This window comes from Mchenga conophoros, linkage group LG3, assembly GCF_057382185.1.
Source record: "Mchenga conophoros isolate Kocher_MC1m ecotype Shallow Benthic linkage group LG3, M_conophoros_male_GT1.1, whole genome shotgun sequence".
Lineage (NCBI taxonomy): Eukaryota > Metazoa > Chordata > Actinopteri > Cichliformes > Cichlidae > Mchenga > Mchenga conophoros.
Window position 1 is genome coordinate 49,381,479 of NC_140528.1, and position 61,327 is coordinate 49,442,805.

General features: G+C 38.3%; 3 protein-coding genes across 3 annotated transcripts; 2 read left to right on the top strand and 1 right to left on the bottom strand.

Moving 5' to 3' along the window:
• Window positions 1-29,663: 29,663 nt before the first annotated feature.
• On the top strand, window positions 29,664-34,870 carry LOC146579176 (uncharacterized). The gene is made up of 10 exons (XM_085269494.1): window positions 29,664-29,679; window positions 31,617-31,716; window positions 32,016-32,162; window positions 32,395-32,576; window positions 32,820-32,956; window positions 33,078-33,171; window positions 33,436-33,768; window positions 33,957-34,131; window positions 34,221-34,345; window positions 34,544-34,870. The coding sequence occupies exons 2-10, from the start codon at window positions 31,632-31,634 to the stop codon at window positions 34,868-34,870; spliced, it is 1,605 nt and encodes a 534-aa protein (XP_085125620.1). The 5' UTR covers window positions 29,664-29,679; window positions 31,617-31,631.
• A 2,330-nt stretch (window positions 34,871-37,200) lies between these two features.
• On the top strand, window positions 37,201-39,737 carry LOC146579177 (type-2 ice-structuring protein-like). The gene is made up of 6 exons (XM_085261470.1): window positions 37,201-37,388; window positions 37,470-37,520; window positions 38,474-38,583; window positions 38,721-38,855; window positions 38,993-39,098; window positions 39,407-39,737. Exons 1-6 carry the CDS (start codon window positions 37,328-37,330, stop codon window positions 39,475-39,477), a joined length of 534 nt encoding a protein of 177 aa, XP_085117596.1. The 5' UTR covers window positions 37,201-37,327; the 3' UTR covers window positions 39,478-39,737.
• Window positions 39,738-54,939: 15,202 nt separating this feature from the next.
• On the bottom strand, window positions 54,940-57,430 carry LOC146579178 (uncharacterized). Its single transcript, XM_085267934.1, has 4 exons — window positions 57,400-57,430; window positions 57,176-57,235; window positions 55,651-55,917; window positions 54,940-55,367 (listed from the first exon to the last, which is right to left on the bottom strand). Exons 1-4 carry the CDS (start codon window positions 57,428-57,430, stop codon window positions 54,940-54,942), a joined length of 786 nt encoding a protein of 261 aa, XP_085124060.1.
• Between the last annotated feature and the right edge of the window lie 3,897 nt (window positions 57,431-61,327).

Sequence of the window (61,327 nt, forward strand, 5' to 3'; positions counted from 1 at the left end):
AGAGGGAGTCAGAGAAGGCAGGTTAGCTCAGGAAGACTCCGGGATCATGACCTTATCATATTGTGAAATATCCTGCAAAACGAGCTATGGTCTACTAACTTTGTGTTATTTGAAGGTTGAATGAAATTACTAAGAAGTTTAGTTAGGTTTAACAGGTCAGCTTGCTTTAACAATAATGCACTATGTTGCACTGGTGCACACTTACTGTAGTGTTCCTGGTCACAAGTACAGCTTGCTGAATTCCGTTGTGCATATCCACCAAGAGAAGTAAACCTTAGGTCAACAGTTGTGTTTGAGCTCGTTCAAAAGGTTTTTTAAAAGTGTTCTTAACATGTTTGCAAACAAAACCTTCCCTTATAAACCTACTTTGTTTTTACAGCTTTCCAATACAACAGCCTCTTGTTTATGGAACGCCAGGACTGCCATAATGAATTAATTAAATACACCATTAAATAATTAATTAAATGTGGCAATAATTAATTAAAATTGGAATTAATTAATTAAATAAATAGTTATGACACATGTAATTAATTAATTATTGACACATTTAATTAATTATTTATGTATTTCACATTTTAATTAATTATTGACACATGTAATTAATTAATTATTGACACATTTAATTAATTATTTATGTATTTCACATTTTAATTAATTATTGACACATTTAATTAATTATTGACACATTTAATTAATTATTTATGTATTTCACATTTTAATTAATTATTGACACATTTAATTAATTATTGACACATTTAATTAATTATTTAATGATATATTTATTTATTTCATTTTGGCAGTCCTGGCACCTGGCTCTCGTCATGAAATAATTTTATCTGTCAGCCTCACCCATCAAACTCAGGGGGCGGGGTTAACGCTGATCGAGTCAAAACCATTGCTTTGGCCTGGTGGCCATTGTTTCTAGCACACAACAACCGGCATGTGGAAGCTAACAGAACTGAGCTTTGAAAAACCCTGTTTGTGTGTCACCAAATACCGTTTTAATATTTTTTTAGCGGAGAATGTAGTGGTTTAATCTTCATGTGTCTGGTCAGTTTGTCAAGATACAGCCTCTTTGCAAAAGTGTTTCGATGATTTCGGAGATGTCGTCCCAGTCTCACGGCAAAGCGTGGGATAGACCCGCTCGCCTTGCAAGCAATCCCACCGACAAAGCGCAGGCCCCGGTACACAGCTGTAGTAACCCCCGCTGACTTCTTTTACTGAGGTTATATTTATCGATGTTTTATTTCCTGATGTTCGTATGTGTCCTGCGTGTTTCAGTCGCCAATTCTGAATTATAACTAACATTAAAAACATGTTTAAGGAGGAGAGAGAGCAAATAAATCTGTTTAACATCTGATCTTTGGGTTTTTGTTCAGTAATCAGCGTGACCTGTGTATAAACACATAAAAGAGATAACGTTGGTGTTTCCGTCATGTAGTAACTGCTGGCTTTAACTGTACAAAGGTTGTTCGACACTATGAAACACATACAGACTTCATGATGTTCGGCTAATATTTTTATTGTGAATATTAATCATGCTGACCTCGCTCTGTACACCACGCAGCGAGGTCAGCATATCCACGATATCCTCAGCTCCATGAGTTAACACAAAGTTTCCCAGCTGACTATCTAACTGCCAACTATTCCAGAGACGTGAAAATATACAGCATAAAGAAAAGTGTAAGAGACTCAGCAGCAGATTAGAATAACAGTTATACATTTAATAAATCACCAAATGAATCCAAGAAACGAGCAAACCTGTTCCGACAATTTGAATTTGTATTCCCTCAGCTGCAGACTCGCTGCTGTTTAAATGTTTGAAAAGGAAGATTAGATATAAACAAACGTCAAACATAGACTCAGTCTGCCTTCACATTTGATATGAGGCCAGCACGTATAGTGGCCTCAGCAGGCTATTACTGAAATACACGTGCTATATCATAAACTATGATATAAATAGGGAGGTCCTATTAACATGTTTAGTTTTAAAGGACACCTTCCTGCCTTTAGTCTCATTCATGAGCAGTATTAGTTTTCTTCTAACATCCAGAAGTCTGCACAATGTGTTTCATAGTTTGTAACAAGCCTTTGACAGGTAAACATAACATGACCGAAAAAGCAAAAAAAAAGAGAGAGAGAGAGAGAGTGTGTTGAGATAAGAAGAGAAAATTCTCTCAATTATGGAGACAGACAAATGGTTCATTTATGTTTGATGTGTGTTTATTCCTCCCTAAATATCGTCGGTGAAGTTCGCCATGCACGTCCGATTTTCCTGCGCATTTTTATACCTCTGCCAACAGAGAGAGAAAAAAAATCACATTCTAACAGACAGCTGGTGCTTAGAATACAGTTGAATAACTATTAAAAAACAGATGATATTTAGATGATAGTTCAGTCTAACACATGTGCCAGTGAACCATTAAACGTCTGTGAAACTATGCAGTTATGAAACGTAACTTTAACCTCAGCCAAACCGATTTGCTCAGTTGTAAATAAAACAGCGAAGTAAACGTGACCCGACAGACAGAACCTGAGTGAATGAAGTCCAGCGTTTAACCACTGAGAGCTAAAACTCAGCTGAGGTTTGAAAGCTGTGTGCCGGTGATTGGACATCAGCCGCTGATAAAGCTGTTCGCCTATAAAGTGCTCTGTAAGGAAACAAGCTCCAGCAGCTCTGCGCTCGGGGAAAATACTATATTTACTTATCTTGTGCAGAAAAATGCGCTGACATTGCGTTATATCGAGCACCGGCTGCCCAGTTAAACTGTGACTATCACCAGGTAACTAGGCGTGTTTCTTGAATTAGCAGCAGGTGTTAAACAGCTGACAGATGAGGAGGAGGATGCATGCAGGTAAACTGAGGGTCTGTTGAGCTGATCGCTGGTTTCGTGAGAAAAATGTCAGCTCGTTCTTTATGTTACAGAAGCACAGAGACACAAGACCAGGCGGAAAGAGACGATCGTTCGGTGAAAATGAGAATCTGCGAATGCAACATGTGGAACACGGAGAGTGGAATATGTAAACAAACCGGTTAATGTACCCCCTCGGTGCGCTCTGCATGCTAACTGTTAGCAGAGCTAGTGAAATCTCTGAAAACATCTGAGCACTTTTGCAAACATGTTCTATGTTGACAACCTGACCAGACATACGTCGCGACATTCGCGGCTAAAACACTGTTAAAAGTGTAGTTGGTGACAGAAAAACGGGGTATTTTAAAACTACACCACCACCATTGCTGCCTGTGATTTAATCTGCATTCTGGGATACCTGCCTGCCCCAAGTCTACACAAGCAATCGATTTTCTAGGATGACCTGTTTTGACTTACTTTGCACGGCAACCAATCAAATGTTAGAGAAGCTGCATGGGCAGCGTTAACCCCGCCCCCTGAGTTTGATGGGTGAGGCTGACAGATAAAATTATTTCATGACGAGAGCCAGGCGCCATGACTGCCAAAATGAAATAAATAAATATATCATTAAATAATTAATTAAATGTGTCAATAATTAATGAAATGTGTCAATAATTAATTAAAATGTGAAATACATAAATAATTAATTAAATGTGTCAATTAATTAATTACATGTGTCATAACTATTTATTTAATTAATTAATTCCAATTTTAATTAATTATTGCCACATTTAATTAATTATTTAATGGTGTATTTAATTAATTCATTATGGCAGTCCTGGCGTTCCATACTTGTTTAGATAGTTGAAGGTTTCTGGACTGAACCTTAAGAGACTTTATTGCCTGTAGTTGAAAATGCAATGTCTGGTGAGTTTTATTAGAAAGCAAACCAACAGCGATTGTACATAAACTCAGTATTATCTCCTCAACTGGGCAACAGTCTTGGTTAATTGGTTCACTCATCATGACTAACTGCAGTTTTAGTACAAAAACAGAAACCTGTATCTCCCAGTGACTAGGGCTGGTGCTCCACCTCCCCCGGCTGATCTAATATCAGAATCATATTAAGTTCATTTAAGATATATTTTATTTTTTATAGAGCAGTCTCAGAAACAACAGTCACCTTAAGGTCTCAAGTCAACTTGTATTACAAGGCCCAACAAAATTAGAGCGCAATCCCAATCAGACAGAAATCATGAAATTTCATTTCACAAGAGCACTTTCAACAATCAGTGAAATTCTGTTTCTCCTAGATGAAAAGGACTGTAGATAAAGTGCAAGAATTATGGCTAGTAAACCCACTCTTTTCTAAACATCATAGGAGGAAGAGTTGGTTTAAAAGATACATTTTCCTCGTACCAACCCAGTACTGGTAATTTTTCTTATGCAGATGAGGCATTATTTCTGTACCATTATTTAATTCCAGAGGCTTTTATGTTATTTTTTTTTGTACTTGTTGACTTGTAAAAGCCTATGCGACATATTTTATTTCACAATTCATTAACCGCACAGAGAAGGCATCGTTTAAATATGTTAAATATGTTTCTTTAAGCAAGTTCTTCATGACTGAGCCAAGTGTCCCCTTTTTTGGAAATCAAAATATGGTCATATGCAATATGTCATTGCAACATAAATGTGAATGTAACATAATAATATTATTTTTTCAATATGCAGACAAAGTGTGCCCACAATGGATACACGCATGAACAAGTAAAAGAAAAAACGAGGCCACATGCTACAGGTCAAAAGGAGAATCTGATCTTTTTTTTTTCCACTGAAAGTGGAAATGAAGGCTCAGCCCTTCTTTGTGTCTTGCATTATATGCAATATTACACAGCAGTACAGAATAGTTACAACACATGCATTGGGACAGATGAGTGCTAGTGCTAGCACTGGACTTTTTAGCATGTATTTCAATACTGAAATTCTCTCTCCCTTATTAAAACGCATACTCATACCTGCAAATAAGTTAAAAATGGGGTATGTGAGATGTACAATTAAGGGTAAATGCAGGAGTCATATCTCTCCAATATATAAGATAAAGATAAAGTATCTGTAGACACATACATACACAGTTCATGGCTATGGGTGAATATATGAACCTTGACCATCCATCCAGCCATCGATTCTAATGTGGATAAGTCACAGAAGATGGATAGATGGACTTTAAAATTGTGTCATTTCCCATTACCACAGAAAAGTTTATTTTTCATTGTTGACTGGTTGTGCTCTGTCATTGAACATCAGTCAGTAGATGAAATTAATTATTTAAGTAATAATTAAGTAATTTTATGTTTTGATTCAGAAACAGAAAAGTGCAATAAAGATCTTAGTTACATCTTTTTTTTCATCAGTTTTTTCTTTCTAATGAAATATTAGTTCCTGATTTTGCAACTATGTAAATATAACCAACTATCCTCTGTGTTATCTTTGTGTTTGTCTTTCTGGGGACCAGTTTAATCCATGGTACAGTTAAACTAAACATAATCAAACAGCTGGTTATACCCTATCCATAGAAAATAAAACTAGTATATATATAATATATATCAAAATCAATCAAACAAATACATTTTGTACAAAATGAATAAAGTAACAATGAAAAAAACAAACAAAAAAGTCTTACAAGCTCCTTATGATGAGTTTCTAGTATGTAGTAGTATGTAGTACGTAGACTAGCATCTGCCTCAAAAGGTATACTATGAGAAAGAGTGAGAGAGAGTTTAAAAAATTTATAATGGTCAAATTTGTGCAAGGTGTAAAAATATGGAATGTAAATGTGCCTGTCTCTAAGCACTTACACTTCTGTTTTTAAAATGTTAAACAGCTGTCACAATCATCAGAAATAGATTTTTGATGGTACATGTTTTGAGTGGCATTCCTGTTATTACCATTGATATTTGGATTGATCGGTGGCCTCCACCACTTGCTAATGTTACTGAATCTGTGGAAGCTCTGCCATAGCCACCACCAAACAGTTGAGTTATTTTTACACATCTTCCAGCATCTGGTCAATCCACCACCTTTCATTGTTTATACCGTTACGGAAAAAAAAAGATATTTTTCTGTCCCTCCCCTACATCTAGGATGGTGGGGGATGCTATGAGCTATAGTCTTTAACCAAGTCACAATTCCATGCAAGGTTCTGATTTCCTTACTTCCTTACTCGCACATGCATGCACACACAGTGCCTTAGCTTTTACAACACATCATTTGGGTTTTATAATGGGGTGTTTGTGTAACTGTTGTCACTCAATAAAAGGCTGTGAGGGGATGCTGTTTTTTTTGAGTTGTCTGGGATCAGGTGAGCCCTCCAAGATCCTGAATAGACCAGCTTCCCTTGCACAAGCAAAAACCAATCGAGCTCCTCTGATTGTCTTGCTTTGTTCGTGGTGATAAGTCTCTGAGCTAGCAAGGCCTGCGAGTGCAGACCTAACACAAAAAATAACCATCAGCCCACCGTGCCCAGTGGCCAGTCCAGCTATAGTGTCAAGCAAGGGTTTAATTTACAGAAATAAAACTTGTGAATTCAAACAGTTAATATAAAAACACTGCAGCCTTTAGACCACTGTTGAAGTTCACTGGTACTGTATTTATTTACTGAGGGTGTAACTCACTTGCAAGTGACATTTTCTAAAGCAACATCCTGATTTAGTTTTAGGAATAAATGATACAATTTGTTTTACGTGGAAGTTAGTAGCACAACAAGGTAAGTCTATGTCTGATACAGTGGCTTTGAAAAAATTGTCAAATTACAATAAATGCATCAACTATGTTTCTCTCATGACAATACAATTTGAAAGGTCCAAATGACCATCCATACAGAGGATGAAGGCATTCAGGTCTGGCAACACACTAATTTAATTTTATTTTATTTATTAATTTATTTAAAATGGACAGTGCAGTTTGACATATACCAAGTGGAAAACATGAAGCTAATGTAATGCACATAGGTTTATAGCTATCACTAACTTTCAACCATTATTGGCTAGATTTTCCCATTTAGGGTGTAAACTAGAGTTGGATGCAGATTTAAATGTTGCTTTCAGTCAGTTTACTCTATTAAAATTTAACGAATTGATTATAATAAATGTGCAATTATTACAGCTCTTCACACCTTTTATTGGCTGGGCCTCTGATATCTTCAGCTTGGTGTAATAATTTGTCTAGAAAACTAAATTAATAATGATGAATTTATCATTTTACCATTATATAGAATCTTAGTACTATTATTTACCCTATGCTCAGCTGAGATTGGCTTAGCTATGTTGGTCTTCCTACACCTCTATTTCACACACCTCGCCTAAGTCGGGATTCACTGATCTTTCGGGGATGTTCTAGCTGGTGGTTTCCTGCTGGTTCTGGGGAAGCATCTGCTCTGCTGCAGTTCAGAGGTAGTTGTTGAGGTGTTTATTTTTGTCTTTAGGTTGTTAGTTGGTGGGTATGTGTAAATGAATGGCCTGGGTGTGTATATGTATGACTGGACCTGGAATCTGGGGCTTATCTGGGGCTTAGTGAGCTTTGATCCCTTTGATACATGGTCATGGAAGGTGACCATGGAGGAGTTGTGGTCCGGGTGGCTCGGCCTCTTCAACGTGGAGAGAGGATTCTGCCGGTTATCAGGCGGATCTTTGGGACTCTGTCTAAGCTCATGATAGCTCATACTTTCAAAATATATTAGTATTTGACTCGTGACCTGCAATTTCATCTTATCAAAATTTCAGAGAAAGACCTTGCACATGTGTTGTGTCAGTGCAGTCTCTTATTGTTACGTCTGCCAGAAACACTATGTGAAGTATTGAAACAAATACTAAAGCACTGCTGAAGCCTTGAATAAACATTATAAAGTTTACTTTGCTTTTTCTGATGACAGGTCAGGTGAGTTTCAAGGTATTCCCTGTAAAAGGATCAGGGTGTTGGGGCCAATAGAATCGCTGAGTCATGTTTGAATGAGTCATTTTTTTTCTTATTTAAAGCTGAATACAGTTTGTCCACACAAGCAGACTGAACTCCAGACTGACTTTGAGAAGGATGAACAGAAGGTAATTTTGCAATAGATCACTTTTTTATTATTAAATATTCAGTTCAATTCAATTTTATTTATATAGTGCCAAATCAAATTATATTTTACAGTAGAACCAAACAATCATATGACCCCCTATGAGCAAGCACTTTTGCGACAGTGGGAAGGAAAAACTCCCTTTTAACAGGAAGAAACCTCCAGCAGAACCAGGCTCAAGGAGGGGCGGCCATCTGCTGCGACATATTTCTACTTAGAGAGGCTTATCCCTCAAAACTTTAAATACAAAAAAGTTGCAAAAAATTGTTTCCAACCACAGGAAATTTATTTTGAGTGTTTTCGTAGTTTTATTTTTCAGATACTCCAATTTCTCAAATGCTGCAGAAAAAACAAAAAACAATCCTATAATGCAAATTTGCAAAGAAAACAGCATGTGCATCAAAATAAACTATTTAAAGCTGTGCAATTTGAGTTCTAAGCATCCTAGAAACTATTCGGAAAAGCATAAAAGTCAAACGTGACTTTTAAAAACACCAGTATAGGCTTATAAGGCCTACAAGTAAAAAACTACATTATCCACGAAAATTACGTCACTTCCGGTTTCGGGCAGGTAATGGCAGACATGCGATAGTTCGCGCTGACGTCTATTTCAATGTACCGAACAGCTGATCGGATCGGCAAAGCGTGTTTCTGGAATATTTTGTTTTTGTTCCTGCAAGCGCTTTTTATGCAATTTTTGCAAAGCTATATGTGGAAGGAAACCGTGACCTAGGACAAGACAATGAGATGTAAGTACAACTTCCCCCAGTTTCATATGCAAAAAAATTATTGCGCTAGCTTACATGGTTCGGGTTCTACGGGGATTTTAAAAGAGTTTCGCAAAACGGAGCGTGCCCGCTCCGACCAGCTTTAAAGGGTTAAAGGTAAAATGTGGAGGGAAAATAAAAAGTAGTCAAAAATGGCCAATTATACCCTGGACCCCGGAGGGTTAATTTTTTTTTTTAAGTAACGCAATAGTTACTTTTCAAGTAATTAATTACTTTTAAAATCTTGTAACTCAGTTACTTTTTTTGAAGAAGTAACTAGTAACTATAATTAATTACTTTTTCAAAGTAACTTGCCCAACACTGCTGATCAGTGGTTGTTTATCAGTGGTCATGACAACTTGCATATTAATGATCAAGACACTGACCTCACAGCCCATTGTTCATTCAGTGGTGCTAGTTTCAGATATTGTGCAAAGGTACTGTTTATAAGATTGAGGAAACCTGCTGTCAGCTGAGACTGAAGAAGTCACCAGGATGAGTGACAAAGCATTAGGGGCAGGGATAGCTCAGTAGGTAGAGTGGTCGCCCCATAATTGAAAGGCCAGGGGTTCAAATACACGGAACGCCTACCCTGAGGTACCCTTGAGCACTGTACTGTGCCTGCTTAGTGGCTGACCACTGCTTCACTGAGTGAATAGGTAAAATTCAGAGAGACAAATTTTCCCATGGGGATCAATAAAGTATACATTATTATTATTATTTCGCCCACTGAAAACTCTAAGAATCAATTTTTGGAGATACCTGAAGTTGTTCAGAGATACTATCATGTAGAATAAACCGTCCTGATCTGACCCTAACGCCAGCTCAACGCGTGTGCCTTTTCTAATCTTTACCAAATGGCAAAGGAAACCAGTTGCCCCTTGTAGGAATGTTTAGCTTATTTTAGAGTTTAGAGATGTGTTAACATAGAATCTAGAATTATTGTAGAGACACTGACACTGCCCTCAATGTAATAAAGGCCTGATTGTGTCATGAACTTAGAAGTAGATTTCTAGGAGACCCTGCCCCACTTGAACTGTGAGATTAAGACAAAAAGGAGTTAATGTTGAGTGGAAATTCCTCAGGGCACGCCTGGGTGGGAGTCTCAAAGTTTGTAACTAAATAACTTTGGTTTGGAAGGGAGATGGACGTTTATGACCCTCAGGAAGGGACGAACATAGAGATATACGCACATAGTGTTTTAACTGTCACGCACACACATCCACACGCACACTCACTCACGTGCACTCACACATACACACAGGTACGCGCATACACTCACTCACATGCACTCACATAGACATACAGGTACGCACACACACAGGCATTCACAGGCTCGTGCATACACACAGACACAGAGTTTGCAGCACACCATGGGGGGATTTATGATGGGGTCACTTCTACAAAACTGAGTGAAACGGACAAAGGGGTTGAGATCTGCAGAGGAGTTCCAGGGTCCTGTACATCTCCCTTCTAGAAGGTGTAATCAGGTGGGCATTGTAGCAGTCTTCAGGTCCAGTCCGCCGCAGGGGATACTGAGGGTCTGGAGGCCATGGATCCCCAACAGCTGCAACACGACCAGAACCAGGACCCTGCCCTTTCCCAGGTTCAGTGTTGGATTGGAGCCGGTCAGAGACCATCATGGCCAGAGGTATCTGCACTGGACCTCGAGACCAAGGCTCTCTACTCCCAATGGGCCAACCTCACAAACCGAAACGGCCTCCTCTATCGCCGCTGGCAGGCTCCCGGGGGTCACCGTGAGGTCTTCCAGCTCGTGGTACCTCAACAGTTGCGGTCCAGGGTGCTCCAGCTGGTTCATGGTGCAGCGGGGGCAGGACACTTTGGAGTTACCAAGACTCTGCGGCGACTCCGGTCTCGGTTCTACTGGCCCGGGTGTTGCCAGGACGTAGAGCTCTATGTCCATCGGTGTGATGCCTGCACGGCTCAGAAAGGGCCTTCCCAACGCTCTCATGCCCCCTTGCAGCAGTATCAGGTGGGGGCTCCCATGGAGCGGGTTGGTGTGGACATCCTGGGACCCTTCCCCACCACTGACCAGGGGAACCGCTACGTCCTGGTTGCCATGGACTACTTCACTAAGTGGCCTGAGGCCTATGCAGTCCCTGACCAGAGTGCTGTTACCACTGCTGAGCGTCTGGTCAACGAGATGTTCTGCCGGTTCGGGGTACCAGAGGAACTGCACAGCGACCAGGGCCGGAATTTTGAGGCTGCGGTGTTCAAGGAGGTCTGTCAGCGGCTGGGTATCAGGAAGACCCGGACGACGCCACTGCACCCCCAAAGCGATGGGTTGGTGGAACGCTTCAACCGCACCCTGGCCACCCAGCTTGCTATCCTGACCTCCCACCAGCAGCGTGACTGGGATCAACACCTTCCCCTGGTCCTAATGGCCTACCGTTCTGCAGTCCAGGAGTCTACTAAGTGCACTCCAGCGGCCTTGATGTTCAGTCATGAGCTTCGTACCCCAGTGGACTTGGTGTTTGGATCTCCCCCCGGGCAGGAAGTATGCGGGGACCCCGGGTTGGACTACCTCCACAACCTCCTCGCTCGGCTCCGAGAGGTGCATCAGTTGACCAGGCAGGCTCTCCGAGATGCAGGCTCCCGGCAAAAGCGGGCTTATAATACCCGCTGCAAGGGGGAAGGACTTTCGCCCGGTCAACATGTGTGGGTCTACAGCCCGGAGAGGAAGAAAGGGCTTTCTCCCAAACTGATGAGCCAGTGGGTTGGACCCTGCACTGTTCTTGAGAGGCCGTCTGACGTGGTCTACAGGGTGCGGCTGGTCAAACGGAACAGGGTGGTCGTACTCCATCGCGATCGCCTGGCACCCTATCAGCCCTTGAGTCCATCCAGGGAGACGTCAGGGTCCCAGCTTCAACTGCAGGCCCCCAACCTGGCCTCGGAGGCAGCTGGGGGACCCACGGAACGTCCTCAACGAAGCCGTCGCCTTCCCCAACACCTCAGAGACTTTGCTATGGACATGCCGGTTGCTGGGGACAGCTAACCACTCAGGTGGGGGCTGTGTGGCGTGTTGGGGGAGCGGCTAGTTCTCTCCCATCATGCCTTGGGACTGCTGTTTGGATGTTCTTGTTTTGTTGTTTATGGTTACACTACTTTTAACTGTTATCTTGAATGTTGTGTTTGTACTGCAGTTCAAAGGCACTTACAGTGTTGTTTTATAGAATGAATGCAACCATGGGTGAGTTCTGTTATGCTGTTGATGACCCTCGAAGCACAGTGTAGCATCAGTGTGTGTTGTAATAAAGAGCTCCCCCTACCAGCTTGGGGTTGAATAACAATCTCTCTCTGTGAGCTTCTTTGTAAAGATTCCTCTGCATGCCACAATATAAAACAATCCTCACACTCAGAGCTCTCGTGGAATTCACAAGTTCTTTTTTTTTCCTTTTCAATTTGAAAAATGTCTTTGACTTTGTGAGCAAATCTCGGAAAACTTCCTCAGACTGTCAGCATATTTCTGCATAGTCACCCGAACTAGTAGAAAAGCAATGGGCTCAAATTGTGGTCATAAATATTTTGTACTTGTAAATCACAATGTGTAGTTGTGAGCTGAGTTTTGAAACCTTATAACCAATTTTTTAACTTTGCTCTGAATCTGTTTTTCCTCTATGCACATTTAAATCTGCAATGTGTGAGTTTAGCACTTTAACATTTAAACCTCGAGAAAATTTGGTAATTCACTACAGAGAACCAACTGATTTAAAGCATGAGGGAGTGGTTCAGGCTAAAATAGTCATTCTGATGACCCCATGAGGACCAGACTGGATAACAGCAGATCTTTGGCAAGGTTTAACAGCTGGGGGGGGGGGGGGGAGAGCCTGGAGGAACCAATGCTGTAAGAGCTAAATAAAAACACACCCACAAACATAAACAAACATACACAGGCAGGGAGAAAAAGAGAGCGAGAGAGAGGGAGTCAGAGAAGGCAGGTTAGCTCAGGAAGACTCCGGGATCATGACCTTATCATATTGTGAAATATCCTGCAAAACGAGCTATGGTCTACTAACTTTGTGTTATTTGAAGGTTGAATGAAATTACTAAGAAGTTTAGTTAGGTTTAACAGGTCAGCTTGCTTTAACAATAATGCACTATGTTGCACTGGTGCACACTTACTGTAGTGTTCCTGGTCACAAGTACAGCTTGCTGAATTCCGTTGTGCATATCCACCAAGAGAAGTAAACCTTAGGTCAACAGTTGTGTTTGAGCTCGTTCAAAAGGTTTTTTAAAAGTGTTCTTAACATGTTTGCAAACAAAACCTTCCCTTATAAACCTACTTTGTTTTTACAGCTTTCCAATACAACAGCCTCTTGTTTATGGAACGCCAGGACTGCCATAATGAATTAATTAAATACACCATTAAATAATTAATTAAATGTGGCAATAATTAATTAAAATTGGAATTAATTAATTAAATAAATAGTTATGACACATGTAATTAATTAATTATTGACACATTTAATTAATTATTTATGTATTTCACATTTTAATTAATTATTGACACATGTAATTAATTAATTATTGACACATTTAATTAATTATTTATGTATTTCACATTTTAATTAATTATTGACACATTTAATTAATTATTGACACATTTAATTAATTATTTATGTATTTCACATTTTAATTAATTATTGACACATTTAATTAATTATTGACACATTTAATTAATTATTTAATGATATATTTATTTATTTCATTTTGGCAGTCCTGGCGCCTGGCTCTCGTCATGAAATAATTTTATCTGTCAGCCTCACCCATCAAACTCAGGGGGCGGGGTTAACGCTGATCGAGTCAAAACCATTGCTTTGGCCTGGTGGCCATTGTTTCTAGCACACAACAACCGGCATGTGGAAGCTAACAGAACTGAGCTTTGAAAAACCCTGTTTGTGTGTCACCAAATACCGTTTTAATATTTTTTTAGCGGAGAATGTAGTGGTTTAATCTTCATGTGTCTGGTCAGTTTGTCAAGATACAGCCTCTTTGCAAAAGTGTTTCGATGATTTCGGAGATGTCGTCCCAGTCTCACGGCAAAGCGTGGGATAGACCCGCTCGCCTTGCAAGCAATCCCACCGACAAAGCGCAGGCCCCGGTACACAGCTGTAGTAACCCCCGCTGACTTCTTTTACTGAGGTTATATTTATCGATGTTTTATTTCCTGATGTTCGTATGTGTCCTGCGTGTTTCAGTCGCCAATTCTGAATTATAACTAACATTAAAAACATGTTTAAGGAGGAGAGAGAGCAAATAAATCTGTTTAACATCTGATCTTTGGGTTTTTGTTCAGTAATCAGCGTGACCTGTGTATAAACACATAAAAGAGATAACGTTGGTGTTTCCGTCATGTAGTAACTGCTGGCTTTAACTGTACAAAGGTTGTTCGACACTATGAAACACATACAGACTTCATGATGTTCGGCTAATATTTTTATTGTGAATATTAATCATGCTGACCTCGCTCTGTACACCACGCAGCGAGGTCAGCATATCCACGATATCCTCAGCTCCATGAGTTAACACAAAGTTTCCCAGCTGACTATCTAACTGCCAACTATTCCAGAGACGTGAAAATATACAGCATAAAGAAAAGTGTAAGAGACTCAGCAGCAGATTAGAATAACAGTTATACATTTAATAAATCACCAAATGAATCCAAGAAACGAGCAAACCTGTTCCGACAATTTGAATTTGTATTCCCTCAGCTGCAGACTCGCTGCTGTTTAAATGTTTGAAAAGGAAGATTAGATATAAACAAACGTCAAACATAGACTCAGTCTGCCTTCACATTTGATATGAGGCCAGCACGTATAGTGGCCTCAGCAGGCTATTACTGAAATACACGTGCTATATCATAAACTATGATATAAATAGGGAGGTCCTATTAACATGTTTAGTTTTAAAGGACACCTTCCTGCCTTTAGTCTCATTCATGAGCAGTATTAGTTTTCTTCTAACATCCAGAAGTCTGCACAATGTGTTTCATAGTTTGTAACAAGCCTTTGACAGGTAAACATAACATGACCGAAAAAGCAAAAAAAAAGAGAGAGAGAGAGAGAGTGTGTTGAGATAAGAAGAGAAAATTCTCTCAATTATGGAGACAGACAAATGGTTCATTTATGTTTGATGTGTGTTTATTCCTCCCTAAATATCGTCGGTGAAGTTCGCCATGCACGTCCGATTTTCCTGCGCATTTTTATACCTCTGCCAACAGAGAGAGAAAAAAAATCACATTCTAACAGACAGCTGGTGCTTAGAATACAGTTGAATAACTATTAAAAAACAGATGATATTTAGATGATAGTTCAGTCTAACACATGTGCCAGTGAACCATTAAACGTCTGTGAAACTATGCAGTTATGAAACGTAACTTTAACCTCAGCCAAACCGATTTGCTCAGTTGTAAATAAAACAGCGAAGTAAACGTGACCCGACAGACAGAACCTGAGTGAATGAAGTCCAGCGTTTAACCACTGAGAGCTAAAACTCAGCTGAGGTTTGAAAGCTGTGTGCCGGTGATTGGACATCAGCCGCTGATAAAGCTGTTCGCCTATAAAGTGCTCTGTAAGGAAACAAGCTCCAGCAGCTCTGCGCTCGGGGAAAATACTATATTTACTTATCTTGTGCAGAAAAATGCGCTGACATTGCGTTATATCGAGCACCGGCTGCCCAGTTAAACTGTGACTATCACCAGGTAACTAGGCGTGTTTCTTGAATTAGCAGCAGGTGTTAAACAGCTGACAGATGAGGAGGAGGATGCATGCAGGTAAACTGAGGGTCTGTTGAGCTGATCGCTGGTTTCGTGAGAAAAATGTCAGCTCGTTCTTTATGTTACAGAAGCACAGAGACACAAGACCAGGCGGAAAGAGACGATCGTTCGGTGAAAATGAGAATCTGCGAATGCAACATGTGGAACACGGAGAGTGGAATATGTAAACAAACCGGTTAATGTACCCCCTCGGTGCGCTCTGCATGCTAACTGTTAGCAGAGCTAGCGAAATCTCTGAAAACATCTGAGCACTTTTGCAAACATGTTCTATGTTGACAACCTGACCAGACATACGTCGCGACATTCGCGGCTAAAACACTGTTAAAAGTGTAGTTGGTGACAGAAAAACGGGGTATTTTAAAACTACACCACCACCATTGCTGCCTGTGATTTAATCTGCATTCTGGGATACCTGCCTGCCCCAAGTCTACACAAGCAATCGATTTTCTAGGATGACCTGTTTTGACTTACTTTGCACGGCAACCAATCAAATGTTAGAGAAGCTGCATGGGCAGCGTTAACCCCGCCCCCTGAGTTTGATGGGTGAGGCTGACAGATAAAATTATTTCATGACGAGAGCCAGGCGCCATGACTGCCAAAATGAAATAAATAAATATATCATTAAATAATTAATTAAATGTGTCAATAATTAATGAAATGTGTCAATAATTAATTAAAATGTGAAATACATAAATAATTAATTAAATGTGTCAATTAATTAATTACATGTGTCATAACTATTTATTTAATTAATTAATTCCAATTTTAATTAATTATTGCCACATTTAATTAATTATTTAATGGTGTATTTAATTAATTCATTATGGCAGTCCTGGCGTTCCATACTTGTTTAGATAGTTGAAGGTTTCTGGACTGAACCTTAAGAGACTTTATTGCCTGTAGTTGAAAATGCAATGTCTGGTGAGTTTTATTAGAAAGCAAACCAACAGCGATTGTACATAAACTCAGTATTATCTCCTCAACTGGGCAACAGTCTTGGTTAATTGGTTCACTCATCATGACTAACTGCAGTTTTAGTACAAAAACAGAAACCTGTATCTCCCAGTGACTAGGGCTGGTGCTCCACCTCCCCCGGCTGATCTAATATCAGAATCATATTAAGTTCATTTAAGATATATTTTATTTTTTATAGAGCAGTCTCAGAAACAACAGTCACCTTAAGGTCTCAAGTCAACTTGTATTACAAGGCCCAACAAAATTAGAGCGCAATCCCAATCAGACAGAAATCATGAAATTTCATTTCACAAGAGCACTTTCAACAATCAGTGAAATTCTGTTTCTCCTAGATGAAAAGGACTGTAGATAAAGTGCAAGAATTATGGCTAGTAAACCCACTCTTTTCTAAACATCATAGGAGGAAGAGTTGGTTTAAAAGATACATTTTCCTCGTACCAACCCAGTACTGGTAATTTTTCTTATGCAGATGAGGCATTATTTCTGTATCATTATTTAATTCCAGAGGCTTTTATGTTATTTTTTTTTGTACTTGTTGACTTGTAAAAGCCTATGCGACATATTTTATTTCACAATTCATTAACCGCACAGAGAAGGCATCGTTTAAATATGTTAAATATGTTTCTTTAAGCAAGTTCTTCATGACTGAGCCAAGTGTCCCCTTTTTTGGAAATCAAAATATGGTCATATGCAATATGTCATTGCAACATAAATGTGAATGTAACATAATAATATTATTTTTTCAATATGCAGACAAAGTGTGCCCACAATGGATACACGCATGAACAAGTAAAAGAAAAAACGAGGCCACATGCTACAGGTCAAAAGGAGAATCTGATCTTTTTTTTTTCTACTGAAAGTGGAAATGAAGGCTCAGCCCTTCTTTGTGTCTTGCATTATATGCAATATTACACAGCAGTACAGAATAGTTACAACACATGCATTGGGACAGATGAGTGCTAGTGCTAGCACTGGACTTTTTAGCATGTATTTCAATACTGAAATTCTCTCTCCCTTATTAAAACGCATACTCATACCTGCAAATAAGTTAAAAATGGGGTATGTGAGATGTACAATTAAGGGTAAATGCAGGAGTCATATCTCTCCAATATATAAGATAAAGATAAAGTATCTGTAGACACATACATACACAGTTCATGGCTATGGGTGAATATATGAACCTTGACCATCCATCCAGCCATCGATTCTAATGTGGATAAGTCACAGAAGATGGATAGATGGACTTTAAAATTGTGTCATTTCCCATTACCACAGAAAAGTTTATTTTTCATTGTTGACTGGTTGTGCTCTGTCATTGAACATCAGTCAGTAGATGAAATTAATTATTTAAGTAATAATTAAGTAATTTTATGTTTTGATTCAGAAACAGAAAAGTGCAATAAAGATCTTAGTTACATCTTTTTTTTCATCAGTTTTTTCTTTCTAATGAAATATTAGTTCCTGATTTTGCAACTATGTAAATATAACCAACTATCCTCTGTGTTATCTTTGTGTTTGTCTTTCTGGGGACCAGTTTAATCCATGGTACAGTTAAACTAAACATAATCAAACAGCTGGTTATACCCTATCCATAGAAAATAAAACTAGTATATATATAATATATATCAAAATCAATCAAACAAATACATTTTGTACAAAATGAATAAAGTAACAATGAAAAAAACAAACAAAAAAGTCTTACAAGCTCCTTATGATGAGTTTCTAGTATGTAGTAGTATGTAGTACGTAGACTAGCATCTGCCTCAAAAGGTATACTATGAGAAAGAGTGAGAGAGAGTTTAAAAAATTTATAATGGTCAAATTTGTGCAAGGTGTAAAAATATGGAATGTAAATGTGCCTGTCTCTAAGCACTTACACTTCTGTTTTTAAAATGTTAAACAGCTGTCACAATCATCAGAAATAGATTTTTGATGGTACATGTTTTGAGTGGCATTCCTGTTATTACCATTGATATTTGGATTGATCGGTGGCCTCCACCACTTGCTAATGTTACTGAATCTGTGGAAGCTCTGCCATAGCCACCACCAAACAGTTGAGTTATTTTTACACATCTTCCAGCATCTGGTCAATCCACCACCTTTCATTGTTTATACCGTTACGAAAAAAAAAAATAGATATTTTTCTGTCCCTCCCCTACATCTAGGATGGTGGGGGATGCTATGAGCTATAGTCTTTAACCAAGTCACAATTCCATGCAAGGTTCTGATTTCCTTACTTCCTTACTCGCACATGCATGCACACACAGTGCCTTAGCTTTTACAACACATCATTTGGGTTTTATAATGGGGTGTTTGTGTAACTGTTGTCACTCAATAAAAGGCTGTGAGGGGATGCTGTTTTTTTTGAGTTGTCTGGGATCAGGTGAGCCCTCCAAGATCCTGAATAGACCAGCTTCCCTTGCACAAGCAAAAACCAATCGAGCTCCTCTGATTGTCTTGCTTTGTTCGTGGTGATAAGTCTCTGAGCTAGCAAGGCCTGCGAGTGCAGACCTAACACAAAAAATAACCATCAGCCCACCGTGCCCAGTGGCCAGTCCAGCTATAGTGTCAAGCAAGGGTTTAATTTACAGAAATAAAACTTGTGAATTCAAACAGTTAATATAAAAACACTGCAGCCTTTAGACCACTGTTGAAGTTCACTGGTACTGTATTTATTTACTGAGGGTGTAACTCACTTGCAAGTGACATTTTCTAAAGCAACATCCTGATTTAGTTTTAGGAATAAATGATACAATTTGTTTTACGTGGAAGTTAGTAGCACAACAAGGTAAGTCTATGTCTGATACAGTGGCTTTGAAAAAATTGTCAAATTACAATAAATGCATCAACTATGTTTCTCTCATGACAATACAATTTGAAAGGTCCAAACGACCATCCATACAGAGGATGAAGGCATTCAGGTCTGGCAACACACTAATTTAATTTTATTTTATTTATTAATTTATTTAAAATGGACAGTGCAGTTTGACATATACCAAGTGGAAAACATGAAGCTAATGTAATGCACATAGGTTTATAGCTATCACTAACTTTCAACCATTATTGGCTAGATTTTCCCATTTAGGGTGTAAACTAGAGTTGGATGCAGATTTAAATGTTGCTTTCAGTCAGTTTACTCTATTAAAATTTAACGAATTGATTATAATAAATGTGCAATTATTACAGCTCTTCACACCTTTTATTGGCTGGGCCTCTGATATCTTCAGCTTGGTGTAGTAATTTGTCTAGAAAACTAAATTAATAATGATGAATTTATCATTTTACCATTATATAGAATCTTAGTACTATTATTTACCCTATGCTCAGCTGAGATTGGCTTAGCTATGTTGGTCTTCCTACACCTCTATTTCACACACCTCGCCTAAGTCGGGATTCACTGATCTTTCGGGGATGTTCTAGCTGGTGGTTTCCTGCTGGTTCTGGGGAAGCATCTGCTCTGCTGCAGTTCAGAGGTAGTTGTTGAGGTGTGTATTTTTGTCTTTAGGTTGTTAGTTGGTGGGTATGTGTAAATGAATGGCCTGGGTGTGTATATGTATGACTGGACCTGGAATCTAGGGCTTATCTGGGGCTTAGTGAGCTTTGATCCCTTTGATACATGGTCATGGAAGGTGACCATGGAGGAGTTGTGGTCCAGGTGGCTCGGCCTCTTCAACGTGGAGAGAGGATTCTGCCGGTTATCAGGCGGATCTTTGGGACTCTGTCTAAGCTCATGATAGCTCATACTTTCAAAATATATTAGTATTTGACTCGTGACCTGCAATTTCATCTTATCAAAATTTCAGAGAAAGACCTTGCACATGTGTTGTGTCAGTGCAGTCTCTTATTGTTACGTCTGCCAGAAACACTATGTGAAGTATTGAAACAAATACTAAAGCACTGCTGAAGCCTTGAATAAACATTATAAAGTTTACTTTGCTTTTTCTGATGACAGGTCAGGTGAGTTTCAAGGTATTCCCTGTAAAAGGATCAGGATGTTGGGGCCAATAGAATCGCTGAGTCATGTTTGAATGAGTCTTTTTTTTTTTCTTATTTAAAGCTGAATACAGTTTGTCCACACAAGCAGACTGAACTCCAGACTGACTTTGAGAAGGATGAACAGAAGGTAATTTTGCAATAGATCACTTTTTTATTATTAAATATTCAGTTCAATTCAATTTTATTTATATAGTGCCAAATCAAATTATATTTTACAGTAGAACCAAACAATCATATGACCCCCTATGAGCAAGCACTTTTGCGACAGTGGGAAGGAAAAACTCCCTTTTAACAGGAAGAAACCTCCAGCAGAACCAGGCTCAAGGAGGGGCGGCCATCTGCTGCGACATATTTCTACTTAGAGAGGCTTATCCCTCAAAACTTTAAATACAAAAAAGTTGCAAAAAATTGTTTCCAACCACAGGAAATTTATTTTGAGTGTTTTCGTAGTTTTATTTTTCAGATACTCCAATTTCTCAAATGCTGCAGAAAAAACAAAAAACAATCCTATAATGCAAATTTGCAAAGAAAACAGCATGTGCATCAAAATAAACTATTTAAAGCTGTGCAATTTGAGTTCTAAGCATCCTAGAAACTATTCGGAAAAGCATAAAAGTCAAACGTGACTTTTAAAAACACCAGTATAGGCTTATAAGGCCTACAAGTAAAAAACTACATTATCCACGAAAATTACGTCACTTCCGGTTTCGGGCAGGTAATGGCGGACATGCGATAGTTCGCGCTGACGTCTATTTCAATGTACCGAACAGCTGATCGGATCGGCAAAGCGTGTTTCTGGAATATTTTGTTTTTGTTCCTGCAAGCGCTTTTTATGCAATTTTTGCAAAGCTATATGTGGAAGGAAACCGTGACCTAGGACAAGACAATGAGATGTAAGTACAACTTCCCCCAGTTTCATATGCAAAAAAATTATTGCGCTAGCTTACATGGTTCGGGTTCTACGGGGATTTTAAAAGAGTTTCGCAAAACGGAGCGTGCCCGCTCCGACCAGCTTTAAAGGGTTAAAGGTAAAATGTGGAGGGAAAATAAAAAGTAGTCAAAAATGGCCAATTATACCCTGGACCCCGGAGGGTTAATTTTTTTTTTTTAAGTAACGCAATAGTTACTTTTCAAGTAATTAATTACTTTTAAAATCTTGTAACTCAGTTACTTTTTTTGAAGAAGTAACTAGTAACTATGATTAATTACTTTTTCAAAGTAACTTGCCCAACACTGCTGATCAGTGGTTGTTTATCAGTGGTCATGACAACTTGCATATTAATGATCAAGACACTGACCTCACAGCCCATTGTTCATTCAGTGGTGCTAGTTTCAGATATTGTGCAAAGGTACTGTTTATAAGATTGAGGAAACCTGCTGTCAGCTGAGACTGAAGAAGTCACCAGGATGAGTGACAAAGCATTAGGGGCAGGGATAGCTCAGTAGGTAGAGTGGTCGCCCCATAATTGAAAGGCCAGGGGTTCAAATACACGGAACGCCTACCCTGAGGTACCCTTGAGCACTGTACTGTGCCTGCTTAGTGGCTGACCACTGCTTCACTGAGTGAATAGGTAAAATTCAGAGAGACAAATTTTCCCATGGGGATCAATAAAGTATACATTATTATTATTATTTCGCCCACTGAAAACTCTAAGAATCAATTTTTGGAGATACCTGAAGTTGTTCAGAGATACTATCATGTAGAATAAACCGTCCTGATCTGACCCTAACGCCAGCTCAACGCGTGTGCCTTTTCTAATCTTTACCAAATGGCAAAGGAAACCAGTTGCCCCTTGTAGGAATGTTTAGCTTATTTTAGAGTTTAGAGATGTGTTAACATAGAATCTAGAATTATTGTAGAGACACTGACACTGCCCTCAATGTAATAAAGGCCTGATTGTGTCATGAACTTAGAAGTAGATTTCTAGGAGACCCTGCCCCACTTGAACTGTGAGATTAAGACAAAAAGGAGTTAATGTTGAGTGGAAATTCCTCAGGGCACGCCTGGGTGGGAGTCTCAAAGTTTGTAACTAAATAACTTTGGTTTGGAAGGGAGATGGACGTTTATGACCCTCAGGAAGGGACGAACATAGAGATATACGCACATAGTGTTTTAACTGTCACGCACACACATCCACACGCACACTCACTCACGTGCACTCACACATACACACAGGTACGCGCATACACTCACTCACATGCACTCACATAGACATACAGGTACGCACACACACAGGCATTCACAGGCTCGTGCATACACACAGACACAGAGTTTGCAGCACACCATGGGGGGATTTATGATGGGGTCACTTCTACAAAACTGAGTGAAACGGACAAAGGGGTTGAGATCTGCAGAGGAGTTCCAGGGTCCTGTACATCTCCCTTCTAGAAGGTGTAATCAATAAGTGTAATCAATGAGTGTGGATTAATAAAAATGTTGTGAATTGACTACTGAGTCCCCGGTGTTCTTTCTGGAGGCCTGAGGAATCTACGAACCGGGTAAAACTGTTTTAAGGTAACACCCTCTAATCACTGACTTAGGGAGGCAACCTCTCTTAACCTTCCTGCCTTCTTGGGACCTTTTTGTGCCACTGCTATGTGTTAAATGGCTGCCATTTCCACTGTGTTCAGTGGAATATAACCAAACTTGCCACAGGATAGTTTTTACCTGTCAATGTTAATATTCCAGTGTGAATTCCTTAAATCAGCCTAAAATGGCTGAGCAGCAGAAATCCCCACACCCATCACCCTGGGGACCATTTTCTGCCCATTGACTTCCATTATAAACGCTATTTTTCAACCCCAAATTATCATCATATGATTTTATTTTTTCTTCTTTTCTTGGATGTCAATGAAGACTCAGGGCCTTGAAGTTTTAATTTTTAAATTGCAAAAAAAATGCAAAAAAAATAATGGCAGGTCAAAATGTATGTTGGTGCCAATCTTTGGTCCATCTAAAGGCCTACTTATAATGACAATCACATATTACTTCAACTGGTTTTTTGTGGAAATATTTAGTTTCGTTTTTTGGTTTTTGGGGCTTATAACACAGGGCGCTCATGTAATAACACTGGGATTTGAAGGGTTAAAACAACGAAAATATAATTAAAACTTTACATGAATATTTCAGGGAGAAGTAGTTTTACAAGGTTGGCTAATTTAAAGTGGAATAAAATATGGATATATGGTCTTTTTATGGCGTGGCTGAGAATGGTCCCTAGGGTGATGGGTGTGAGTTTTTTAAAGGATGGCAGGAGGGTTAAGCAACATCCTGATTCAGTTTTGTGCATTGACTGGCGCAGTTTATTATTTTAGTTTGTTATTTGATTTTTAAGGGAAGTCAGTTGTAAATTAATTATGTATCTGATACAGTGGTTTTGAAAAGATTGTTAAATTACAGTAAATGCAGTCATTACTTTTCATACTAAGATAATAAGTTTAGGGTGTAAACCAGTGTAGAATGCAAATTTTTGACTTTGCTCAGAATCTGTTTACACTATGTACATATAAAGGTTTTACATAAATCTGTAATGTGTGAGTTTTAGCGCTTTAACATTTAAAGCATCCAGCTCAAGATGTCCCAAACACTGAAATTTTTTACATTTATTTTTATTGCGCGTTAGTAGCACATGAAGTCTATATCTGATACCGTGATTTTGAAAACAATGTGAGGTTATAGCAAATAATCATGATAACTTTGATCAAAAGGTCCAAACTAGTTGTCCATACAGGGGATGATGCCTTGATCTTTCCTTTTAGGGTGTAAACTAAGGTAGCCTAGCCTTTGGTTGAGCCTCCAATATTTTCAATATGGTGTAGAACTTTTTTAATATACATAATAACAATTAAGACTTAGATATGCTTGTCCTTCCTACACCCCATTTGATACTTCATACACCCTGCCTGGGGGTTCGGGGGATGGTCTGGCTGCATCTCGGTTCACTGCTAGTGTTACATTCCCTCAAAAAGTGTCCGGGTTTAAAAAGAAGAGAAAGGCAAAACGGTTAAATTAAAAAGGTTTTATTAAAGTTTCAACAATACTAACTCAAAAAGACTGTCAAGCCAGTATCAACTTTTAAAAAGAAAACAGAACAAAACTCAATAGTTGGTCAAAAGCCCTGGAAAGTAAGCAAAACTAGAAAAATTTGCTGTGTGGATGCCTAGACACTGAAGCTGTCTGCTTAAAAAAGCTGAAAAAGAAGTTGCAAAAAGTTGTATGGTGGTGAAGAAACTGAAAATTCTGCTATAAAAAAGGTGCAGAAGCAGAAATATTTGCTGAAAAGTGGTGAAAAGCAAAAAATTCTACTGAAAATGGGTAAAGAAGCTGAAATTTGTACTAAAAAGAGGTGAAAAGAAATGTTGCCAGGAGCAGGATTCGAACCTGGCCCTTCTGATCTCAAGGCCGCTATTCATCTTACTGAGCCAAACTCATTCTCACAAAAAAAAGAGGTGGAGAGACTGACAATTCTTCTGAAATTAGCAGAAGTTGTTGAAAGTTGTGCTGATAAGAGGAGAAAAGGCTAAAAATTCTGCAGAAAACAGGTGAATCAGCAGAATTTCTGCTGGACAGAGGTATAGAAGCAGAAAATTCTGCTTAAAAGAGGTTTCTGCTGAAAACACCTGAAAAAGATGGGATTTGTGCTGAAAAGGGGTGAAAAAACTCACAATTCTGCTGAAAAGGGGTGAAGGAAAAAGTGTTGGGGTGTTGAATTGATAACTGAAAAAATTGTTGCCTTAAGCGGGATTTGAACCCTGGCCTCCCAGTCTGAGGACGGCTGCTCATCTCACTGAGCTAAAACACAGCTCATTCCGGCAAGCAAAACCAGTCACAACATGGATAATGTGGAAGAAATGGGCAAAAAATATTGCATAAGAAATTCAATATCTCAAAAAGTATAGAAGTGCGGAGCACCAAAAGTCATAGCAGAAAGAGCAGAATTGTTTAAGATTTGAACGGTGTAAATAGCACAAAAACTGAGGGAGTAGTTAAGCAGCGAAAAACGTACGGAAGCAACCAGAATAATAAAGAATAAAGAGAAACAGGAACTCAACTAAAGGTTAATCACCAAGCACACTCCTCTCCATAGAGCATGAGTAATTAAGCAGCATGCACACACTCATCTCACCAGCTGCAACACCACAAGGCTCTTTGGCCTAGAGCTCACCTACCCCTAGCCTGAAGTACCTCTAAATGCTGATGGGAGTCAGCTGTACTAAACAGAGGGCACCCAGACAGGAGAGACAGAGAGACCACACCCACTCCAGGGCAATTTCAGGAGGGCGGATCTGCTTGGCCATATTTCAGAGATCTGGCCCTGTGGCCCTTAGTGATGTGCGATACCACTGATTTCCTTTCCGATCCGATACCAAGTAAAATTCAGGGTGGTATCAGCGATACTGATCCGATACCGATACTCTGTACAAAAACTTAATGTTTCATTGCATTTCATAATACAATATATAATTGTATTATGTGATTGTAATAATAACATTGTAATAATAACATAATGACCGTGGCTCAGGGGGTTGGGAAGCGTATCTGTAACCGGAAGGTCGCCGGTTCAATCCCCGGGCTCTCTGTCCTGGTCGTTGTGTCCTTGGGCAAGACACTTTACACTACCGCCTACTGGTGTTGGCCAGAGGGGCCGATGGCGCGATATGGCTACAACTGTAGCTTACCTCCACCAGTGTGTGAATGCGAGAGTGAATGAATAGTGGTATTGTAAAGCGCTTTGGGTGCCTTGAAAAGCGCTATATAAACCCAATCCATTATTATTATAACCATATTGCTTCATAATGATTAGAGGACATCAGACAACTTGTTTTTATTGCTTAATAATGCAGAATAATCATATAGAAATAAAAGAAACTGTCGTTGTGCGCTATTTGAGCATGTTGCCTGCCTGCAGCACTAAAGGACTCTGCGAGAGACGTCTGTCTCACCCTAGCAGCACCTGTCCCTGTCCTCCTCTTTAGTTCGCCTCAACATAAGCTTATCATATTCTGTGATGTGATTTACTCCGAGGTGTTTGATGAGGTCAGTGGTGTTGCCACAACAACGTGTCCATACACTGTTTGCGCTCAGCCATTGTTGTGAGTGTGCACGCCAGGGGCTGGGACACATTTATACAGCCGTATTCCGCATATGACTATGAAAGGCGTAAGAGGAAGTAGTTCCTTCCAAATTAGACGATCTGAATTGTATAGTTTCTTTCCACTGCGTTCATTTTAATGGAAAAACTACAAATTTACCCCAGAGTACTAAAATATCGATATTATAATATGAGAATCGATTCTAGAACATAAATTGCTGGTATCGGAGGAATCGATATTTCAGTATCGATCCGCACACCACTAGTGGCCCTGCTGTCCTCTGGCAGGGTTGGCTTTCATCATATGAAAGTATTTGCCTGGTGACAAGAAATACCTGAAAGTTAATCTTTTCTGAATTTTAGAGAAATACATTGCACATGTCTTATGTCTGTGGGGTCTTTATAATATAACATACAGTGTTATATTCACAGAGTGACGTAATAAGACAATTCCACAAAATCTCCCCTGCTCTTCATGCGTTTCATGTCTGTGTCTTACGTTGTCAAGTTCGGGTTGTCATGTCTATGTCTCATTATGTTTCCTGTTTTATTGTGAAGAGGTCTGGTGTTCTGTGTTCATCATGTTCAGTTTTACTCTCCCACTGTGACGTCATTATGTTCATGTGTGCCAGCTGTTTCCTCATGTGTCTCCACTTCCCCTAATCACCTCCTGTGTATTTAAGTCCTCTGTTTTCAGTGTGTGATTGTCAGGTCGTCTGTTGTTCACGCCATGTTCTCCATGCCATGTTTCTAGGTTTCATGTCCAGGTTTTTCCATGTTGTTTGTTTAGTTCTCCCAGTTTAGGTTAATGTTAGTTTTATTTCTGTTTGCCTTGCCCGTTATTTGTACCTTTTCTGCCAGCCTCATTAAACGGCTCGCTTTTTGTTACTCAAGTTTTGATCCAAGTTCCTTGGTGTCTGCATTTTGGGTCCACTCTTCACAATACATACAGTCTGCTCTCGCCAGACTGTGACACTGTGCTTTCACATACTCTCAGAAAAATTATGGTTCTTAAATGGTTCTTCAGATGTCTTCATGGTTCTTTAAAGAACCATCATACGTCAAAGAACCTTTTTATTTTGTAGATGGTTCTTTAGCTATCCGGTCGTTAAGTCTGACGTCACTAGCCGTGTCTGGGCCTAAACTCCGCTGCAGGTCCATATATCAAACGATCACTATGGCATTACTGAGAGTTGAAAAACTGTCTAAAGTCTTTCATCTTTAATAAAATGATCAGCGTTCTGCTCTACCAGGTGTAACAATTGAGTTTAACATCCAGGCATCCATGAAAACGGAATTTATGACATTTAACGGAGTTAGAAGTTAGCAGGAAGTTAGCTCGCTAGCTTCTATCTAAATACAATATAGCATGTCCTGAATGTGGGGTTTTGGAAACAAATTAAAACGTACAGCTCTGTTATCACTTCCAACATAAATGAAGACAGAAAACTAAACAGCAGTGACGTTTGTAGGGTTACTGAAGTTTGGCTAGCTGGTATATAATGATGTGCTACGTGACCGCTAGCGACACAGCTATGTTAGCATAATATAAACAAGCTTACTTTTTTCCACTCGATAAAAGTTAACGTGAGTGTTCTCGGTGGTCAGGAACAAATTTAATCGCATGGCAGGATGCTGTAAAAGGACCAAACTTCAACCAGGAGAACAACTGAGATAATCCATCCACAATACGAGGTTAGTCATTCATATACTGCTGCATGGGCTGGGCTGTAGTTACATCCTAAGGTTTTAAAAACTGAGCTTAAATAAATGATTAGCGGTAATAAAAGCCGAGGGAGGTCATAGTGATCACTGACTGTTTTAGGAGCTTTTTGAGATTAAATAGAAGAAAATACGAAACATTAAACATGTTAACAACACAAAAGCTATATTAAACGCAGACTACTTTAGGCCTGGAAGTAGGATTAAGGATAAGCCACAACACAAAACCTCTTGCCAGTGCAACAATCAGGCAATGAGTAAGGGATTGTTCAGGCTAAAATAGTCACTGTGATGACCCCATGAGCACCAGATTGGTTAACCAACAGATCTTTAGCAAGGCTTGACAGCTGGGTGGGGAAGCCTGGACAAACCAATGCTGTAAGAGCTAAATAAAAACACACCCACGAACATAAAGACACATACACAGGCAGGGAGAAAAAGAGAACAAGAGGGAGAGAGAGAGAGTCAGAAAAGGCATGCCAGTGCAGGAAGATATCCTGCAAAAAAAGCTATGGTGTACTAACTTTGTGTTATTTTAAGGTTGTATGAAATTACTAGGAGAAAGTTCAGTGAGGGTTAAACAGGCCAGCTTGCTTTACAGTTTAGATTTTACAATAATGCACTACGTTGCACTGGTGCACAGTGACTGTGGTGTTCTTGGTCATAAGTACATATTGTTGAATTCAGCTGTGCAAATCCACTAAGAGCAGATAAACTTTGGCCAGCAGTTGCGTTTGAGCTAGTTCAAAAGGTTTTTTAAGGTGTTTTCAACACCTTTGTAAACAAAACTTCCCTTCTTAACGTACATTGTTTTTACATCTTTCCAATGTGACAGCTTATGCCTTGCATTTTCAACTAAAGAAAATAAAATCAGGTTCAGTCCAGAAACCTTCAGCTATTAATGTCACAAGAGTTGTCTATCTATTACAAATCAGAGGCTGAACAACAAGTTGCTAAATAAGACAGTATCAGGTGGAGGGTAGCAGGTATACTTACTAACACTGCCACTTTATCAGTGCTGGTCGTCATGCCCTTTGCTGCTAAAGTATTTATACCTATATTTATACCTACATTCTATATCCATACTCCATACTGGTACTCAGGTTGTTACACTCTACACAGCAAAATCCGAAGTGTTGATGTGAGTTAAAATTACTGGTGTTAAAAATTTCGAGTTGAAAAGTGTTGGTTTGAGAGTTACAGTAACACTAACGGTGCTGAAAAAGCTCTGTAGCCGGAGTTATTTCAAAGAGTCAATACTATAACACTCATTTGGAGTTGATTTCCACATCCGGGTTTTTCGCGCTCATGGGCATGAGGAGTCCGCCAGAAGTTTGCTGTCAAGATCGAGGAGGTTGTTCAGGTAAGAACTATACAACAAGACCTATGTTATTTTATCATTATTAAATATTGTAACTAACTAGCCTATAACATTATTTATCAGAAGCATGCAATATTTTCCTAATGTGGAGTGTATTCATCTGCGGTAAGAGATGGGATTCGTTAGCTTAGGTAGCTAAACTATCCTCTATAACAAGTTAATATTGCAGCGAAAATAAATGCGTGCTTAATATAATTCTCAATTCTAGTTAGTTCTAATGTCATAAGAGAAATGCTTTCCAGTGTTCAATGCTTATTAAATGAAACGAGGGAGGAGTTAGCTATCCTCTGGATATGTTAAATGTAATGTTAAAATTTGAATTTGTGGTAGCCTAGCTGGCAGCTAAGACAAATGCGTTTAGCCCACTGCTTTTAAGGGAAGCGAACATTCGCCTCAGAAATATCCTATTTAAAAGTGAACTAAACAATCACATGGAGACGTTCAAGTCAAGTTTTGGAAAGCGTCAAGATAGGCTAATTACACGTGCTACCAGCGAGTTTAGCAGTAGCCTAGCCTACAAATCTTTGAAGTGGCAGGGGGTTATGGAATTCTGTTAGATGTTAGTGACCAAGCAAGGCGCGCTGCGTTTGTGCATGGATTGCTTGCTAACGGTTAGGATATATCATACATGTTGTAGTAGGGCTGCTCAATTAATCGAATTTTAATCACGATTACGATCTGGGCTTTCAACGATCATTAAAAATGACTGAGCCGATTATTAGCCCCTCCCTCGTGCTTTACTCTCGCGCTGCTCCGTGTGGCAAATCGAGCGCACCTCTCTGCATTTCGAACACGTGTCACAACAATTAAGAGGACCCGAGGGAAGCTCGGAAAGCTAAGCAGAAGTTATTTGGAGAGGAGAGTGACTGCCGTTGGTTGAAAAGAGAGGTAAAAAAAACTTCAGTGGTGTGGAAACATTATGGGTTCGCGGAGTCAGACGTGGATCAAGTAGACATAGTGTGTAAACTTTGCTACAGTGTTGTAGCTGCACCACAGAGCAACACTGCAACGTTCACTAAACATAGATGTTTACATTTTTCATTTATTTTTTATATTGCAAACATTTGCACTGTTATCAGTATTTGCACACTATTTTATATTATTTTTTGACAATCTTTAAAGTCATTATTCAATACATTGTTATTGTTAAATAAATATCGTCAAATAATCGAGATCTCAATTTCAGTGAAAATAATCGTGATTATCATTTTTGCCATAATCGAGCAGCCCTATGTTGTAGTAGGCCTAATCTAAGGGAACATTTTCCCCTTTTCTACAGTTTTAGTGAAATAGGCTACCATCCAGTGTTTAAGACAAAGCGGTATAACGACTGAGGGTCGTTGACGTCGCCTCCACTGATAATCCTAGCATGTCGTGTCACAAAACAACCACCACAAAGTAGCAACTAGCCAGACGGCTGTGCATGTGTCAGAAACTCCCGATATAAATGTAAGACTTGCACTCATTAATTTACAGTATAAGGGATATTTGTTGTCATAAGTGAAAGCGTGATGAAGGCAGGTGTGCGTTCAACAGGAAATTTTATGTGGATTATCATCCTGACATGGTTTAAACAGAGATGCTTTTCCCCAAGTAGGCTACAGCGATTTACTCGCAACATAGCAGAACTAAGTATCTAGCCTGCGTGCAGACGAGAAGATCGCCGTTGTCGTCTTATAAACATGTGGATGGGTGGATAATTCATTGGATGCTATTTCTGTGTACCCAAGTTCAGCTATTTTAGTGCGCAGGGGGAAGCCAAATTATGTTCCTGAGGTTGAAGTGGTCTGTCACCCCTTCACAGATCATCACACAATGTATAGCCTAATATTTTCTTAAAGTTGTCCGGATTTGTTGCCACTTAAGCTATGGTTTAAATATATGGTAAAAAATATTCTGTGCCCCCTTCTCTCCACCAGGTGCTGTTGTAAGACATGTTGCTGAAAGTGAAATACCTCAATGTAAAGAAGTACATTAAATTGCACGCAGGATTCACTTATCTAGAATTCATCAGTGAAGGTAAGATAACCTGGCAGAACAAAATTTGTTGCACATGTATCAGTTCATCATGTTTGCATCTCATCTATTTAAAAAACGAATTAAATGTTAACACATTTTATTTTAATGTGTGACATTAAAAACAGTACAGAGCAGTAGGCCTAGGCCTATATTGTTGCTGCAGACTTGTCTAATTTAACCATTTTAAAGACAGGTAAAACAGCTGTTAATAAATATTAGCTAAATAAAAAAGTCAAAATTAGTTTTTAAAAAAGTTTTCCAGGCGTTTTAGGTGACATTATGCTTATCTTTTTGTAAAGCCAAAACCAAGTTTGGACTTCCGGATGCTGCTGACCTTGATATTTTCGATGAAACTGACACAGCTGTCGAAGAAGACATTTTTCTGGAGTTACTGGAGGCCCAACCAGACCTATGCCTGACAATACGTGAAAAGATTTCAGATGAAGGTAAATGTTATCATAACTTAAATTTTCAGAGTATAGCCCACTCAATGTAGAGCCAAGTTCTTTTGCTCTTGATGCAGATGACATTGACCTGTCTTCATGCAATATACATGACAGTGGACAGGGCTGGGTCATATTTGTATAGAATGTTGTCTGAACATGAACATTGAAATTGTGTTATTAATGGCATTGTGGAGTAGCCTAAAGAAAGTTAACCAAATCATCTCTCCCAAAGATTTTTGTCCTTTAGCTCATTCCACACCATCCTCCTCGGATACATTATCTTCCCTCACGGACACTATATCACTTTCATCAAGTGACAGTGACCTCAGGGAAAAGGGCATTCCTGCAGGCTGCAGTAGATCCAGCAAAGACAGTTCTGCACCAAATGTTTCTGTGTCAGAGGCTGCAAAAGAGGTAATTGAGAACAGAAAATGTCTTTTGTATTTTTGAGTTGACACCATTTATACTGTAGATTGTTATACAAATTGAAATTCAAAACATGGTGGTTCCCAACTTGCCCTGTATGAAAAAATGTTAGTAGAAGTTAGTGCTTCTTGCTAGATATGTCTTTCACAGGTTTGTTGACATTCCTCTAAACTTTCACCTTTACTGACAAACAAGTTTTTATTGTTATTATTTTCCCTTTTATATGAGCAGATGGTTAAAAATGCCTTGACTAGGAAACCTGGTGGAGAGGAAATTCTTGAAGAATACAATGCCGAAAATTCACTGAGCCACCGCACCCGGCGGCAGCTTGTTAACATATTGGCAAGTGATATGACTGAGAGACATGGGTAAGAGTAATAGTACCTAATAAAAAAGTAAAGATGGGCCATATGGAATATTCTTGTAATGTATACTGCAGTAAAGACACATACTTCTGATTTAACATTGTCAATTGTATTTCCTCTATAGCAGAATTCCCTCCCGTAAGCAAAAGGAGAAATATGCCCTTGGAATAATTACACTCTTTCCCTCATTGAAGGATCCATTTTCTCCAAACGGCTATGTAAGTCATGCAGTGATTGTAAAACAGCACATTATTTAGTTTTCATCATGGAATAATTACATCAGCTAAATGATTTAAAAGAAAAATCTTAATTCCTCTTTCGTAATAACTATTGTCATAAAACTGTATTGAAATTGTGGATGTTGTTTAACATGTATTGCACCTGTTACATGATAATAGTCCTTGGGTTTCTTTTTGCTGAATCTGCAAAGTCTGTAAGATCGCATTTGATGTTTATTTTTCATCTATGTTTAAATGTGACAGGAGCATTTCTACGACGGAGTGAAAGGCACTGGATATGTAGCGTGGCGCCTCAAAACCATGTCCAGGTCTACAACCAAACGGCCAGTGAAGGAAGTCCCAGTGCATCAAGAACAAGGGCCTAAGCGCAGAAGATTAGCAACCACATTGCCTCAGCAACTTGATGGAGATGCCTGCAAGGAGGCCATCTCATTTCTTGTTCACTCTCCTGATGAAGCAAGTGTATTTCAGAAGATGAAAATGACGTTCCAACATCGCCAGGATCTGGTGCATGATCCACAAAGAACTGCAGATGTCTTCAAAACATTTCCACGCTTTTTGGATGTCAAAGGACTAGTAAGTCAAATCACTTGATATTTTCAACTGTTAATCCTTTTTTTTTTGTTTTGCTGATGTGGATGGCAACAGTAAAAGATGTGATCATTGGTCATCCCAGTCAGGCTATATCCCATATTGGTCAAAATCACATTGCAATGTAAACAATGTTGAGCACTGTCTTTATGTCCTGTGTGTATGATGAACAGGTCAATCAAGACTTCCTGCTGCTGTTTGGTGCTGAAACAGCCACCAAGTTGCTTGAGAAGTGGGACATGTCATTCAAGCCAAAGGTTATTAAAGAAGCCAAACAGCTGACTCAGTCAACTGACCTGTGTCGTTTGATAAAAGCTGCTGAGAAACCAACAGAGAGTGATGCAAATGGTAGGCGTCGCACCATGCTTGTTTGATTTTAATAATATTTATTTTTACCTGTCATTTTGAAATTGTTTTATAAATTCAACCATACACAGACTGGGACAGTGACATGGCCTCTCTGCTGCTACTCCTTCAACTTTTGCCACCCACAGCTGGACGAAAGAGGAGAACCAAAATAAGTCCAACTGATGCAGCACACAAAATGGTGCACTTTCACAAGGTAAATATGTTGTCTCACTTTTTAAAATCCTACAAAACACTTTTTCAGTTTTTGCACTTTTTAGTTTTCCTCTCCATGAAGTATGTGTCTTAGTATTTTGTAATAAGTTAGCAAGGCACATAATGTCAAACTGAATGAATGGTTCATACTCAGCAAGTATAAGCTAGGCCTATATGTCAATATCTCATTTGTTTTTAGTCATGCTGCAGCATTGATGAACACTTGCAAGCAAGAGATGGTAAACAACCATACATCCTCACTGTTGGTCGAACCCAGAACAGCATTGACACCTTCTACATCGCAGTGGACAAACAGCTCATCCCCTGCCAAGCCACCAGCTCACTCAGTGCTTTTGATGAACTTTTCAAATCCCACTACGTGTTCAACTTATCTTACGACGAGTCACTGGTTCATCTCTACAGTTTTGTGCAGACCACCATATTCAACATTGATGCCACCTCAACAGATGAGTCACCACGTGTTCGTGAGTTGCGTGCCAAAATGTTGAATGAGAACCATGTTTAAATGTTTTATCTGTCAAACTCTGCATAGCACCAGTCAGGCTTTGATAAGTCATTTGCGACTAGGTCACAGTTTTTATCCAATCACCAAATTTAATGACTTGTTCAAATTGTTGTATCCAGGTAGGAACATGATTCCCAAACACCACTTTATGTTGCACTACCCAACTTGCATCAGAAAAATTGGGCCATTATTGCATGTATGGAGCATGAGAGGTGAGGCTAAACATAGGGTGTTCAAAGACACCCTTAAGAACTTTAAGAACATCACAGTGTCACTTGCCAAAAAACATCAAACATCCATAGCATACAAGTGGGAGACATGTCCTTTAAGCCATGTTGAGTATGGGCCCTTGAAATCATTTGATGTTGATAGTGAGGAAAATAGTGAAATGATCTCCCTAGGCTTGCCTGCTGTTGCAGAAGAGGCTTTCGCTGCTAATTGGGTTAACATTAATGGGACTGAGTACAGAACAGGATTGGTCATTTGTTGTGGTTCTGAACATGAGATGCCGGTGTTTTGCAGAATAAAAACAATAGTTTTGGTCAATAGTCACACCTACTTCATAGTTCAGAAGCTTGTGGTTGAAAATTTCAGTGAACATTGCCATGCTTATAAAGTGTTTGAAACGGATGAAAAAGATGTTGTTAAAGCAGACTGTATTGAAATATACAAGCCCTTTGATTTGCAAAGTGCTTATGGTGATGATGATGGTCTGTACATTGTGCCATTATTTTTGTTGTGAACGTATGCTGTATGGTGCTTGGAATTTAATATTTATTAAAATGCTTATGTGACCAATTTTATGTTTTCTCCTTTTATCCTGTAAAGGGACTTAACAAGGACTTTCACTGAATGTAACACAGTAGTCATACAGTAATTGCACTTTAATGCATTTTTGTATTCAGACAATTAATACAGACTAGTATTTAAAAGCTCATATATGTCACTTTAAAGTGCCAAAATAACACTGTAAAAGTTACAGAATAACACTCTAAGTGAAAACAGTCAACACAATCCAGTGTGAAAATAAACACTTAAAAGTGTCATAAATAACACCATAGTTGTTGTGTAGTAACACCCTCAGTGAAAAGAGTTAACCCAAGCCAGTGTAAAAGTGAACACTTATCAGTGTCCTAAAACAACACTATAAATGTTAGGTAGTTACACTCTGAGTGAAGACACTTCACACCATACAGAGTGAAATTTTAACACTATGGGTGTTATATTTTTAACACTACAATGGAGTTAAAATAATAACACTTTGCAAAGTGTTACTTTAACTCTAAACCAGTGAGAATTATATAAACACTGGAAAAGTGTTAACTTTAACACTATAGGAGTTGAATTAACACTGGAGATTTTGCTGTGTACTTATCATATTATTTGTCATATCAATTTATTATTTATTCTGCTTTTTTAAACTATTTATTTATCAATTTTTTGTAAAAATAAGTTTTTTTCATTATTCTGTCTCTTTTCACTCCGGGACCGTGTGTACATAATTTCGTTCCACCTCATGTTAACATGTGATGAAAATGGCTTAATGCTATTCTGGATTTTAAACAGCACTCTGTACCTGCCAGTGGCTGGGGCCGATGCTCTACCTCCCCCGGCTGATCTAATAATTATTATAATCATATTAATATCATGTCAAATATGTAGACGAAGTGTGACCACAAAGGATACATGCATGAACAAGTAAAATAAAAAAAATGCCAATGCTACAGGTCAAAAGGAGAATGTGATCTAATCTTTTTCTACTGAAATTACACAGCAGTACAGAATAGTTACAACAGATGTGTTGGGACAGATCCCTGCTAGTGCTAGCACTGAACCTTGCACCATGTATTTCAATACTGAAATTGTCTGTCCATCATTAAAACTCATACCTGCAAATCAGTTACAAATAGGGTGTGTGAGCTGCTTTACATCACACACAATAAATTATGTAAATAATGTTAAAATTAAATAACATATTACTTAAAAGATATTTTTGTTGGTAATAGTGAAATTTAATATTATTGTATTCATAACGGTGAATGCAGGATGCTCTCTAAATAAAAAGAGAAAAGAAACGGAGGACAGTTTTATCGATTGTTGAGTGGTTGTGCTCTGTGGATCCTCCTCTTTGATCATCAGTCAGTAAATGAAATTAAGACAACATGATGTTTTGACTCCGAGAAAAATGCCGCAATGATCTGGGTGACATGACTTTTTTTTCCATCAGTTTTTTTTCTAATGAAATATTACTTCCTGATTTTGCAACTATGTAAACATAACAGTTTATAAGTGCTGCTCTTAGATCTGTTTCCCACTTCATTCCCACTGGAAGGCTGAAGCTGACAGCTACTACTCTTACAGAAATAGATCACCTGCTACAAACTCTCTGAATCTCCTTTCTCTTTTAACCACCTGTCACTTCAGATCTTGTTTTCCACAGAGATACTAAACATAAGCATGAAGCTGCTGATTGTGTCCGCACTTCTGTGTGCAGTGATGGCTTTGACATCTGCTATTGGTGAGTACTGGAGTATAATGTGCTTATGGAATAGAATGGAAAACTGATGATGAGAGTCAACATCTGTTTGAATATATCCAGATCTTGAAGATGAAGAGGGCAGCAGTGGTACAGAGGAACTATTGCTTACAGGTCTGTGGAAAATTTCCAGAATATATTTCTGTCCAGCAGGACACACAGCTAAGTTTGTGGTACAAAAGAATTGTTATGGGTTATGAGAGAAAATAAATTGAAAAAGAAATGTTTAAATGTTGGCACTATCTGACCAGTCACAGTATGAATAAATGTACAGGCAGGAGAGCACCTGATTTTATGAAGGAGCATATAACTATAATATAGGAAAGTATGAAAAGAGTAAACAAACACAGTTATTGAGTGTAGGCCTGTGAAAAGCAAATGTTTTACAGTCTGTTTTGAATGTAAGCACAATTCTGCAGGAAGCTTATTCCAAAGAACGGGCCAACCGTACATGTTCTTTGGAACAAGTAACACCACATTTAGCTTTAATTGTGCAAACAGTTAAAAATACATCTGTGGATCTAAAAGGTCTAATTGGGTCGACACTGAACAAGCCAGAGGTGCACTGGGGGGCAAAGCTTGAGCTTGAACTAACATAACAAGAAAGTTCTGTTCTTAACAGGGAACCTTTGCCATGTTACCCTAGGTTGACTTCAGTATGGGACTACATGGTCAAATTACTGTGTATGTGTGAGGACTGGTTGCTGTACTTACTGATCATTTAAATAGTTCTGCAGTAGTAAACTGCTAAGAGTAAACACATGGATCGATTTCTTATAGTCATTTTGAGATAAAAATGTTCGAACATTTAACATACAGTGCTTCACAGATTTATTAGACCACATGTCATAAAAACTAGATGAGTGATAGTCTAATACACTTATATCATCCTTTTTAATTGATAGAAATTAACATTTGATATTTGATTTGAAGTGTAACACATAAGAAGAACAAAAAACCCCAAAACAAACAAACAAAAAAACCCAAACCAAGTGGTCCAGAAAGCTAAAAACCAAAATGACTGTTCCAAAAAGTACTTTAGTGTTGCTTTGTATGCTTGTCTTCAGGAGAAGATCATGTTGTGAAGACACCCAGACGCTGTCCAGTTGGCTGGAAGATGTACTGCAAACGATGCTTCCTCTATGTTTCCCAAGCCCTGTCTTGGGCTCAGGCTCAGGTAAAAATGTGCATTTAACCTTTATTCTTCATGGATTGACTTTAATGCTTTAATACTTTGTAAGTATAGCTTTGTGAAATCCTTAATCCTTTTTTGTTTACTTTGGGAATTTTCCCGTCTCTTGAACTCCACTGTAGAAAAACTGTGAGCAAATGAAGGCAAACCTTGCATCTGTACACAGCTACAGAGAGCACAAGTTCATTCGGAAGCTGATATTTCGTGCCACTCGCCAGTGTAAACCTACATGGCTCGGAGGCTCGGATGCAAAAGCGGTATACATCTCATCATTATGCAAATTCTGACAGATAAAGTATTGTTCTGCTTAGCAAGTACCTTGTTTGTACCCTCTGTTATTTGAGAGTTTAGCTTGTTTGTAAATGTATTATTTTCTTTTCTGTTCTGTTTCTAGAATTATATTTGGACTTGGATCGATGGAACAAATTTCAGATATACAAACTGGTGTCATGGAAAACCGAGCAATAATTATGGCCACTGCCTGGAGATGAATTTTTCAGGTAAATATTTAAAGAAATCCCTTAAACAATAGTGTAAGCCCTATTAATGTTCAGGAAAAAAGCCACAATACTCTCTTTTCCTAAATAATATTATTTATTAATAGTAAATAGTTAATACAAATGCTGCATCTTGTTAAATAACAATAAGTGAATACCAAATGTAATTGTTTTTGTTTAACAAGTGAATAAAAACATTAAATTTTATAGGAATAAAATATACAATAATTTTTGCATTGTGATTTGATAGTAGTAGTAAATACTCACTGCTATTAATCAGTTTCAGTTAATGTGATTTTTGTTGCTTACAGCAAAAAAGTGTTGGAATGGTGTGTTCTGTTCCTGCCTCCGCCCATCTGTCTGCGTCAAGAAAATCTGGTGATTCCTGACCTCATACAAAGGCATGGCGTACCTGGCAAAGAAGCAAACTGTCTCATATATCCCCCAAAGAGTCCGCTTCTCATTTTACATCTTTGCTTCAGTTCTTTTGCAGTGATGCTGAAAAAAAAATGCAAATAAAATGACAGAAAATGTAGTTTTTCACTTTCAGGAATGTGTAATGGAAATGCTGCTTTTAGCAAAGGTTCAAGTACAAAAATGAACTGTTCTTTCTGGCTTGTCTGTATCATTAAAATCTTAAGCACTGAATCAAACTGGTCACATGTTCATGGGTTAACTCATATAGTTCAAGCTATTATTGTTTTCTCAAACAATCAATATAAATTCACACACCATGATATAATCAAAGTAGGTACAAATCTAGTTTTAGACTCAGAATGCATTCAAACCCTCTAAATAGCAGGTAATTGGCAAAAAATGTCATATATATATATATATATATATATATATATATATATATATACACACACATATATATGTGACAGGCCCCTGCACGGTATGTACCACCGGCAGATAGAGGAGGTGGCTGATATCCAGAAATCCTACCAGTGGCTGGACAAAGCTGGACTGAAAGACAGCACAGAGGCACTAATCATGGCAGCACAAGAACAAGCTCTGAGTACAAGATCCATAGAGGCTGGGGTCTATCACACCAGGCAAGACCCCAGGTGCAGGCTGTGTAAAGATGCCCCAGAGACAATCCAGCACATAACAGCAGGGTGCAAGATGCTAGCAGGCAAGGCATACATGGAACGCCATAACCAAGTGGCCGGCATAGTGTACAGGAACATCTGTGCCGAGTATAACCTGGAAGTCCCGAGGTCAAAATGGGAGATGCCCCCAAGGGTGGTGGAGAATGACCGAGCTAAGATCCTGTGGGACTTCCAGATACAGACGGACAAAATGGTGGTGGCTAACCAACCGGACATAGTGGTGGTAGACAAACAGAAGAAGACGGCCGTAGTGATCGATGTAGCGGTTCCGAATGACAGCAATATCAGGAAGAAGGAACACGAGAAGCTGGAGAAATACCAAGGGCTCAGAGAAGAGCTCGAGAGGATGTGGAGGGTGAAGGTAACGGTGGTCCCCGTGGTAATCGGAGCACTAGGTGCGGTGACTCCCAAGCTAGGCGAGTGGCTCCAGCAGATCCCGGGAACAACATCGGAGATCTCTGTCCAGAAGAGCGCAGTCCTGGGAACAGCTAAGATACTGCGCAGGACCCTCAAGCTCCCAGGCCTCTGGTAGAGGACCCGAGCTTGAAGGATAAACCGCCTGCAGGGGCGTGCTGGGTGTTTTTTATATATATATATATATATATATATACACATATATATATATATATATATATATATGTATATATATATATATATATATATATATATATATATATATATAAATACTTACAGTATAAATACTTACTGTAAGTATAAATACTTACAGATATAAATACTTACATATCAGATCCACCATTAGGCAACAGCCTTGGTGAAACTGTGAAGGAAAAACAGCTTTTAAAAATATGCTTTAAAAGTGAAGTTCAATTTCAATTTCAAAAATTGATGAACAATTTCATAAGAGCTATTTTTCAATCTCTGACCTGTAAGATTCTTGGTAAATAAGTTAACATTTTCTGCACCAATCACATCTTAACATGACAAAGAATTTTACTGAGGTCAATGTCCAAAATACAATGGTACATTTAATGCACACTGACCTCAATGACCTCAGTTTCTCCATCAGTTGCTGTGCATTGGGGATGGAAAAGCCTGAAATTGCTGTAGAGGAGCCTGGCTTCTGTAATGAGATTTGGCAGAAGTACAGACATTCTGTACTTAAGTAAAAGTATTGGCACTGAAATGTACTCAAAGTAAGAAAGTAAAAAGCCGTTTTTGGAGTATGTTTCTGTTTGTGTGCAAAGCTAACTGAACCTTGTGCTATAATAACATAATAATAAAATAATATAAGTAGATGGGAAAAAAAACTTTACTGTAACCCTTTTTTATAATTATACTCTCTGTGAATCAGAAGAAAAAGAAGAAATATTAAATAAATTATATTTTCTGTTGTCTACATTGTAGAGGGTGACTTTGCCTGTAAACAGGATCTCACCATTATCAGCTCAAATTCATACAAATCTCCCCTACACTTGATGTAACCTAACTCTGACCAAGAAACCATAGCCACCAGTGTGTGACTGTTCTTTACTTTAAATCAATCACAGTACAGCAAACTAACCTGTTTATCTAATTTCATTTTAGATTTTATCATCACATTATAAAAATGAGTGTAAAACAAACAAACAAACCAATAAAAATGACAAAAACAGAAAAAGTACAGAAATAAAAACTCATCGACACGTCTATAAAATATTCATATTTGGCTGTCAAATGTAATGAGATCAAGAAGATATACAGGCTTTCTTCATGATTTCTGGCCTGAAAAGATTTTCTAGGACCCTCAAGACAACTAACATTAGAGCAAAAGGTCTGAAGTCAAATAGGGATTTAAGATGACTGGATTCAGGAACAGGGACTATGACAGAATTTTTTGTACATGCTGTATATATCATGCTGTAAAGAAAATGTCATGGAACTGTTAGGGTCGAAAACTTTAGATTTTTTTTATTTAAATGATTAGTTAGAGCTTTTTTCATTATTTTTTTTATATACACAATGCAGTTCTGCTCATAACCGAGTTGGCGCTTCGTGTTTTGAGGGTTTTAAGCTTTGTCTGGCGTTATATTGTGGACGTTGAGTGCAGAGGGATATTTTGCAGCATGCTTACACATACACTGTGTAAGAATATTGTCTCTAGGTCAGGAAGTCCGAACAAGATGTCCTGACCTGGGCCTTAGAAATCCGCAGAAAGCCAAGGCTTAGCCGCGGTTATTTTTTTTTCTCTGTCTTTCTGATTCCAGGAGGAGCAGATGTGAGGCGAGGTCGGACTGAACGGAGTGGATTTGAAGGGAGACATCAGGATGGGTGCTGGGAGAAAATGACCATAATAATCTTTTGTTATTGTCACAGTATATAAGCTGTACAGTCCAATGAGGGTCATCTTTTTTGTGAAGCAGTTCACTGCTTCACACAAAAGTACAGTGCTGTAACTTGTAATTTCAACTGCCAAAGCAGATTAAATATTTAATATATTTCTCCCAAATTCCTTCTGAAAAATGTGCGCATGACAGAATGCAGGAGTGAGCCTTTGTGCATCATTTGAGTAAATTACCTCAGATAATCACAAACGCTAACAGAACCATCCCGTTGTTATGTTTAATAGTCTGAGACTGCCATTGCACAGTGAGTCCTTCTCCTGCAGGCACGTGCAGAGGGGGGGGCTAGAGGGGCTTGAGCACCCGCCCCTTTCCTGATGGGTGCCCAAAGTGCCCTTTTGTTGAGGCAACTTTTAAAAAAAATTCTTTATTTATTTTTTTATGTGTGTGTGCGTGCGGAGTCCCGTCTGTGCCCCTCAACAATAATATTTAACTATTAATCACAGTTTCGCTAAATAAAAGGATCTGGCTTGCATCAGTCACATGATCACATTTAACCAATGATTGCCCTTGACAGCAGAACGCGCTGGTTACGAGCCGGGAACGAGCTCACAAAGAGCACGCGCATTTTTAGCGGTCCGGAGCTGTAGAAGAAACACAAGTTAACTCAGAGACACAGACTGATGCAACAAAACCAGTAAGTAGGTGTACAGCTCACACTGTAGTGTGTAGCACACAGGAGTATTAGCTTATTACGTACACGTTGGTAAGCTGTCTTGTTGCAACTGACGAACTAAAACAAACGAGCATGCTGTGTGTGCAACAGCGCGACAAACATTACCTGTCCTTTTATTAACTGCACAAGTAGTGCTGGTCACAGCTGCTGGCTACCTGTGTAAGGCTGTCATGGGTCTGTAGCTCTGTCACCGTTTTAGGGAACATATTTAGTTTTAAAGTATTTAGAACATATTTAGTTTTAAAGTAAGTTTCCGGGCTTTTCCTGCCTTTCTGGAGGGATTATATTTCACTAAAAAACGATGTAATATGCATGTCCACATAATTATGCATTATTATAATTATAATATATTAAAAAACACACGCTGTATTTTAAAGAACATACATTAAGAAGCAGATTATATCAGATTTATATTTTAAATAAGACAAACTTTGGATTTTACAGCAGTAAAATGATTGTATCTCTACAGTTTAAAGATGTAATAAGCTTTGCCCTGCACAGAGTGGATAGTGAAACAAATGGAATCATCATAAATACATTATTTCATATTCATTACTTCCCCCTCATTGCTTTATTATTGTAGCTCTAGTAATAAATAATAATGTAAGGATTCTGAATCAGCACCGTGATGCCCATAGTATATACAGTATTCTGAAGAAGGTCTAAAATGTCACTGTGTGTGCGTGCATGTGTGTGTTTTATTTAGATGGATTTTTAAAAAAAATATTACTCAGGATATAACATTGTCCAGACATGGCTGGTAAGGACATGAGGAGGAAACAGTAGGAGCTGTGTGAGGCTACTAAAGGCAGGGCTATAACATTTTTCTGTCATCATTTTATTATAGATTAAGTGCAAGAGTTGTTAGGTGTGGATAATTAGATTATAGTTTATTGCAATAGCAAGTTGTGCCTTGTTCTCACATAGCAAGTGGAGAGTGATATATGAAATGATGGGATGGAAGGAAGAAGAGAAGCAAAGAGTGATTCACAGGCAGAGCCGAAATTATTTCTCACAGTTTTTTGTTGCCTTATGGTTCCAAGCGCTGTCACCAATCTTTGCATTTTGTTATTATCTCATGACACTTGTTTAATCAGCTACCATCTCTCCGATGGACTTTTTAATGTCAACAGTCTCAGATCAACACAGCCCTGCCCTCCAGCACTATCCACAGCAACCCCTCAACAGCAACATTGTACCCATCAGGTAAAACATCGGCTACGTTTGCTTTGCCTTGTTGCCCATATTAGATTCGTGATGAATGTGTGTTGTTGTTATTCAGCCTGGTTCAATGTGCCCCTTTTTAACTTTGAGCACCCGCCCCTTTAAATCTCTCTGCACGGCCCTGTTCTCCTGCACCACTTCCCATGTGTTTATGTGTGCATTTAATGATTAGTCATTATGTTAAACTCTTTTCCCAAGTCCCCAACAAGTCCCAGGGGATAGTTTCACCTCACAATATTCATCTTAGTAAGTTTGTGTCCAATGTGATCATGATTTCAGATAATCTTGACTTTTGGTGTTTACAGAAAAGAAGTGTTGGGATAATAAGAGCTGTACAAACCTCCTCCCATCTGTCTGTGTCAAGAACATCGGATGATTCCTGGGTCGCAGCAAAGCATGATACACCTGGCAACAAAGTTTCTGATATTGCAACCGTACCTATTTTATTTTGCTGTAATGCTACATAAGGAATGAAATGACTACTGCTATAACTTGGAGTTGGGTTGCTTCTTTTAATAGAAACAAACTGAATATGTAATAAAAAAGAATTTTTTTCTTGCAAAACTTTATTTTCCCAGAATAAACTGCTTCTTTCTTATTTTCTGCAACATTAAAATATTTGTGTTGACACTTCTCTTCGAAATAAATTTACAGTAACTAAATCTGTAGAGTAGGGCAGGTGATGAATAAAGATTGTGTTTACATCTAACCATTTGGTTTTAAATAAAAATAACACCTAGGTTTAAGAGAGCACATGATGCTGTGGAAAGAATGGGGCTTGAAGGACTGATTTACTCTCTGAACGAAAAAAGGATTTTTATTTATTGTCAAAAATTAGAAATATGAACACTTGTAATGCAACTTCAATTGAAGGATGACTTATTCAAAATGCACAAACCTAAAAAAGCATAGCCAAGAAGTGCTCTTCTAGGAGGAAAAAACATAAGAAGTGCTTCACTCGTGCTCTGCACTATGTTGATTTCTGAATACTGTGTGAAACCTTTCAAATAAACCATTCTTCAACAAATCATAAATTACCTGTTTTACAATTACACTTTCAAGAATCTTTGAGGCAAAAGAAGTTTGAAGATAGTTAAACCAGCTGGGTCAGGTGATTGATTTTTAAGTAATGGTTTAATTCAGGGATGGGCAATTCCAGGCCTCAAGGGCCGGTGTCCTGCAGATTTTAGATCTCACCTTGGGTCAACACACCTGAATCACATGATTAGTTCGTTACCAGGCCTCAGGGGAACTTCAGGACATTTTGAGGAGCTAATTTAGCCATTAAAATCAGCTGTGTTGGTTCAAGGACACATCTAAAACCTGCAGGGACACTGGCCCTCGAGGGCTGGAGTTGCCCACCCCTGGTTTAATTACTGCCAATTTAAACGGCTGTGGTGCACAGCCCATTACTAGAGATAGGTTTATCCCTTTATTGTGGCGGGAATGAATTCTATTCTATAAGTTCCGGGTCAATTAGCTGCATGTCCCTTGAAAAGCCAGGAGATGGCAGTAGTGCAACATCTTGGGATGCAAGCTGCCGTTGAAGATTATTATTATTATTATTATTATTATTATTATTATTATTATTATTCATGTCCTATGTCCCCTGCTCCCATGGCTGCTGCTGTCCCTGTGGTTGACGTGCTTGTCAGATATCGACAAATTACGGACTACATATCAATTGACAGCGTGCAATAACCCAGGCGATTCATTCAACTTTCTACCCTCTCTCGATTCACTCAACGGTGAGTTATTTGGTTGGTTTGTTTTGTTACAATTAATGAAAATGCAGAGCCGCGGTCGCGCATTCTAAACACCGGTAAGCTAACGCCAGGCTAGTGACAATTAAGTGCAATTACTGGTCTTAATTATTGAAAATTGTTTTTGTTTTTTTTCACTATGGCCGAATGTTAAATTAACGTTTCAAGAGTTGAGTGAGTGATTTGGTTTTTGTAGTTTTGTCCGTTTTGGATGTTTTTTGTTACATTTTGATAAAATGCCAGAATGCCTATGGGACTTTTGAATTGAGTTAAAACTCCTTTTAGATTAATGAAAAAACATGAGAAATATTATTGAATTTGTTGCGCAACACCTAAAATTAAGTCTCTTTTGTAAATATTTGATTAACCTTGGATAATGTTTTTTAGCCTTGTTGCTAATTTACTTTACTTTGATGGGACCCATGTAAATGTTTTTCAGTAGTATTTTGAATGAGATTTATCATAAGAGATGATGACTATGAGATGTTATGGTTTGTCTGGTTATTGGTTTGATTGTTGTATGAAATATGGCATTAATTATTTGACTTTGTTATTTATGGCTTTATTTATTTTGTCATGGCAGTAGAACGCTGTTTCATTTTCTTCTGTGAATGCTAATTTATGTTTGACTTTGTTTTGGTCAGGTTTTTGTTTGTTTTTTTTCCCCCCCTGCGATCAAAGCAAGCCACCCAACCACCGCTGCATTGTGGTAGGACCTGTGAATCTATGGACTAAATTGAACTGTTGCTACATGGTCAATGGAACAAAACTGATCTGATACTGGACTAAACCTCGTCCCACCTCCGTTTGGGACCCAATAAGCTGTTTCGTATTATTACCATTATTTTTGTTTGTGCTATATATGCATATATTTATATATATATTTTTGTACATCAGTCTATACATTTCGCATTGCCATAACATACATACTATATATATTTTTGAGCTCTATTTCTGTTTCCTGTGTTTTATTCACACACTCAGGCTCCGTAGTCGAAACACTTCTGATTAGCTCATTATCTATGACGCTGCAGTCAGGTGCTCTGTCCTTTACCGCATTACATTATCATATTTAAGAAACCATTAATGGCAAAACTTCATTCAGCAGTTCTGTAGGGATGGGGTACAATAGACACAGGGATGGAAGAAGTGATTAAGTCAGTTAAATCAGAAAGATTATAGGCCCAGTTTAGCTCAGGGGGTGACCAGGTGGCCAGAAAGCAGCAGCTTTCAGATTAGAGTCTGACCCCTAGCCATTTGCTGCATGCCTTCCCTCTCTCTCTCCTAACATTCTTCATGTCTCTCTTTACTGTAAAAAATAATCTTGAAGGAGTGAAAGAAGCCATCTATGTCCATCTTTGAACAGAGGCGGTGGTTTACGACACCAACTGTCTGCCATCTATAACCCAGTTTTGAGATCCCTTCCCAGACGCCTTAATGCCCACTCACATCCTTGGCCTCAGGAAATCGCATGATAAGGTGGGGCCAGGTTTCACAATGAACTCACCCGAAACTCTGGCTGGCTTCAAGTAACTTAAAGAAGTCCAGACGCTTTTCTTTGCAAGCTCCTTTGACTACGATGACCTGGATGACTGAGAACCTTCACAGACGAAAAGTGCAAATAAAATAAGTGCAAAATTTCTTGTAGTGGGGAAATGAAGACAAAAATGTCACACCTGACTGAAAGATACTTATTAAAATATGATTTGCTTAATTTATGGAGAACTTATATTTCTCATGTTTTTTTTCATTGAACATGTTTTGGAAACATTCAAATTCTCTGGATGTTTGAGTAATCTGAATAGACACCAGTCTTTGTTTACTTGTCATTTTAATCTTGCCAAACAGCAGTCCTATTCACTACCAAAGTGAACAACGCAGTCACTTTGTAAGACCAGACTGCCTAACCAATGCGCTGTCTGAATTGACCTACAAGAAAGTCTACAACTCAGTGCCTTATACATGGATCCTGGAATAGAACTAGAACTGTACAAGACTAGCAGAACCCTAAGAGCCTTCACCAGAAATTCAATATGGATGTGGTGAACAAAACCCTGAGACAGATTAATAATAAGACTGGCTACAGATACTGACTAGAGAATGGAGCCACCTCATGATCATCATTTACCTCAAATCTGTATGTCATGTTATGCTGTGGCAGGCAGGATGAAGAACCCAAACGCTTGACTCAGAGACAGAATAATTTACTAAGGGAGGTGGCTTTATTGCGGTAGCAAATCAATCCAAACATAAGAGCGCTAACCAAATCTCAGAAAACTAGAAACATGGCACTAAACTGAGAAAACTAGAAGACGGAATCTTCAAGTCACATAAAAACACACTGAGGTTACAACAAAACAACTGACAGAGAGAAACACAGGACTTAAATACACAGGCAGGACAAAAAGATGACGGCGAACAGGTGGTGACACAGCAGGGACAAATCAGACCTAATTAGACAAAGGAAGTAAAGCAGAATACATTGACAAAGGACACAGACTATCAAAGTAAAACAGTAAGTATAACACAGAGACACAGACTTGACACGGAATAATAATAATAATGATAATATAGCCCTTTTCGAGACCCTCAAAGCGCTTTACAATTCCACTATTCATTCACTCTCACATTCACACACTGGTGGAGGCAGCTACAGTTGTAGCCACAGCTGCCCTGGGGCAGACTGACAGAAGCGAGGCTGCCCTCTGGCCAACACCAGTAGACAGTAGGTGAAGTGTGTTGCCCAAGGACACAATGACCAAGACAGACAGAGCTGGGGATCTAATCGGTAACCTTCTGGTTACAAGATGAGCTTCGTAACCCCATGAACCCCGGTCGCCCATAAAGACTGAGACACGACCGACTGGAAAGACACTGGGAATATGGAGGTAAGCGTGAATAGATGATCCTAGAACTAAAAATATAACACAAGCAGGACACCTATCATTCTACAGCAATGAAATTGGAATGTTATTTACAGTGGAGAAGTGTAGTTAGACTGTAACAAAGAGAGGGAAAGTATTCAGAACTGAGGGGACTGCACAACAAGAAGGTAACATTGCAGCCATTGAGGACAGTTACAAGTACCTGGTAATCCCAAAGGTAAATGGGAAGCATGAAGAAGTCGATACGAAATATGCAACCAGTCCTGAAGAGTCTGCTGAATGGGAAGAACAAAATCCAGGCAATTAACACCTACTGGTCATCAGATACCCTGCCGCGATAATATATAGTACTAGTCGTAACCACAGTTACCTCAAGGTACTTTGGAGGTGGATCCAACAATGATCTATATAGGAAGAGAAACAGAGCAGAGATAGTCTTGAAGGAAGACTAAGTGTTATGGAGGTGAAGAGAGTGGGGTAATATTGATTCCTGTCACTACATATACGCTGCAGGCTGGATGTCAGTTAAAAGAGAAAGAGGAATTCTTTTATACAATAGATGATGTTAGTCTTGTCAAAACATTATAATTATATAATGTTATATTTAAAAAGTGCAATGATCCATGTCTGAGTAAACTGTCAACAACAATGTTAATAATAAGCATTAGACATAAACATAAAAATAAAGAAAATAAATTCTTCTCTGTTGTTTGCTTTCTTATTTTGTATTTTGAGATTGTATCTTCATATTGAAATCTAGAACTATGATTCCAGTTACTATTTTTTTGGAAGCCAGCTGTTTATTGATTTTTCTTTTTTAGTTTGGATATAGAAGGCAAGCCAAGTTTATTTATATAGCACAATTCAACAACAAGGTGATTCAAAGTGCTTTACAGAGACATTAAAAACAAAAACAAATTAAAAAGCATGATTTAAAATTGATTAAAAAAAACAGTAGATACAGTAGTTAAAATGTAAGTTTTGAAATTTAAGCTTAAAAGTGTGGATTTGGTGTTTTATTCAAATGCAGCTGAGAACAGGTGAGTCTTCAACCTGGATTTAAATAAACTGAGTGTTTCAGCTGATCTGAGGCTTTCTGGGAGTTTGTTCCAGATATATGGAGCATAAAAGCTGAATGCAGCTTCTCCGTGTCTGGTTCTCATCGTGGACTACAGGAGGAATGCTGACCCACATCCACCCATCCACATTAAGGGGACGGCTGTGAGCAGCTTCAAGTTCCTGGGAGTCCACATCTCCGAGGATCTCACCTGGACGACCAACTGCTCCAAGCTGGTCAAGAAGGCTCACCAGCGCCTCTTCTTCTTGAGGACTCTGAGGAAGAACCACCTGTCCTCAGACATCCTGGTGAACTTCTATCGTTGCACCATCGAGAGCATCCTGACCAACTGTATAACAGTCTGGTACGGGAACTGCTCTGCCTCGGACCGGAAGGCGTTGCAGAGGGTCGTGAAAACTGCCCAGCGCATCGCCGGAGCACCACTTCCTGCCATAAAAGACATCTACAGGAAGCGGTGTCTGAAAAGGGCTGGGAAAATCATCAAAGACCCCAGTCACCCATCACATGGACTCTTCACCCTCCTGCCCTCTGGGAGGCGCTACAGGAGCCTCCGGACTAAGACCACCAGGTACCGGAACAGCTTCTTCCCCACAGCTGTCAGACTCCTGAACTCTGCCTCCTGACATCTGACCCACGTTAACACATGGACTGAACATACACACACCCACAAAAATGACCCCAAATAGAAACAATGCATTTTTCTATACACTCTGTTGTTATTCTTCAAAATCTTTAAAACAAAGAGTTGTTATATTTTCATATTTGAGGTATTCCTCATAAAACATGTTTGTGACATGAGGCCCTTTGCATTTTTATTTATTTTTTCATTAATTTTAAGAAATTGCAGTTTTTGTATCACTTGTATCACGTTTGTATGCTTGCTCGGTATATACTGCAGAAGCTGGGCCTTCCTTCTGAAAGGCACAAGTTGTTCATCCACTGTAACATAATCACTGAGGATGAATTTCTGCCTGCAGTTGACCAGCAACAGGCCCCATATGTAGCTGAAAGCTGCCATGTGGTTTGTTTTCAGTCCATAGGCTCTGGTCCTCTTGTCATCAAAGTGCAAGAAACTGTGAATATCTTTAAATCTTTGAATTGACATAGTGGCCTTGTACCATGGGTTATGCAGAGGACTCCCAAAAAACATAAATGCACATAAATGGTCCACAGGTGCGCATTTGCTGTCAAAATAAAAGACGCGCACCAGATAAGAAGTTGGGACGCTCGTATGCGTACATTAGATGTTCTGGAGGAGGACAGACATTTGTTCAGAACTCTTAAAGATGTTGAAGAAGCAAGCTCCGTAAGCAATTACTTTGGTGTTCCTCCACCGCAAAAGAAGCGCCTATTCTCTGAATTTCCGGGAATACTTTTATTTTGACAGCGAATGCACACTTGCGAACCAATTATGTGCAGCCCTGACTATAAATCATGTATGTTACTGTGTAAAAATTAATTCTAAATCCATCATAAGTGTAAGTGGGACAGTCAGAGTTGCTAAGAATGAAAGTTCCAAAAAAAAAATTCCATAGGAACTGCTTGGGTTCATTTTTGACCCCACTTGTGGAAGAGTGGGGTAGTGATACAAAAACTGCATTTTTTTTAATTAATGAAAAAATTAACAAAAATGCAAATGGCCTCATGTTACAAACATATTTTATGAGGAATACCTGGAATATGAATATATTACAACTTTGCATTTTAAAGATTTTGAAGAAAAACAACCCCTGGGGTCATTTTTGACCCCACGTGTGCATCTAAGGGTTAATTGTGATTCTAACGTATTGTGTTTATTTATTTCATTTAATGTGTTCTATCTGCAAAACAAGTGATCCAGGAACAAAATAAAAGGAAATTGACTCTTTATAACTTACTTTGACACCATCATTTCAAAGTATATAAATGTTTAAAATGAGGTGACTGTATGAAACAGGTAAGCTGAAACAACACTTTTTATTTTATTATAAAATTAATGATATGAAAATGAATATTTACACTAACTACTCTGCATCACCTCTCCAAACGTTTTAATCTGGTAGTTAGTTGTACACCTGAGTGAGGCGAGTGAATGATGGCCGACAGTCAACATATTAGACAGCTTGAATACTTATGTTATATTATGATGTAACTGAAGAACAAGAAAAAGCAGGTCACAGAAATACTGAAAGCTTTACTTGAAGTTGGTCAAGATGATAATTAAAAAGAAAAAAAAGTCACAATAGACACAAAACAAAAAGTGCATATTGTACAAAATCTTAACTGATTTCATTTTACCTACTACAGAGAGTAGATTACAAGACATTTTAAGTGTGACATTTCTGAAAGCCATATTTCTTAATTTAAGAGCACATTGTGTAGAATAAAATGTATCCAGTTGATTTTATTTTTAATTAGTTATTTTCTCATTGGAACAACAACTGTGTATTAATGTAATATTTTAAAATGATATTTTAATATTGTGTTATAGGATACCATAACACGTTACTGTCTAATTGTTCTAGTTCCATTGATTTGTAGAGCTTTGTTTGCCATTCCTTCTATGTCCACTAGTTTACTTAATTTGCCAACTACTAACTAACTAACTTTTACTAACTATTATTATGCTGTAATAATATGCTATAATTTTTAGAGGAAAATGTTACTGATTCTGTTGTTATTAGGCTGTGTGGCAGGCCGGACAAAATATGCAGATCAAAAATAAGGAAACTAAACTGCAAATTTTCTACCACAAAACTGGGAGGAGCACAGCTATAAGGGAGAACACAACAATTTTCATAGCGGAATGCAGATGTCATACAAGTATTTTCCTCATTTGTGTCTGTAGACTGTAGAATCAAAGCAATCCACTTCCTCTTCTCCTATAAATGGGCTGGTCGCTCCGGAGAACACACTGACCAGCTGGCTGCTCTTGATTCTATTATGGAGACAATTTAAATTTAAATTCTAAATTAAGTATGCTGCAGCAGTATATTAAAATTGCAAATAGAAGGTCACCTTTTTCTTATAATCAAGCACAAACATTGTTCATTTGTTGATTATATGTATGTTTTCGTTTAACCTAATTACAACTGAAAATCTCTAAAAAAAAAAAAAATTAACGAACTCATGCAGCTTTGTGAAGCAAACCAAAGCAGGTCGAGTGACTCATTGAAATATGGAAGCCTATATAGAAACTGTATGTAAGGGGGGAAAAGTACAATTCTAATAAGTTTGAAATCCACTTTTTCAAATTCAAAGAGATTTCAAAGCTGTTCCTGGCTGATGATCCAACACTACTTTATCAGTGGTCACAGTGATGTGGTCATAGAGGCCAGCTCGTTGTGACAGTTGTTTTTTAGTTGTTGTTGTTTTGTGTATTTGTTTAAATTTATATTGTCTTTTCAAATCCAGCTTGTGTTTACTGCAATGACAGTGTGTTTGTGTGTTTGAGACTACTGTCATGCTGAAAAAAGAAAGAAAAGAAAAAATAATTATTATTTTCCAATCAAATTCACACACAGAAAACACTTTTTGTTTGTTTGTTTGTTTTATTCTTTACTGGCCAAGCTAATTTTTGACAGATTATGATATAAATGAATACATGTCTCAAAATTATTTTTTTAAACACTGATTGTCTGTCTGCATTTTACACTACACTTTCATTACACTTCATCATTAATGTAATTCACTTGATACTTGAGACAATACTTAATTTTTATTTAGCATATATTTGAAGAAAATAATAATTTAAAAACTGTTCTGATCTAACATATTTTGGTGCATCTAGAAGAACAAGTTGTGGGAAAAAATAAGCTGCTAGATTTAAAATAGATTTAAAATTATAGTATGTACAAAATAGTAACCAATGTGGCTGGCCCACCTTGGTTACTTTTAAAATTCACTACTCATATGTCAACACTTCTCTTATTACAAATAAATCAAGTGTGCACATTTAGTCTTTTTATATTTATTTGTGACCTGCAAACCACCTTTAGAAACGTCACTGCGGCGACTCACATATTTGTTTCTGTCTGTGGGTTTCTCATGTGGTTTTTATCTAAGATGTCGAGAAAGCTCAATGTGTGATCAGCATCACACCAATGCACTGTTTAAAGAGTAACTTTCAAGGTTCCATAAATATCAAAATGCAAAAGTCAGTGGTTTCTTTTTTTTCTAACCTAGTTAACTCTTTGAGTAGTCCTTAACTGAACTCCTAACCTTAGCCCTCTTCAATAATAATAGAAGATGTTTAGCTCAGGTTTATTATTCTTCAAAGTTTTGGCACTAGCAAGTTGTCAAAGCTTTTTCTTACTATAGCTTTTTAAGCAGTTAAGGGTGTTAGATCTTTTGTGTTTGTCAATGATGGGTAAATTACCTTTCATCATTCTTGGTTTTGTGATGACAGCATATGTCGCCTGGGTTGACTCCACCTCACTGGCCTCTGCAGACATTAAAACATAGAGCCGAAAAACATAGACAGAAAATTGTTATGGAAAATGTGCTTGTCACAATATTAATTATTTTGATGAGTTTTTATAAGGCTAACTATTGCATTTACTGGTCATTACAGGACAAGGTCAGATTTCAAATATTACAAAATACAAAAACCAACAGATGAGAACAGTTCATACCTACATATACTCAGTATTTGTCCTTACCTGTGTGTGGGGACGAGGAAGACTGGAGGTTAACAGTTTTATATATATATATATATATATATATATATATATATATATATATATACCAGACTAACTGGTTATTACTGGTATGAATATTTAGTCAAAACTACTTAAGCTTACTTTGCGTCAGTGGCATTTCTTCAGTGTGACCTAGGATTTTTTGTTGATATTTCAGCCAATAAAGGAGGCCTGCCAGTAGCAGCAGTAGAACCATCATAGAAACACTGACACCAAGGTATAGGTGAAAATAACTGTCTTCAGTTTGAGCACGAGTTTCCAGGCTTCTAACAATTAGCCAGCTCTCTGCTGATTCTCCAGTATCAGAGATGCTACATTTGTAGACTCCTTCATCAGATTTGGAAACAGTGGGGTTCATCATGCTTCCTGTTGGACTATGACCAATGGAGATGCCACTTTTATAGAAATCAGCAGTGAAGTTAGATTTTTTGTCCTTTTTTCTACAGTGTAAGGCCATGTTATCTCCCTCCGTTACAGGATTCACAGGGCTGTCCAGGATCACAGGACCACCTAAATGGCACATGATTTGTTAACATATAAAAGTTTCACCTACTACAGACAGTAGATTATTTATCATTTTGATTAAATTGTTGTGTAAAACATATCACATGTACCCGAATCAGAGTGCACAGAAATTTGTGTCGTTATGCTGTGTTTATAATGAGGACGTTTTTGTTTGTTTTTTCTATCAGGAAAAAATATCATATTACGTGCTTGGCTAAATGTGCAATTTCAAAACATATTGACTTACAAAGTCTGCGAAGTTTAAATGAGAAGGTGTAATTCCCTCTTTACATACCAGTTACAGTGATGTTGACTGTGTTGGTTGTTTGTATTCCTGCTATTTCACACCAGTATTCTCCACTGTCACTTGATGGATATGCATTACTAATATTGCAAGGTCCAGTAGATGTTTCCCAGGTAGACGCACATGGTCTAACATGTCCCTTTGTCTTTTTCATCACTCTCCATCCAGTCAGTCCATTCAGTCCTTCACAGCTAATTGAAATTGACTCTAGTTCAAAGAATTGCTGTCTATTTGGAACAACCTGAGGAAAAGCTGAATCTAAGACAGAAATCAAAGGATAAATTGAAGATGATGAAAAAAATTACCATGACAAACATTTTTGAATTTGAGAAAATATAGCTGGAGGAAAATTTGGGAAAAGTTTGTTAGGTTAACTGGCAAAAGGTCAGTGACATGTTTGGGTATTTAGAAAAGAAAATTTTGGAGAGACAACGTTTCTCAGAAGTACAGATGGGTAGGCATTCACCAATCTATGAAAAAAAATGTTCCTACACAAATTGTGGAACAAATTAATAATGTTACTCAGTGTAAAATTATGAAGACTTTGAATATGTTACCATCTACTGTACATAATATAATCAAAAGAGTCAAAGAATGTGGAGAAATTTCTGTGTCCAAAGTACAAGGTGAAAAATGAATACTGGATCCCTGTCATCTTTAAGCATGACCTGTTCCTAAAATCACCGTTCAAAGAATAAGACATATGTGAACATGATTGACAAACATATCCATCTTTTTTCAACAAAGGCTGATTTAAAATCACCTCAGAGTATAAAACCAGTCTGTGGTCTGACAAATTTAAATTAGACATCATTTTTGGAAAACCTGGATGGCACATCCTTTAAGCTAAAGAAAAGAGGAACCAGCCAGCTTGCTATCAGCATTCAGTTTAAAAGCCTGCACCTTTGATGGTATGGGGCTGCATTAGTGCCTACAAACTGCCACCTTGCACATCTGAAAAGGCACCATCAGTGCTGAAATGTATATACTGCTTTTACATGACTATATGCTCCCATCCAAAAAATGTCTTTTACAGGGAAGGTGTTGCATATTTGGGTAAGATAATAATAAAACTGCATCCTGCATCTTTTGCAACAGCATGGCTTCAAAATAGAAGATTTTAGGTTGTGAATAGACCTGCCTTCAATTAAGATCTTTCATCATCTGAAAACATTTGGTACATCATGAAATGGAAAATATACAGATACATATCAGATAAGAATAAGAAATATTCTTCTGTCAAAAGTCCAGTAACGGATCTCCTCAGTTCCCAGACATTAAGACATTATTAGACTATTGTTAATAAGAAAGGGGATGCTACACAGTCGGGAACATCTATTTTGAAATGGATTGTTGATGTCAAATTTACAATGAGTTAATGTTTTCCTTTGGTTTAATCATTTGAAAGGCTATGCGTATAATATGTTAGTATGAGAATTTATTATTTTTTCCTTAGAAATAAGGCTGTACTATATTTTTGCTGTGAATACATCTCCGCAAGCATTTAACTACGTACCATGTCTTTGAAAATCTCCAAAGTCAACTGTTGTCACCAGCAGCAACAGCATATTCATCACTGCAAAAATGAAGAAACATAATGATTTGCATAGATGTTATATTTTTAATATTTTCTTTTAATTTGTTTTAAATATATACATATTTTTCTCATTACTCCCATGCACATGTTTTCGGAATGACTGACTAAATAACTTATTGTAGACAGAGAAACTCAGTACTCACACAGTCTGATGCCTTGAGTTCTGACCTCCATGTTGTCTTGTTGCTGACTGTGTGAGTGTCAGAGTGAAAGAAAGTCTTTTCTTCATAGGAACTTCCTCTTCCTGTGTTTCTTGTGGTGATTGAGAGAGCAACAGGTCTTCCTTTCCGAGAAACCCTTCTAACAGATATATATTCCTAATTATATAATATAAGAAGTAAAAAAATAAGGTTTGTGTGTGTGTGTGTGTGTGTGTGTGTGTGTGTGTGTGTGTGTGTGTGTGTGTGTGTGTGTGTGTGTGTGTGTGTGTATAAGATATAGGCATACAGAAGACAGCAGATCTTTTGTATATACACACACACACACACCACACACACATACAGGGAGTGCAGAATTATTAGGCAAATGAGTATTTTGTCCACATCATCCTCTTCATGCATGTTGTCTTACTCCAAGCTGTATAGGCTCGAAAGCCTACTACCAGTTAAACATATTAGGTGATGTGCATCTCTGTAATGAGAAGGGGTGTGGTCTAATGACATCAACACCCTATATCAGGTGTGCATAATTATTAGGCAACTTCCTTTCCTTTGGCAAAATGGGTCAAAAGAAGGACTTGACAGGCTCAGAAAAGTCAAAAATAGTGAGATATCTTGCAGAGGGATGCAGCAGTCTCAAAATTGCAAAGCTTCTGAAGCGTGATCATCGAACAATCAAGCGTTTCATTCAAAATAGTCAACAGGGTCGCCAGAAGCGTGTGGAAAAACCAAGGCGCCAAATAACTGCCCATGAACTGAGAAAAGTCAAGCGTGCAGCTGCCAAGATGCCACTTGCCACCAGTTTGGCCATATCTCAGAGCTGCAACATCACTGGAGTGCCCAAAAGCACAAGGTGTGCAATACTCAGAGACATGGCCAAAGTAAGAAAGGCTGAAAGACGACCACCACTGAACAAGACACACAAACTGAAATGTCAAGACTGGGCCAAGAAATATCTCAAGACTGGTTTTTCTAAGGTTTTATGGACTGATGAAATAAGAGTGAGTCTTGATGGGCCAGATGGATGGACCCGTGGCTGGATTGGTAAAGGGCAGAGAGCTCCAGTCCGACTCAGACGCCAGCAAGGTGGAGGTGGAGTACTGGTTTGGGCTGGTATCATCAAAGATGAGCTTGTGGGGCCTTTTCAGGTTGAGGATGGAGTCAAGCTCAACTCACAGTCCTACTGCCAGTTTCTGGAAGACACCTTCTTCAAGCAGTGGTACAGGAAGAAGTCTGCATCCTTCAAGAAAAACATGATTTTCATGCAGGACAATGCTCCATCACACGCGTCCAAGTACTCCACAGCGTGGCTGGCAAGAAAGAGTATAAAAGAAGAAAAACTAATGACATGGCCTCCTTGTTCACCTGATCTGAACCCCATTGAGAACCTGTGGTCCATCATCAAATATGAGATTTACAAGGAGGGAAAACAGTACACCTCTCTGAACAGTGTCTGGGAGGCTGTGGTTGCTGCTGCACGCAATGTTGATGGTGAACAGATCAAAACACTGACAGAATCCATGGATGGCAGGCTTTTGAGTGTCCTTGCAAAGAAAGGTGGCTATATTGGTCGCTGATTTGTTTTTGTTTTGTTTTTGAATGTCAGAAATGTATATTTGTGAATGTGGAGATGTTATATTGGTTTCACTGGTAGAAATAAATAATTGAAATGGGTATATATTTGTTTTTTGTTAAGTTGCCTAATAATTATGCACAATAATAGTCACCTGCACACACAGATATCCCCCTAAAATAGCTAAAACTAAAAACAAACTAAAAACTACTTCCAAAAACATTCAGCTTTGATATTAATGAGTTTTTTGGGTTCATTGAGAACATGGTTGTTGTTCAATAATAAAATTATTCCTCAAAAATACAACTTGCCTAATAATTCTGCACTCCCTGTATACTGAAGATCTTCTATTCTTTCAGCCACTAACTGCCAGTTACCTATTTCATCTGTTTCTTACAGAGATACTAAATATCATCATGAAGCTGCTGACTGCGTCTTCCTTGCTCTGTGCAATGATGGCACAGAGGGTGGTATTTGAGGCCACTAAAGCAAATGAGCGAACTTGGATTGGCAGATATTTTAGTTTTTACTGTACAAAGTCTGACAGTTAAAAAGAATCTTCCCATGAATATTTACTTTGAGAAAATAGTTTGGACATACATCTGTTTATGATCTGGGAGTAAAAATCCATTTATTGTATTATTCTGTTTTTAAGGAGGGTTACTGGTTTTGGATCGAGCTGGTATCAGAAGGAGCCTAACAACTACAGGGACAATGAGCAATGCATGGGGATGAAGTTTTCAGGTACATTTTCTAATAAATTCTTCTGCCCTCAGCTGAATGTCTCTATCCCGCTTATGCAGAGAGCTAAATATTAAATGACTTGAGTAAACACTCAGGAGACTGTGTCGTATTCTTCAGAGCCTTACTGATTGGCATTTGTAAATACTTTCATTCTTTAGTAAAACTGTAATTACAGAAACAGAGTAAGGTGTGTTTAGTCTCCATGTAAATACACAAATGTTAGGGCCAGGCCATCAGACTGCTGAACACGTCATGGACACCTCACCTTCACTACTGGAACTCCAACATTATGCACTCCATACAGTAATGCCACTGTTTTGCACATGTCTCAACTCTGTATATTTTTATATATTTTATTTATTGTTTACTCTATTTAATTTGTAAAATATGTGTACACACACACACACACGTAGAAAAATATTTAGTATACACATCCAGAAATGCATATACTATTATATATTGTACATATATTTATTAGTTACAGATGTAGCCATATTTGTATTTTGCTTGTTTACATTATTGTATTTTGCACAACTCTTTGCTTGTGAAGCTCGCACACAAGAATTTCACTCACATGTGCTGTACCAATGTACCTGCACATGTGATGTGACAATAAAAGTGATTTGATTTGATTTGATTATTCAATATTGTTGCCATGTGTAAACAACCAGTACAAGATCTCAACATCTCAATGAACTAATAAGTGAGATCAATCAATCATTTCGCCACGCTTACAGATTATGTCTTTTCAAGTGCAACAGATGCAGGAATTGTCAGAGAGACGGAGAAAAAAACCTTCCCTGTCGAGTGCTGGGAGAAAACCCCTGCTTGTGCTCTTGAGTGGCACTTCCTCTGTCTACCCACTAGGCAGGCTTTGCCATGAGAAGATCATTGAAATGTGTATCCCATTACTTAGAGAAGAAATGACTATGACCCATCATATAACAAACTTATAAAAAACATACCTCAGAAATAACTAGTTGCTAGTATTCTTAAAGAAAACAATGTAAAATTAAAATGTTAGAATTTGCCATTGTATTTTTAGTGCAACAAATACTATTAAAAAACAGAAATTAATAAGGAATTAGTAGTATTCTGATTATGTAGTATAAATGCTATAATATTGGTATTACAGTTTTTTTTTGTCATATTATGTTTTTGTCATATTATGTTAATTCTTATCAAAATTATGACAATTATTGTCATAATTTTGAGAAAAATATGTCCCTCAGGTCAGGGCTGGACTGGGGCAAAAAAATCGGCCCCTAACCCTAACCCATTAGGTATTAAAGGAAAAGCCATAAAGCATTTGAATGAAAACAAACGCTGTTGTCACAGTGATGTACACTGTCTTGTTGGTATATATGTATCAGTCTAATAAACTTAAACCTAAACCATCCTCCCAAATCTGGTATTCTAAACAAAAGACTGCTTGGTCGAGTTAACCTCCTGAACTATCTACAACACATGGTGGAAACCTGAAATTAAGACAGAGAAGACTAGAAGTGAGAGATGATCAATAATGAATGTTGTGGTGTATTGGAGAGCAGCTAGTTCTCTCCCATCATGCCTTGGGACATGTGCTGCTGTTTAAAT

Bases quoted from the DNA above. Each gene is read 5' to 3' on its own strand.
- LOC146579176 (XM_085269494.1), top strand. From the start codon at position 31,632: ATGTTGCTGAAAGTGAAATACCTCAATGTAAAGAAGTACATTAAATTG. The intron at 33,172-33,435 runs GTAAGTCATGCA...TAAATGTGACAG, and splicing joins CATTTTCTCCAAACGGCTAT to GAGCATTTCTACGACGGAGT. The intron at 34,346-34,543 runs GTAAATATGTTG...ATTTGTTTTTAG, and splicing joins AAATGGTGCACTTTCACAAG to TCATGCTGCAGCATTGATGA.
- LOC146579177 (XM_085261470.1), top strand. From the start codon at position 37,328: ATGAAGCTGCTGATTGTGTCCGCACTTCTGTGTGCAGTGATGGCTTTG. The intron at 37,389-37,469 runs GTGAGTACTGGA...GAATATATCCAG, and splicing joins GGCTTTGACATCTGCTATTG to ATCTTGAAGATGAAGAGGGC. The intron at 38,584-38,720 runs GTAAAAATGTGC...ACTCCACTGTAG, and splicing joins TGTCTTGGGCTCAGGCTCAG to AAAAACTGTGAGCAAATGAA.
- LOC146579178 (XM_085267934.1), bottom strand. From the start codon at position 57,430: ATGGAGGTCAGAACTCAAGGCATCAGACTGT. The intron at 57,236-57,399 runs GTGAGTACTGAG...TCATTTTTGCAG, and splicing joins AACTCAAGGCATCAGACTGT to TGATGAATATGCTGTTGCTG. The intron at 55,918-57,175 runs GTACGTAGTTAA...TTTCTGTCTTAG, and splicing joins TGGAGATTTTCAAAGACATG to ATTCAGCTTTTCCTCAGGTT.